Source organism: Eschrichtius robustus, chromosome 17, assembly GCF_028021215.1.
Source record: "Eschrichtius robustus isolate mEscRob2 chromosome 17, mEscRob2.pri, whole genome shotgun sequence".
Classification (NCBI taxonomy): domain Eukaryota; kingdom Metazoa; phylum Chordata; class Mammalia; order Artiodactyla; family Eschrichtiidae; genus Eschrichtius; species Eschrichtius robustus.
Window position 1 is genome coordinate 73,870,069 of NC_090840.1, and position 72,089 is coordinate 73,942,157.

Sequence of the window (72,089 nt, forward strand, 5' to 3'; positions counted from 1 at the left end):
TGAAGAACTCCTCCTCCTCCTTCTCTCTATATCCATGTGTTGTTTTTATTTATTTATTTATTTATTTATTTATTTATTTATTTATTTATTTATTTATTTATTTATTTATGGCTGTGTTGGGTCTTCGTTTCTGTGCGAGGGCTTTCTCTAGCTGTGGCAAGCGGGGGCCACTCTTCATCACGGTGCGCGGGTCTCTCATTATCGCAGCCTCTCTTGTTGCGGAGCACAGGCTCCAGACGCGCAGGCTCAGTAATTGTGGCTCACGGGCCCAGTTGCTCCGCGGCATGTGGGATCCTCCCAGACCAGGGCTTGAACCCGTGTCCCCTGCATTAGCAGGCAGATTCTCAACCACTGCGCCACCAGGGAAGCCCCCATGTGGTTTTTGATAGGGTTACCCTCCACCTCTTGGCTCCAAAAGATGTCACCTGCCCCAGATCAGGCTAATGTGTGACACTGTAAATACACTCTTTGCCTATGACCTATGCCAGGCCAGTTAATGTCCATCGTAACCTTTTCCTAGAACAATCAGACATCACGTTTGCCCCTGGTTACTCAGCTGGCATATGGTAAATTGGAGTTGCTGGTTGCTGGTGGATTTATTAGCCATCAACTGGGGATATTCTGGCTGAGAATAAGGTCGAGGCAGATTCCTGATGATCTGATGTGAACAACTTGATCCAGGTGGGCTTGAACATCTACTCTTGATCCTTTCATTACGTGGGTTGATAATTTTCCACTTTTGACATAAGCCTATTTGAATCAGATTTCATCTCGTATAGTCAAAAGGGTGTTCACTAATATACAAGTGAATGAATTATCTGCTCCTTACTCTTCAAGTAAGAAAACTTAAAGGAAACAAGCATGGCTTCTCCCCTTGCCCTCGAAATTATTGAGAAGGATATGGTGACAACTGAAAGCACTCATCTGTTTGTCTAAAAAAACTTTTCCCAAAATATGCTCCCTAGAATATTAAATTTTCCCATATTCCTACAAGTTCAGGGTAAAACTGTTAAAAGGTTTCTATAGTGCAAAATTTCTCAAACCTTAAGTGTATCAGTAAGAACTGTAGATCTTTCACAAAAGCGGAAATATACTGTATTTTCCCAACTTATTTAAGTACAGGACTCTTTTTTTGATCCTACATCTCCTGGGACTAGAGTGTTGAAGGAAGTGTCATTCAAGCTGCAATCTAAAGAATGTTCTTCTCTCTGCCTGGAATACATCCCCGCATGCTCACTCCCAAGCCTGTCCAATTACTACTCAGCCATCATGCCTCAGCTTAAATATTATTTTTTCCAGAAAGTCTTTAACAGAACCACTACTGTCACTGCCCTCCAACCCCTATAAGAAAGTTATTTATACTTATTATTTGTTCTCTTAAACTCTATACTTCCTCTTTTATGGTATTTAATACAGAGAGTTATAATAATTATCCATACGTTTCCCACTTAGAGTACATGGAGGCCATTCTACAATATGGCCCCCAGTGACCCTCACCTACTGGTGTTCATGTCCTTCTGTAGCACCTCCCACATTGAATCATGGCTGGTCCAATAAAATATGGCAGAAGTGAAAATATGTGACTCCCAAGGTTAGCCCATAAAAGGCTTTGGGTCTTCCGCCTTAGGTTCTTGAATTGCTCCCTCTGGGAAAAGCCGGCCACCATGCTATGAGGACACTCAAGCATCCTTGCAGAGAGGCACTGAGGTGCCTGGCCAACAACCAGCACCAACTTGCCAGCCCTGTGAGAGTGCCAACGTGGACGGAGATCCTCCAGTTAGGACTTCAGAAGAGTGACGCTCCAGCCAACATCTGACTACAATCCAGTGGGAGACTACAAAAGAGGTCTGTCCAGCTGAGTCTTTCCCAAATTTCTAACCTACAGAAACCATGAGACTCTAAATTCCTGAAAACTGAATTGCTTGCTATTGTGTCGCACTCTCCCCAACACACATGCATAGGGCACGTGTGCACGCGCACACACGCAACACGCATGTACACACATGTACACACATGCGCGCACATGCACGCACACGTGCACACACACAACACAAGGATCCTAATTACAGCGCTGGAAACATAGAAGGCCCTCAACATTATAAAATGGATAACTAGTAAACTAATGAATAATATAAATTCTCTCTCTCTCTGTATATATATATGTACATAAATATATACAGATGTAGGGGCTGGCAGATAATTTGGACTATGAAATAAGAGAGGAGAAACACTCCTTCTAAGTTATTCAATACTTAAATCCTTATAAGGCTCTCAAGTAAGAATTCAAATATCTCACTGTGACAGTGGCCCCAAACTGGGAAGTTTGGGAGCCCTGATGTTAGCATTAGAGCAGCACAGGTTTAGGCAAGTGTCAAAACCTCCCTCAATCTCAGCCTCCTGTGTAGGAAACAAAAGAGTTAGACTAAGGTATTTTCAAAGTTCTTGTCAACTCTAACTTCCAGTGATGTCAAGATAGTGAGCTTGGTGAAGGTCTGGTACAAACAGAGCAAGGTGGGAATGGAACTCAGCTTGGCTTACCCAGGGGCCTTTTGTGATAGGACCGAGGAAGGAAGACTATGTCACCTGCTGAAGTCCTGTCTGGGACTGGATTTCATTCTCGGATTGGGCAGAGCTGATAGGTCTCCAGTGTTTAGGGAGCAGGTAGAAGCTGTCAGGACAATTGTCAGAGCTCTGGAGCATGCCACCATCCCAGGATTGTTTTGGTGGTGGTGTGGGTCTTTGGTCATGGAGACAGTGGTGGTATGGTCATCCACAGTCTCTGGAGCCTTGAGTCTCGGGGTCAGTCCTCAAAGAAAGGCTCCTGCCAATGGCCTCACATAGTCAGCTCTTAACAGATACAACAGCTGCTTTCTAAGAACACAGTGTAGCTTTTAGGCAGTCTGCCTAGAAATTCTTTTGCACTGAATTCCTGGAAGAGGCTGCTTGATTTTCTCCACGCCCAAGACTCAGAGGAGCCCAGCTGGCCAGAAAGCCAAGAACAACCACACACTGCACCTGAGGTAATGGCATCTGTACGACCCAGGCTCTTGTGGGAGTGGAAGGGGCAGTTCTGCAAGGACCTGGTGAATGCAACCAAGGGAAGGAGAGACCGCCATTCTGGCTTCATATTACGCTGGGACAGTACAGTGGGGACTGGAGTTGGGGATATAATGTTTGCTGAGTACTTGCCTTTTATCAGGCATGTTTCACCTGTATCTCATTTAATTCTTCTAAGAGTCCTGAAAGGTATGCATATTTTTAATTCATTTTATGATTCACAGAACGTTGGGTCGAGTACCCAGAATGGTCCTGTCCCAGTTCAAGTCCTCCTTCACCACTAGGCTATCTTGCTTCCTAAACAGAGTCACTGAGGGTGTGAGTGCATGTGTGTGTACACATGTGTCATAGAGGAAAGGGTAGCAAAGTAAATACATTCTAGAGCAGGGGCTGGCAAACTATGGCCCATGGGCCAAATCCAGCATGCCACCTGATTTTGTAAAGTTTTATTAGAACACTGCCATGCTCATTGATTTACATATTGTCTATGGCTGCTTCCACGCTACCATACTTGAATCAACTAGTGCAACAGAGACCATATGGTCTGCAAAGCCTAAAATATTGACCATCGTGCCCTTTAGAGAAAAAGTTTGCAGGCTCCTGCTCTATAAGCCCATGGTAATATAAGGTATTACTGCAACCGCAGGTCTGAGACTAGAAATATATAATTAAATTTTCTAGAGAGCCTTGCTAAAATACTAAAAAGAATTTGAAAGTTACCAAATAATATTCACAATTCAACATCCATTTTCAGGACAAATAGGACCGCCATAGTTCCTGTATTCGGGAAACAACTAATAGAGCTGAAGCTATCAGTAAACTAAAACCAGACATTAAGTGGAGAGCCATCATGAGTAAAGTGAGTCTCCGAAGGGTTAAGTCTCACCCCAAGACCTGAAGGAGTCAGTTGCATAGTAATTCAAAAGAGCTGCCCCCCAGCCCATTCTGTGTGGGATTGAACCAGTCACTCAGGCAAGAAAAAGTGCTGATGAGGCTGAATCAGTGATAAGTGTCCCACTGCCCAATGACCCTCCTTCCCACGACCAGCCTGCAAGCTTGGAGCACGAAGCCCTTCATTAGAATTCTTGAGATCAACGTGCAAGGGAAGGGGGGATATCAAAGTTTGGAACTACTGAAGGACTCCAGAGATCAACATCATTCAGCAGAAATAGAAGCTCTGAGAAGGTGAGTGACTTGCCCAAAGGCATGTGGCCATGATGGGACAGAAGTTATCACCCACCTCCCCAAAGCCCAGAGCAGATCTTGCTGCAGTGTGAGTCTGAGCAGTGAGGCGAACAAGAAACTTCTCACTGGCACCCTGATCTCTGCCCTAAAAGGACAATACAGGCCTGCGTCAGTGTTTCCCAACCTTCAGACATTTCTGAAACACCTTTACAATTTTGACGGGTCTGTGACCTGCACATACTAGCATTGACTTCATATATTTAATTGAGTCACTTTTGTTTTAATTTACTGTACAAAGAAACTATACCATTTCCATAAATGGAAAATCAGTATCAGTTACCCTAAATAGAAAATAGTATGTGACTATAACAATGTTATTCAATTCGAGGTAGATAACAGGCTCGCCCTGTTCCTGAACCCTCTTCTTTCTTCCTGTAGAAAGAATGGAGCAAATGTTGGAAAGGTTTTAGGAGCAACACCAAACTGAGACTCTCTCCAGAAGGATAGAAAGAGAATTTTAAAAAGAGTAACTTTCTCACAGTCTCGTACCATTAGTAGTAGTCTCCCCGGATATTTGGGAAACACTAAAACCAGACAATCTGATTTCATGAGAATTACAAAGCCAGCCAAAGAGTTGGGCATAGGGGGTAGAAAATAAGAAAGAGAGATTCCCTTCCTAAAATGGATTAAATCCCTGTAGTTTCCTTGTTGGAGTCTCACGCATAGCAGACACATGATCGATGTTTGTTAGCCCCAGTGGAAATGGCACTGTATATACTTGAGTTGGATATCAGAGTCAGACCTGAATTTGGGTCCTGATTACCATCTTTTGGCTGCATGACTTTGGGTGGGTTATGTATCCTCTCTGAGTCTGTTTTCTTGTGTATTAAAAGAATAGGCAGATTTGCAGCAACATGGATGGACCTAGAGATTATCATCCTAGTGAAGTCAGTCAGACAGAGAAAGAGAAGTATCAGATGATATCACTTATATGAGGAGTCTAAAAAAATGATACAAATGAACTTATTTACGAAACAGAAACAAACTCACAGACATAGAAAACAAACTTATGGTCACCAAAAGGGAACAAGGAGGGAGGGATAAATTAGGAGTTTGGGACTGACATTTTCACACCACTCTATATAAAATAGATAAAGAACAAGGACCTACTGTGTAGCACAGGGAATTCTACTCAATATTCTGCAGTAACTTATATGAAGAATCTGAAAAAGAATAGATATATGTATATGTATAACTGAATCACTTTGCTGTACACCTGAAACTAACACAATATTGTAAATCAACTATACTCCAATTTAAAATAAAATTTAAAAAATAATAATAAAAAAAGAAAAAACAGGCAGGAGTAATTAACGATAGCTATTAGACAGAATTAAATAGATAGCATATGAGAAAGTGCTTGATATATGGGTGGCACCCAGTAAGGTAATTTTCCTTCCTTCTCCCTTGTGCTTTCCGAGCCAGAATTGATTTCTCCTGTTTTTGAACTCCCTCAATACTATCTTTCCTCACCTGTTCTTAGAGCACTTGACAAATGAGACATGTTCTAATTTTGAAAATGCTTTAGCTATTTTCTGAGACAAGCAAAAACATCCAAAAACCCTCTCCCTACAAGTTCCACAAGCTGTCCAGTTATGAGACTGGGTTCTGTAGTTTGGGTCTGAGGATCCCTGACTGCTTTTGACCACCCCACAGGCCCACCCTCATGGAATTCTAAGGGACTGAAAGAGAATATTTCTTTGCATCTTTAGTGTAGGCCAAGCTCAGCTCTAGGGACTATATATATTCTGTATTATTTAATACTCAAGATAACTTTCAACAATAAGGTTGAAACTTTATTCCCATTTTAGAGATGGAGAAAACAAGACCCAGACATATTAAGTAATTTACTCAGGGTCACAGACTTTGTAGTGGGCAGAGTAGAGTTTGGACAGAAGTGTGTTTGATGTCACAGCCCTCTTCTTCCTTCTCTACCACAGAATAGCTGAGTTTTGTCTCCTTCACAATCTCAATTGTCCTGTCAGAGATCAAGCCCCTGCTTCCTGGCTAATGAGAATAATTGGTCCTCATCCCCTTCAGCACATCCTTTCATGTGTCTGAGCACCTCACCTGGCTCAGCCTTTTCTGTAGACCCATGAGGCCCATCTTTTTCAACCTCCTCACATAAATCCAACTCCCCAAACCTTTCATCACTCTCTGCTGCTCTCCTTTTAACTGGTTCCAATCTCTCAGTGTCTGCCAGGGTGTCCAGGACCAAAGGCTGTCTGCCAGGAGATCCAAAGCCATTCCAGCATTGAGTTGAGCCGTTACCTGGTGCATCATGAACACGTGTCTCACTGATTCCAGCAATGAGAAGGTGTCAATTAATGGTTCAAGGTAGAAAGAGAGAGCACGTGGGAAACCTTGAAGAAGTGAAGAGTGCCACTCAAGCAGTGGCAAGAAAGGTAGATAGAGGTAAGCTGTCTTGGGCACAAGTGTGAACATGGAACTCAAACCCATGCAACAAAAGCATCGACTGCTGAGTAAGCAAAAGGCATGTCCTAGGCACAAAGATGAGCAGAATTGAGATATAAAGAAGAATAGAAGACCTATCCCTTCCCTTAAGGAACTCACTTTCCAGCTCTCCACGGGCCAACATGGAAGCCACTTGCCACAGGTGGTTAGGAGTACCTAAAATGTGGCTGGTTGAAATTGAGATGTGCTGTAAAATATACACCAAAGTTTGAAGACTTAAGATGAAAAAAATATGTGAAATATCACAGTAATAATTTTTTTTTTTTAAAGTAACAAACACGGGGCCTTGGATTGCCATCTGTTACCTCTTTTTTTTTTTTTCTTAAGTATTTGTTTTTATTTATTTATTTATGGCTGTGTTGGGTCTTCGTTTCTGTGCGAGGGCTTTCTCTAGTTGTGGCAAGTGTGGGCCACCCTTCATCGCGGTGCGCGGGCCTCTCACCATCGCGGCCTCTCTTGTTGCGGAGCACAGGCTCCAGACGCGCAGGCTCAGTAATTGTGGCTCACGGGCCCAGCTGCTCTGTGGCACGTGGGATCTTCCCAGACCAGGGCTCGAACCCGTGTGCCCTGCATTGGCAGGCAGATTCTCAACCACTGTGCCACCAGGGAAGCCCACAGTAATAATTTTTACATTGACTACTGGTTGAACTGATTCATATTTTTAATATATTGGGTTAAATTAAGTATATTATTAAAATTAATTTCATCTATTTCTTTTTACTTTTTTTATATGAGGCTACTAGAGAATCTCAAATTGCCTGTGTGGCTTACATTTTATTCCAGTTGGACAGTACTGGTCGATTCGGCAAGGTGGGCATGGAGTCAACACACAAAACTAGTCAAATGACGACACATATTGAACTAGACACGAGTCCCTATCATGGGGGGAGGGGCAGCATTCCAAGTGGGGAAAGTACAGCCATCACTTGTTTACATAGTTCACATCGTTTCCACCACATCCATTTCCTGCCAAGATTTTTTTAACCCTTTTCTATTTCCCTTACATATGGCTAGATCAGAGAATAAATTCTTTGTGCACAAGATGACATTGTCTCCCATTTTCCAGCCACCCACCACCACCTCCCAGAAGTTACTACAATCTTAGGCACAGAAGGAATGCCTGTAGAAGTGGATGAATCCAACACGTGTTTATCTAGATCCTATTCCACATGAGTCAGTTTCTGTGTGGACAAGTATCTGAATAGTAGAGAAAGCCTATTGATCTGAACGTAGAAGGAATAGAAACAGGGGTATTATCAAAGAGAGGGGCAGGAACATTTACTGCTTACTGTACATCAGGCTCTTAGCTGGGTGCTTAATGTATAATAGCTGACATGAGCTTTAAAATAAACCCTGTAAGAAAGCTAATCTTATCCTATTTTACAGATGAGGAAACTGAGGTCCTAGAGGTTACATAACTGCCCTAAGTTAATACAGCTAATAAGAGGGCAGGGCTGAGAAGAGATCGTGTCTGCCTGACTTCAAAGCTCAGAAATTTTCCATGATGGGACACTCCACACAAGGATTTCAGCTTCTACTTTGGATGATACTGCTGACTATTGTACAGAGCAATTTGTCTGAGCGTTTGGGGGATAGGCGTTGTGTAAGTACCCACATCCTCTCTATAGAAGGAAAATCCAGAGGGATACAGGCTGGATGACTCTGCACCCTTCTGGGTCCAACTGCCAAACAGCAGACTTCCTTTGTGACTCCAAATTGGGTCTTATCCCATAGGTTCACACTGTTTCGACTCCCAAACCCATAACCCAAGACTTGGAAACCAGCCAGTGGAGGAGGGAGGAAAAGAATATTTTTGTAATTGCTACAAGAACTTTCCAAGAGCTATTTCGGGAGGTAGGGGGTGTTGACACCAGGCTGTCAGAGAGAGAACAGGGAAGAACTCTAATTTGGAAACATTTTACACTGTGTGCTTGACAATGCATGCTAGGTGTCAAAAAAAAAAACAGTGACAGAGGCTCAGACTGGGTAACTGAATACGGGCTGGTTCATTGGTGGCCTGGTTAGCACAATAATCCCACCTAACAAAAGGTGATGTGGGGTATTGGTTGGTGGGATTCAAATCCCAGCTTTGCCACTTGCTATCCAAGTGACTTTGAATAAATCAAGCTCTGTGTACCTCATTTCCTCATCTAGAAAATGTGGGCAGTAATGATCTCTGTCTCATGGAGTCATTATGAGATTTAATTCAAGTTCATATACACAATGCCTGTTCAACAGTCGAAGTGGTAGCTATTATTCTTATCATCATTTTTAGTGGGCTATCTCAGCAGGTAGCTCTGTTACAGTATCTTCAACAAAGACAGGGTAAAACTAGGGTAACACTATTCAAAAACACATTCTCTTCCCACCAGTGTATGAAAGTGATGAGATTTTGTTCTTATGTCTACAGTTAGTAAGGAAAGAAGTAGAAAATGTTGGCAGACTATGAAGAAGACCAACGAAGGCATGAAGGGACAAGAAACCAAAGAAAGGAGTTATTAAGAATGTAAACCGTGGGCTTCCCTGGTGGCGCAGTGGTTAAGAATCTACCTGCCAATGCACGGGACACGGGTTCGAGCCCTGGTCTGGCAAGACCCCACATGCCGTGGAGCAACTAAGCCCATGTGCCACAACTACTGAGCCCATGTGCTGCAACTATTGAAGCCCGCAAGCCTAGAGCCCATGCTCCGCTACAAGAGAAGCCACCGCAATGAGAAACCCATGCACTGCAACGAAGACCCAACACAGCCAAAAATAAAATAAATAAATTTTTTAAAAAAAGAATGTAAACTTTACATAAGATGGGCTCTCACATTTTCTAAGTTAGTGTGATCACAATCTTTCCCCATCTCCATAACCCTTTTGGTTCTTTTTTCCCCTATACACCATACTTTGAAATGATGTATCCAATAAATCCTTATTAAGTAATAATTACAGACCTCAAATACCACGTGTTATTTAGAGACGGGACTAACTGCCCAACAGAGCTCCTGAAAAGATTGAAAGCACCATGTTATCTCGAGTTGATAGAACTCTCTTCTGAAGGATAGCGTGGTAGTGTGAACGGGACAAAATGCTCAGTGGGTTCTTCAAGAATCTGAAGCCGATTAAATCCATCATGGATAGCAGGCTGAAATAAGAGTGTCAGGAACCACCACATCTGGAGCTATTTCTCTTTCCCTGTTTTGTCAGAAAGAGCTCAGACGTAAAGCTCAGAGTAATTGCAGAGCTGGACAACAATTTTCAGATTGATGGTGTTTGGGCCCTAAGCTATAGTTATTTAACAGGCAATATCTGCACTGAACAGCTATTTTCTTATAAAGTAATTTTATACTACATCTTGTTTGTTTTTAGCACTTATGAGAAAGATAAACAGAGGAGGGAACAAAAAAGAAATCACACTCTCATGATTGTTCCCTCCAAGGATGTGTATGCCTCTCCTGCATGATTGGGGTTCAGTGGACAAATGGGAATTTCTTCAACGCAGTACCACCATGGCCACTCATCACAGCGCGGCCGTAAAATGTTCCATTTCACCATGTGTAAAACGAGGCTAAAAGCACTCGCTCTTGTTATAAGGTTTGTGGATCAGGTCTGCACCTCCAATTTGTGCTTATTCTTTCCCTCTCTGAGAGGTACAACTAAACAAACAAACAAACAACAAAGCAATCCTGCTTGAGATCATGAGTTTTAAAGCCAACTTTGAGGTCTGGGTCCCGGCTCCATCACCTCATAACTCTGTCACCCTGGGGAAGTTCCTTCTCTGAGTTCCCTCATCTGTAAGGCAGTCGTCATGAGGACTTCAGGAGGTGCTAAGTGATGGGCACAATGTCTGACAAATAGTGAGCAGTAAATTCGTATCAGCTATATGCTCATTTTTGTCTGATGAATGAAGCTCTGAAAAGGTCAACACGTCTTTCATGGGTGTCAGTAGAGAGAATGAACCAAAGTATTTGAGGCATTGTGTCCTAGAGCCCAAGGCAACGGCCCATCAGGAGAAGCCCTTGATACAAATTCTTCTGCCTTTGAATGTCACAGGTCACCAGGCTACGTGATTAAAGCACAGGCAAGCCAACATCCTGGCTCCTCTTGCTTGAACTTACCCCATCCCCGCACCGCTGCTCAGGGGACATGGAAGAGGAAAGTCACTCCCAGCTCTGTCTGAACCTCCAAATGTGTATGTTGGGAGGAGGGAGAGATCTCACTTGCTCATTCCTATCTTATTCCAGCCTCTTCCCACAGGACCTGACATCGCCAAGAACCTGATCTCTGATCATCCGCACCCACTTTCCTGCTTGGAGGAAGTTGGCAAAGACACTTTTTATCATACAAAGGGGCTCGCACCAAAGGAGAGACCTACATTAGGCTTGGGAGGCTGATTTTTTTTTTTTTTTTTTTTACTTTTTATTTTATATTGGAGTATAGCCGATTAACAACGTTGTGATAGTTTCAGGTGCACAGCAAAGGGACTCAGCCATAGATACACATGTATCCATTAGGAGGCTGAGTTTATTATCTAATTATGGAAGTGCTAGATGCAAAGGAGGTCAGCAAGGTTGAGGATGCCAGTGGATTCACCAAGCCAACAGTGAAAACAACTCAAAAACCTCAGGCCGGACCCTGGTGGCCCTCATGCTTTGGGTCCACTAATCCAGAATAATCTCCCCATCTCAAGATCCTTAAATTAATCACATCTGCAAACTCTCTTTTTTCCATGTAAGGTTACATATCCACAGGTTATAGGGAGTAAGATGTGGACATCTTTGTGGGGCCGTTTCTCTGCCCACTACAATTATTGATTACAATCCGGGAGATAAATGAGATCATCTAGAGGGGATGTTTGGATCTAAAAGAGACATGAGACGAAAACAGAGCTTAAAGAAAGCATATAAATGAAGGGTTAGCAGAGAAAGAAAAAGAAGTTGCAGAAAAGCCAAGTGGGAGTTCTATCCCAGAAGCCTTCAAAGAGAGAATTTCCAAACTCTTAAGGCACAGAGTCAAATTCTCAGAACGTAGGAGAGGGCAGAGGGATGCCATGTCATGTGGGAGCCCACCAGCGACCTTAGCAAGAGGGCGGTTGGGGCAGGGGGTGGTGGCAGAAGCCACGCTGCATGGTCTGGCTCAGCCCAAACCCACTGCTCAAGGGAAAGCTCCCCACTGCCTCTTACCTCCACCCATCCCTCCAGACGGTGAACTCAGCTCACTGGGACACAAAGAGCATGCAGCTGTCTCTTAGATATAATTTGAAAAGTCAGGAGTTAGTTAGCCTTTGGGAAAGTTGCTTCAGACAGCAAGAATATTTTAGCTCAGGGAGAAATATATTCATCAGATGAAAGGGCTGGGGACCAGGAGCGGGAGGGAAGCAAGATTCCCTCGGTACCTCCCGGAGCCTCTGCGTCCATAGTTTTATTTTATGACACTAATGGCGCGACTGTTCAATGAATGTTTAATCATGGAGGGGTTCTCTTCCCTGCCATGCCTTCCGTCCCCTGGTTCAGGTCTTTCTAAAGTCAAAACTCTACTTTTCAAATACCAACAATGACGCCTTCCCATCTCCATGCTGGGACCGTGGCACAGACTTTAGTTTGGGCTCTGAGCAAAAGATGGCTGATCAGGCAGCAAGGGACAGTTCTCAAAGACACGAATTGATGGAGGCCTAGATTACCCCCGAGAGGACCATTAAACCCCAGAAGCCATTTGGCGGTTCTGTTGAGGCACCTGTATGCAGAGGCCGCTGCCAACAAAAGCGTCTCAATTAGGTTCACACACAGTGATTTCTCCCTGCTGCGCTCACTGACCTGCTCGAAATGCCGGGGAGAAGAGCTCAAGCACCCACTGAGTGATGGAGAGAGAAGCGAGTCTGGGGAGATCACAGGGGAATTTTTCCTCCACTTCCACTTGGGTGGGAGAGAGGAATGCAATGCCCCTCTTCGTAGGAAGGTGGGAAGGATCACTAACAATAGGCAACTGGCGTCATTCTAGCCCTTACTGCACAGCATCCCATGCCACACCCACCCGGAGATGCTGGGCTACTTTTATCCCATTGTTAGGTAGGTGGAAATTCAGCCTTCGATAGGTTAAGCAAGTCCCTGAGGTCCCAAGAACAATAAGCAGCAGCACCAAGGTTCAAGGCTCAAGCCACCTGTGTCTGACTCCAGGGTTGATGTGGGTACTCACCACAGCGCATTGGTCCCTGTAGGGCCAGACTTCCAGATCCTTAAGCACAAGGGCTCTGTCCCGTCTTGCTTGTCATTTTGTCTGACCAACTCCCCATCCACCCACCAGTCAAGCAGTGGGCCAGGCACAATGGGCAAGTTTCTTCTCCACTCTGAGCCACCCGTTCTTCATCTGGAAAATGGAGTTTAAAAACACCCACCACATGATGCCACAAATTCCATTCTGTTTCCATGAAAGAAGACAAGTTCTGCACATCTATGCCACGAAGGCTGAGTGAGCATAGCTGCAGGTGCTAGGCTGTGAGCGGTGCACAGACAATTAGGGAGATGCGAATAATTAGAGGCTCAGCAAGAAGACGTGCAGCAGTGCCTCGAAGCCCTACTAAGTGCTTTTACCGTGCTTGCTGCTGTGTTAATAGCTTTGCATGCTTTATCTCATTTAATAGGTGTTTGTGTGTGTGTGTGTGTGTGTGTGTGTGTGTGTGTGTGTGAAAGAGAAAGAGAGAGAGAGAAAGAGAGAGAGAGAGAGCGAACATTCCTGCTGGGTAAACAGCAGGAGCAAATGTTCTGAGGTAGGAACGTGCAATGCATGTAAAGAGGACTGAATAAGTTCAGAACATTCTTTCACTTCCTTGCTTAACAAATATTTATTGACATTGTCTATGTATCAGGCAGAAGGGAAAGGGCAAAGAATCAGAAACGGTCCAGGAGGGAGATTGGTAACGAACACTTTGATATCACAATAACTGTGATAAAATTACAAAGTTAGTGAGGAAGAACACAAGATCGTGGCGACGTAGGGGGCTCGCCTTGTCTGGAAGGATAGGGAAAGCTTCTCTGAAATAGAATCTGTGGGAATGACAGTGAGTATGAAAATAGGGCTTCTCCCCTCCTGGATACGGGGTAAACATTAGTTTAGCAATCAGCTCCTGAGGGAGGTTAGTCTTGGAATCAAGCCGCCCCAGCACCGGGATGAAATCAAAAGCAGGAACTAGCCTGCAGCTTCATTTGTAGCCAGAAGATGTGGCATCAGTCAAGTGAGACTCAAAACAGGGCTGCGACTGGAAATCTCAGACCAGGGCCAAGAACACAGAACTCCCAGGAGGGTGCCAGGCTCGGGAAAGAAGCACCGTGCACTTGTGTAGCTCCAGTACCTTTTCCAGACACTTTAACTACGGATGTTTAACGTGCATTATCTCATCTGAGCCTCATGACAAACAACAGGGAGGTGGGAGTGGCCAGAAATATCCTCACCTGACCCAGAGGGGCCGGACAGGAGGGCTCTCTCAGATGGACCCAGCTCCTGGGATTAGACATGGGACTTTCCACCCTCAACCAAGGCCCCAGACACAGACCATGGCCATTAAGCTGCTACCGAAACTCACCTGCTACTTATTTTTCAGTTAATAATAACCATATAAAGAACGCTTGCCTCGTGTTTCATTTTTATTTTCCAAAGCACTCTCCTTTCCATTATCTCACTGAAGCATTCTCAACAAAACCAAAAACAACAACAACAACATAACTCCACAAGGCTCAGACATGTCATTTGCCCAAAGCTACTCAGGTAAAACAATGGAGGAACCAAATCACAAAGTCAGACGTTCTTCCAGAGAACCCCTTCCTCTCTTTGATACGCCCCATCACATTATCCCTTAGTCCATTTATTCAACAAATATTTACTGAGCAACTCCTATGTGCCAAGCAGTGTTCCAAGTACTGGAGGTGCAATTCTTTTAAGGAATTCACAGGAGCAAACAACCTAATTCATTCTTGAACAACATGGTCGGGGCTATAACCAGGGTGGCAGCAAACTGCTAAGGGTTGGGGTACTCCGAGGAAGCAGCAACAAAGGCTGGGTGATGGGGGTATAGGAAAAGGAGGAGGTTCCCTAAAAGAGCTGGTACTGGGGCTAAGATGTGATGGAGAGGAGGAGGAGTTTTCCGGGCCAACCAAGAAGGGCAAATATTTGAGGCAGAAGGAACAAGGGCACAGACGTGACCAGGCTTGAAGATTCCAGGGAATGTGGCTAGGAGCGGGGACAGGGCACAGATGAGAGAGGAAGCTGGGAAGGAGGTAGCTGGACTTGACAACAGAAGCGAAGGACAGCCAGGGAAGCGTTTCCAGCAAGGGGCTGCCACGTTCAGCTTTGCGATTTGAGGAGACAGGCCACGTGGAATTTGGAATAAAAAGTGGGGAAGGAGTCTGGAAACTGAAAACTCAGGTAAATGATGAGAGCAACAGTGCAGAAAGGATATTCCCTCCGAGAGAAATCTGAGGCTGCAATGAACAGAATTTAGTGACGAATTGGATGAGGTTATGTGAGGTGACAGCAAGCCTTCTACCTTGAGAAGCTGGGAAAACAGTAGGGCCACTGAGAACACCCAATTTCTCAAACACCCAAGCACACACACACAATGCAGTAATACGAGACAGATGGAAACATACCCTCGTGTTAGCTGTACTTAGCCTTGAATGACAAAGTACTTTCCAGAAATTTCCAAATGTTCTAAAATGAACATGTATCAATATTATAATCAGAAATGGTAACATTTTAAAATTACTACCCATAATAATAGTTACATTTTTGAACAACTACTACATCCTCACATTTTTGTGAGGTAAGGACATTATCCCCATTTTACAGAGGAAAAGCTGAGGCTCAGAGAAGTGAAGTAACCTTCTCGACCACATACATCTATTAAGCAGCCAAGTTATGATTTGAGCCCATCATCTGTTTGACTCCAGACACTAAGATCTGACTGAATACCCAGTGCTGCCATTAAAAAGAACCTGGAAGTCGCTGAAGAAAGTTTGAAGCATCCGGGAGACAACTGGAGAGGTCAGCTGGGCAGGTTAAATTTTGGAGCTAGAGGAAATCCCTCACTAGATTCAGGAATTGTCCCCACAACGAAGGGAAAAGGAAACCATCCAGGGATAATGTATGAACAGAGAAGACTAAGAAACTGCCCAAGACCACTCAGTAAGAAAAGAGAAGTAGCAGGGCAGACACAGGTAGCCTGGAAGCCGAGCGGAAGGAGAATTTCGGTGAGCTGAGAGGGATCAAGTGGAAGGGAGTGGCCTTTGGGTGGAGTCTTGTGATGAACTTGACAGAGAATGCCCTGTAGCGTAAGCCAGACTGCACCGGGTCAAGGTGGGAAGGAAGGAAAGTCCTTTGAAGAACGGAGTTGATAAAGAATAGTGAGGGAAAGACCGGTAGCCTGCCAAAATGGTGGAGACAAGAGAAGGGCTTTTTCCCCTTGGAAATGCCTCAACTAGGCTTGGAGGCTGAGTAAGAGTGAGTGAGAGCATCAGGAAAGAGAGGAAACAAACCCGGGGACAAATTCCTCGAGGAAGTGGGCAGAGGTAGAGCCCACGCACCGTGAGGGGTTTCCCTGAAGTGCTTCTCAAACAGAAATACTTGATATCCCAGTGATAGATTCAATTGCTGCAAAAACAAGCTGCTCCGAATGTAAAATGCACTGCAGAACAACAGGCATGGTACCCTGCTTCTGTGGGTCAGGATTCTGACAGACCACAGAGGGGGTAGCTTGTCTCTGTTCCATAGTGTCTGGGGTCTTATTTGGGATGACTCCAATAGCTAAGGGTGACTCAAGAAGCCAGGGACTGGAATCACTTGGGGGCCTTTTTACCCGAGTGGCTGGTACCTGGGCGGGACTCAGCTGGGATGGTCCACAGAGCATCATATCTTCATACTCCTTGGCTGTCCCTCCAGCATAGTGGCAGAGTTCTGAGAGGGGATGATAATCCTCTGGGTACCATCACTCCTGTTTTGCTGAAAAAAACCCTAAGCTCAGGAAGTCTAAGCCATTTTCTCAGTTCTACAGAGTTTTACAGCACAATCTCAATTTCATGTAAAAAATACATTCACACCACATACAGAAAAACATCTAGAAGAATACATTTCGAAGTCTTAGAAGTAGTTGTCTTTGAATAGTGTGATTTTTAACTTCTATTAGATTATCCGTATGCTTTGATTTCATCTTATGCATTGCTGATACATTAGAAGTATTTTTTTGATAAAGCTTTCTCAAATTACCTTAATAAGCCCTTGGACTTGACCTTTTTCAGGACAAGCCCAGGGGTGTCATCTCCTGGATGGAAGCACAAACCAAACATCTGCCAGGCATGTACCAAGGGTTGCATACTTGGCATGACCTCGTCTGAGAGATGAGATTCCCACACTGTGGGGTTGAATCAGACATCATGCCAAGCAGAGGAACTGACATTGGCTGAGAAGGTCCTGGATGTGCCACATCACAGGTGGGGGCATGAAGAGGCCGGGATGTCACTGAGCATCATGCCTTGGCATTTGGTGTACAGAACTGTGACCACAGCCCCAGGTCAAAAATACTGCCTACCTCTTTTGACATAAGAAACTTGATGCTGGTCAAAGGTCCTTTCTATCTTCTGAAACTCCTCCAGGGCTTTCATAAACCAATTCATACTTTAAACACATTAAGGGCCTCTTAGAATACAATAGCATCTCTCCTGAGATCACACCCCTAGCTTATGAAGTTTTAAATTGGAGTTTTTGTTAATGGAAAGGGAAATGCAATCATTTTAACGCAAGTTGAAATGTTTAAATAGCAGGTCTTGAATTTGCTTTCAAGGAAACATAAATAAAATGTAGGTTCAAATTCAGCTAACCCTTACTGAGAACAGTGCCTGGCATTGTGCCTAGCTCTCTGCCATAAATATGCATTTCTGTCTTCCCAGTACCCACCCTGCCTTCCTCTGTCAACCCCAAACCGGGCAGAGCCAGACAGCATTGTCTGAACTCAACGGCCAAGTTCACCCAAAATCTAGTTGACCTAGGTTGTGCAGTGTATTTGGGTCAGGAGTCAGGAGACTAACTAGCAGAGCATCTTGGGACCAGCCTCCACTTAGCCACCCGTAACACCAGGAGAAACCACCAGCATCGGTGTCAGACCCCAGCAGCTCCCAAGTGCTTGCTGCTCTCAGCTCTTGCAGACAGTTTAAGAGATATATTCCCCTCACTGAAATTTCCTTCTCATAAAAAGGAGGGTTGAAGCCTCCTCCACTCGTTGCCTCCTCACTATCTGGAATTTAACCCTATTTATTTTAATTGCCTATTTACCTACTTATATATTCCACCAGATTGTGGAAAAGAGCTGTGTGTCATTTTATTTAGTGTTTTGGCTCCAGTAACTAGCTCGGAGCCGGGTGTAAAGGGCGTCCACGTCACCTCTCCAGGACCACTCTTGCTGTTGATGAAAGACGGCCCCGTATTCTGAGACTTCTCCCATTGAGGGGGGGGGGGTCTATGTCCCCTTCCCTTCAGTCTGGGCAGGCAGATGTCATTCTTGTTATCCCTAGTTTATAGAGAGGAAACCGAGGGTCGGAGATGTGAAGCAACTTGCCCAAGGTCACTCAGCTATCAGGTGGCAGAGCCAAGATTTGAGCCAAGTCTGTCTAACTCCAAAGTCCAAGCCCTCCATCACCACTTGTGTATCTCTCCTCCTAAACAAAAGTGCTGAGGGTGCATGTGCATGTGACATGGAGGGAAGCGTAGAAAAAATAAATACCTCCTACGGCAAGGGTTAGTAAAGTACAGCCCACGGACCAAATCCAGCCTGCATTTATAGATAACGTTTTATTGAGATGCAGTCAAGCTCATTTCTTTACGTGTTGTCTGTGCTATTCTCACATGACCGTGGCCAGGTTGAGTAGTTGTGACAGAGACCACGTGCTCGCAAAGTCCGAAGTATTCACTATCTGGTCCTTTATTGAAAGTTTGCTGATGCCTGTTCTCAAGGACCAGGGTAAGGTATCGCTGATATCCCGGACTCAAGGGCACTACAGACCTCATTTTTTTCCCACCCCAGTGCATGATTTAAGGTGACCAACGTGTCCCAGTTTGCCTGGAACTTCCCCGGGTTTTTCAGGGAAGCCCCCTTTCCTGCCCAGTTCTGGGCAAACCGGGACAGTTGGCCACCTTCATTCTAGATCATGCAGCACAGCCTCCAGGTGAGGGCACAGCCCCGCGCCACCTGGAAACGCCCTACACATAGCTTCCCTAGATGCCGATGGGGAACCAGAGGCCCTGGGCACGGGAAGGCATTTCCTCTTCCTCCCACGTCCTGCTCCAGAGCTGACCCAAGGCAAGGCTGTCCTGTTAATGAGCTTAATTAGATTTTGCCACCTGCGCCTTGAGTTCATTGTCCCCATCAACGCTTCGCCTTCCGAGAGCCAAGAAAAGTTCCTGGAGGAAACAATGATGACACCCTGTCTGGGCTGAGCCCTTCCTTCCCGCTCCCTCCCAACCTGGAAAGGCACACACATTGTCCTGCCTTCATGTACCCCAGGACTATAGGAGTTATTGTCAATAATGCAAACGTCTTAAGAATTTGCATTTTAATAAAAAAACAGGGACCTACTGTAGAGCCCAGAGAACTATATTCAATATCTTATAATAACCTATAATGGAAAAGAATCCGAAAACGAATATATATATGTATAATTGAATCACTTTGCTGTACACCTGAAACCAGCACAGCCTTGTAGATCAACTATACTTCAATTAAAAAATAAAAATTAAAAAAAATGTAGGAAGTTGCATTTTAATACTGAAATAAAGTTTGGAGTTTTCCAGGTTGTTGCTTTTTAACCTTGTAACTTTTCATGTTCTTGGGGTGTGTATGATAGGAACAGGGTAGGTGGGTGTGATTCTGGGTGATGTGTATATGCATTGTCTGTGCAAATTTGTTTTCAGAAGCACAGACTTTTAGAGGCTAATAGTCAGCCTCAGGGGCCCCTCACCTTAGAGATTTGCTTCTAGATGTGCAGGGATCGATGTAAATGAGGTTGTGTGGACTAGCCACTGGTTAGTGTAATTACCTGACATGGCACTAACTAGCTGGGTGCAGCTGAGGCTGGGAGGAAAGCAGCACCCAAATGCACCTGTCACTGCGCTGTTAGCAGAGGGAGGCCAGAGCTGCGTAAACAGGACCAAGAGCAGTGCCTCTTGCCTTCTTTCCAGCCTCGAGTGCTGGGCTCTGAAGACAAGGAATTCTCAAAGGATGGGATCAGCTTCTGCAGTCCCAGGGACAGAGCCCCAAGAAGAGAGAAAAGACTAGGACATGGTTAGTAAACTACAGGCCAAATGTGGCCTGCCACCTATTTTGGTATAGTCCACAAGCTAAGAATATTTCTTACATTTTTAAATGATCAAAAAATTCAAAAAAGAAGATTTTGTAATATGTAAAAATTATACAAAATTCGAATTTCAGTCCCCATCAGTAAAATGTTATTGGAACGCAGCCAAGTCCATTCGTTTTTGTTTTGTCTATGGCTGTTTACCATTTTACAGATGAAGAAACTGAGGTCCAGGAAAGTGAAATAAATAAATTATCCCCAGATAGGCTGAGCCCAGATCTACCTGTCAACAGAAACATCGTAACACTGACAAGTCTTCATCTTTTTTTAATATTTATATATTTTTATATATATTTATATTTATATATATATTTATACGTATTTATATATTTATATCTATATTTATATATTTTATATATTTTTATATTTATAATTATATATATTAACATACATTTATATATATACTTATATATACTTACATATATATTTATATATATACTTATATATTTTTAAAATATATATTTATATATATGTTTTATATATATAGTTATATACTTATGTATATTTATTTTTTAATGTACTTATATCTATATTTATATATATTTATATATTTTTATATATTTTATATATACTCATATATATTTATACATATTCATATATATTTATTAACATATATTTTTATATACTTATATATATTTATATATATTTATTTATATATTTATATTTTTGTACTTATATTTATATCTATATTTATATCTATATCTATTTATATATTTTTAAATATATTTTTATATATTTATATCTATATTTATATATACTTAAATATATTTATATATTTATATATATATATTTATATATATACTTATATATATTTATATATACTTTTATATATTTATATCTAGATATTTATATCTACATTTATATATATATTTATATCTATATGTATATATATTTATATACACTAATATATATACTTATATATATTTATATACATTTATGTATATATTTATATATATTTATTTATATTTATACATATTTATATCTATATTTATATCTATATTTACCTATATATCTATATTTATAAATATTTATATATATTTATGTATATAATTATATATATATTTATATCTACTTATATATACTTATATATATTTATATATATACATACTTATATATATTTGTATATATACTTATATATATTTTTATATATACTTATATATATTTATATATATGCTTATATATACTTATATATATTTATATATACTTGTATATATTTATGTATATATTTATATATATTTATGTATATTTATATATACTTATATAAATATTTATATATATACTTATATATATTTTATATATAGTCATATATACTTATATATGTATATATATTTATATATATATACATATATATGTATTTATATACAAATTTTTTTTTTGGCTGCTTTGGGTCTTTGTTGCTGTGCATAGGCTTTCTCTAGTTGCGGTGAGCAGGGGTTCCTCTTTATATATATATATTTGCAGTGTGTGGGCTTCTCGTTGCTGTGGCTTCTCTTGCTGCAGAGCACAGGCTCTAGGCACGCGGGCTTCAGTTGTTGTGGTTCATGGGATCAGTAGCTGTGGCGCACGGGCTTAGTTGCTCTGAAGTCTTCATCTTGAAGGAGGCAAAGAAGCTGCCTCTCAGGTGAGTGGATGGGTGGGGGGAGAAATACGGTCGACCAAGACGAACACAGGCCTGAAACACAACTCACCTTTAATCAGTGAACAATGGGAATCTAAAGCAGAATGTAGGGGCTTTCCTGGTGGCGCAGTGGTTAAGAATCCACCTGCCAATGCAGGGGACACGGGTTAGAGCCCTGGTCTGGGAAGATCCCACATGCCTCGGAGCAACTAAGCCTGTGTGCCACTACTACTGAGCCCGCATGCCACAACTACTGAAGCCCATGCGCCTAGAGCCTATGCTCCACAACAAGAGAAGCCACCACAATGAGAAGCCCACACACTGCAATGAAGAGTAGCCCCCGCTTGCCACAACTGGAGAAAGCCTGTGCACAGCAACGAAGACCCGATGCAGCCAAAAATAAATAAATTAAATAAATAAATTTATAAAAAATAAATAAATAAAGCAGAATGTACAAACAGGAGAAGAGAACTCAACAAAAGCAGAAAGAGACATTAAAAAATACTCCATGCAAGCCCTTCATTTTATAGAAGGGGAGAAGGAAAATAGGAGAGAATTTGCCCAAAATTATCCAGGCAGTCAGAATGAGATGTCGAAACCACCACATCATCAACCCCAAGAGATGGGAGTTGGGGGTGTGCTGCAGAAACTGAGCCAGAAGACAATTCACTAGCAGGAATGAGCTCTGGCCGGCGGATTCGAGTTCCACTTGGGCAAAGTAGGAGATAATCTGTGAGTCAGAGACCAAACTGAGACAGATCCACTGCCCTTATTTCCCCAAATTTCGAGAAGATAAAATAAATTTAATATTTGACCAGTGGAATAATATATGTGAACTAAATTGTATATATAAGACTGTGATCTGTTTGGAAAGGAAATGTTATGAGAAGGACCCAACTTCAGAGCCCACTATTTGCAGTTAGAACCCGAGAGCCACTTACTTTCTCTGTGCAAGTTGTACTTTCTTCTCCAGTTTTTTATTTAATTTTTAATTTTTTATTGAAATATAGTTGATTCTCTTTCCTTCTTAACACTCAGTAGTATTCCAAGGCATGAGTGTGTGCCCATGTGTTTATCCATTCCCTGTATGAAGGACATCTGAGTTTCATTTCGTTTTTGGAAATTATGGAGAAAACTGCTATAAAGACCTTGCTCACTTTTTTGTTTGTTTCTTTGTTTTTTCTTTTGTCCGTGCCACGTGGCTTATGGGATCTTTGTTCCCTGACCAGGGATTGAACCCGGGCCCTTGACATTGAGAGCGTGGAGTCCTAACCACTGGACCGCCAGGGAATTCCCTTTCCTTCTCCAGTTTTGATTGACCAGAGAATCGGAGAGTGGAGGACAGAGAAGAGAGCCGTGTGCAGAGGTCACCAACCCCAGAGCAAGCATCAGTTATGCATCGGGCTCCCTGGGCGCACTGTCATCTCTCATCCTGATTAGGATCCTGACAGGCAAAATGATTCCCATTTTACTCACGTGGAAACTGAGGCTGAGGCTGACAGTATAACCACCCAGTCATGCATCTAGAAAGAACAAGCTCCAGATGCCTCCGCACTGGAGGGGGGTTACCGTGGGTAAATACAGAAAGGACTTCTTTCTCCTGGACCAACTGGATTCCTCTTAGCTTGAAAGACATGGCCAAATCTTGCCTCCCTGGCAGAATGTCCTCAGGACATCTTCTGTCTTGCTCTGATGGCTGAAACCAGATTACTGGGGGGGAGCCTTCGGCCCTGGAGAGTTTATGCTCAACAGAGGCAGATAAAAGTGCCATAATTGCCATCAGATGACCCAGATTCCTACTTGAGGTCAAATGCCACCACAAATGTCTTTTTGATACAAGCTCAAGGAGCTGATAATGTAAACCTTAATAACCCAGGCAGGGCACTTTTCATCTCCCTGCGAGCGAGGACACTCATCCCAGGATGAAATGGGCCGCAGGGAAGGGTTTGCAACTCACAGCTCCAAAGGTTCCCGAAAGATAAGCCCACACCTTGTGCAAAGTTATGACAGGAAGCCCCACCAGGCCCTTGCGATAAGCTCTCCAGGCCCATGGCCGGGGACTGACAATTGTTTGGCAAAGGGGTGGTGTCCACTGCTTCAACTGTGACTTTGGACCAGAGAGTTGTAACAGACATAGGTGCCTCGGGCCGGTAACAACACTCTATCTGATGTTAGGGCCAGGCTGAGATTGCTTCAAGAGGGAAATAGATACTATTAAATCCCTACTTGGTGTGAGTGACAACCTAGTGGCAGGTGACAGCCCTGGATACATGTCAGAGGGATGAGGGGACACCCGCTGAATTGGCTGCGGTTGAGTTCTGGGTTGGGGCGCCTCCACTTTGAGCTCTATAACCAGGCTTCCACAGAGATTTGGTTCCCGGCTTTCCTATTCTACATAACAAATGACTCCCTGCAACTCCTGATATTTGGCTGTGGGTCTAACCATTCCAGAAAACAACTGGGCGTGCATTCGACCTGACAGACTGTGGAATCCTATTTTGTTGCCTTCTGGAAAGGAGTTACATTGCCCACCACAGAGAAATGTTGAAGACCCTGCACTGCAGATTGTGGGAGTCTGCCTAGCCCATTTCTAGAAGGCTGTCATAGCTGATCTCTAGGGTTTTGTTCTATGCTCCAAGAGCACCAAGCTGCTAGGAGTTCCCACATGTACATAGCATGTCCCTGGGCCTTTGCACATGCTGTGCTCTCTGTCCAAAACTCTGTTTCCCTGCTTGTCCACTTGCCTATCGCCTACTCCTCCTCCATAACTTGGCTCACGCACCGTCTCTAAGCCAACCTTCTCCTGAATCTTCTGGCTGAGCTTGTACCCCTCTTCCGTGCTCTTGCAGCTCCTCCACCATGACCTCTGTTTCTCAGTACTTCTCCTCTGGAACTAAACTGCTTTAGACCAGTCTTCACCACCAGCCAAGCTCGCTGAGGGCAGAGGCCTTGTCTTTACCATCCTTACACCTGCATGGCAGGCACTTAGCCACAGCAGATGTTCAATAAATGCTTCCCTAATTAAACAACGTGAAGAAATGAACTGAACCTACAGACCAGATCCAGAGCAGTCCCTTTTAGAAATCTCTTCACTCATTTGTTTAGCAAATGTTTTTGCACACCTGAGGGGTATGCAGAGAAACAACACGGGGAACACAGTGGTGAGCAAAGCAGCCCTTGTTCCTGCCCTCAGGACGATTATGTGCAGGCAAATCAAACAAGCAATGGCACAACTACTTACTTCAATGGAGCTATGATTAGTGCCACCAAAGAGCAGGGCCAAGATGAGGGGGAAGCAAGAGGTGCATCTGCCTGGGCTGCAAAATTTAAGGAGTTGCCAAAAAAAAAAAAAAGATAGCTACTTCAATGCAATATTTTTTAATCAAAATTGATACCAAAATATCCATGCACAACAAAATATCCAAAATGTAAACATAGACCAGTGTCATGCCAAGCAATGTTAGAACAGAAGAGAAAAGCAAAATGTGTAGCCCTGTACCCATATTCTTGCATATTTTAATGGTTATTTTTTCCATAGAACATTAAAGTAGTTGAAAACTATTGAAAATTTTAAAAGTGGGTGTATTAAAACTCACAACATTATTTTATGTTTAAATACTTTATGTATTCCAGAACAGAATATATTGTCATTTTACTTCAGCTTGCATTAATTAAAAAATCATTAAGATTGTCACTTGGTCACAAGAAGTTGTCACATGTGACAATCCTTTCCAATGACAGCAAGAGAAACAAAGAAATAGACACTGAAAATATTATGGAGAGTTTTACTTTGGTTTTTTTAAGATTTTTATTTTTGATGTGGACCATTTTTAAAGTCTTTATTGAATTTGTTACAGTATTGCTTCTGTTTTATGTTTTGGTTTTTTGGCCGCAAGGCACGTGGGATCTTAGCTCCCTGACTGGGGATGGAACCCGCACCCCGTGCATTGGAAGGCGAAGTCTTAACCACTGGACAGCCAGCGAAGTCCCAGAGAGTTTTACTTTCAACAAAGCCAGGAGCACACATTTTCCCTCCGGCTTCAGGCATCAGCTGGGCTCAGCACAAAATAGACCTTTATTTAGAATTTGCTATTTTGTTCACTGTGGATTTTTTTGTGTTAATTTTGGTATCTTTAAGTGTTGCATTAGAATATTATTTATCTCGATTACTGAGGGGTTTGGGGGGGGGGGGGCTCTCACTTATATTTTGTACACAAAGCGGTTGCCTCACTCACATCACCCTAATCCCAGCCTTGCCAAAGAAGATTAGAGGAGCCAGTCTTAGGCTGGGGGTTAGGTAAGTCTCCCCTGAGAATGTGACTTTGAACCTAAGGCCTGTAGAGGGAGTGAGACTGTGAGGTCTGGAGAGGGTCCTGCCTGCAGTTAAGGCGTGATCTGGGAAGAATCTCCTTAAAGCATAACAACAGTAATGGCAAATATATATAAGCCTAATAGGCAGACCACTGTGCTCGGTGAAATAGACACTCATTTCATCCCCACCACAAACCCTATGAGGCAGTGATTATTATCTTCATTTTAAAGATTAAAAACTAGGACACAGATTAAGCCACTTGTTTAAAGTCACACAACCACGAAGGGACAGAGCTAGAATGTGACCCCAGGCAATCTCATGCCCACTCCATTATGGAAATCCTTCTGCTTTCTCACCCAGGAAGAAGTCACTTTGGCTGGAGTGGGGTGAGCCATCCAGAGGCTAACGTGAAGGGGCAGTAAGATATGGGGCCAGAGGTTCGAGCCTTGTGAAGGTCTCTGTAGGAATTTCAGAGCCTTGAAGGGGGACAAATGGTGCCATGTTAAAGCTCTGTTTAGTTTGCCTCTTTGCTCCCACCCTCATCTTTACAAGTGTCTTGTGCCTTCATCTTTGAAATCTGGAAACATTCTGCTCAAGTGGTCCCTGGAAAGAAGTAGAGGAGCGGCATTGTATCATAATTTGATTTATAATTCAAATGAGGGATGTCTCAGGCGAGCCAGAGTGGATTCCACACGCTGGCAATGCAAGGACCCGCCCATACAGCTGTGAGGCCAAGGGCTCTGCCACAAGTAGGAACCTCAGCATCTTCAGTCGCTGACAGCATCCCGTGAGCTTTGACTGCATGTGATGATGGAGAGGTGCGGTCAAGGGCACAGATTCTGGCATCAGACCATGTTTTCAGTCTTGATTTTGTGACCTTGGGTGAATTACTTAAAACCTTTAAACCTCAGTTTTCTCGCCTTTAAAATGAGATATCACTACAGAGACTGGCTTAACTGGTCAAAACCTATTGTCCTCCCCTCCTGACACATAGCTACACTACATTACACAGCCTCCCTTGCAATCAGGTGCGGCTGTGGCTAAGAATTGGCCAGTAGGATGTGGGAAGAAGCAGCGGATGCCTCTTCCAGGCCTGACGCATCACCCTCCATCGCCATCCTCCACTGTCTCGCCTTCCTAGTCGGCTGGCAGGATGTTGAGCCCCGGGGTGACTTCGGAAGGTCTGTGTTGAACACAGAGCCTCCATCAGCTGGAATTCCTGATCACCTGCGTGCATCAGAGAGCTCCTGTCTTGGGTCAAGTTCCCTTGAAGCAGAGCCTGAGACAGAGATTAGAGTGTATATGATTCCCTGGAGAAGGGATCTCAGGGGAAGGGGAGCAGGGAAAAGCAGGCTAGGACAGGGAAAGGACATAGGCAAGGATGAGGCTTCAGCAGGGGACTAACCTTGGCCTGATTGTATGGGGGCCGCTGAAGCATGAATTACACCACAGATCTGGTCCCGTCTTGGGGGATGTGTGTTGGGGGGGGGGTGGCCTTTGTACCTGTCATCGACCGAGGATAGCTGCCAGCACCCTAGGAGGTGGGGAGTATAAAGTCCCAGGCAAGGAAGCCTCCTCTCCCCTCCCCCACCATTCTGAAGAAGTCAATTTTCTGGAAAAGGGGGCAACCATGAGTCATTTGCAGCCAACACAGCAGCAGGGGATGGGCACGGAGTGGGAACCAGTAACCCCTACGGCAGGCCCCACCTCCCAGTCAGGAATTCCTCCTGGGCTTGATGTGAGCAACAGTTAACTTTTTCCTTGTTAAGCCACTGAGATTCCTGGGTTTCTATGCTTCACCGTAATGAACATAAGAAACAATATCTCCCTCTGGGAGTTGTGTGATGATTGAATGAGATGCTATTTGAGTGTGGTAATGGTATCACAGATATATGCATATGTCTAAACTCATCCAATTATATACATGAAATATGTGCAGCTTATTCTGTAATGATCTATGTGGGAAAAGCATCTGAAAAAGAATGAATATACATATATGTATAACTGAACCACTTTGCTGTACACCTGAAACTAACACAACATTGTAAATCAACTATACCCCAATATAAAATAAATATTTAAAAAAATTGTACAGCTTTTTTGGCTATCAATTATGCTGCCAATAAAGCTGCAAAAAAATCTTTTGGAGAGTAAATGATCAGAATAATATTACAATTCATAAAAGCTTTCATTTAAAAAAATTTTTAAACCAACTGTTGAAAGAGACCCATGTGCCTGGGAAAAATAGACCCAAGACAGCCAAGATAGCAACGTTCTAATAAATCTATTGTTTTTCAAGAAAAAGAAAATAAATTATTTGAGCACCTCCCCACCCAAAAAAAAGATGCCATACTCAAACTGTTTAGCACACAGTATGTGCCCAAGGACTGTCAGCCATTATTAGTGATTATCACTCATGGCAGGTGCTAGAGATGCAGAAATGGCCACTCTGCCCTGCTCTGAAGGGCTTCACGGTCTTGGGGGCAGAAGACAGATGGAAATGGATGATTACAGAAGCACAGGAAGGGCTGTGTCTAAAATCTGTGCAGGGAAGCTCACACCTGAACCTACCTGGGGGTGGAATAAAATGCTTCAAGGTGGAAGGGCAGCTTGAGTTGCCTTTTCAAGGATGAGCAGGTGCTCCCAAGCAGACGAAGAGGAGAGAAGCATCCCCAGCAGAGAGGCCGTGCTTTTGCAATAAGGTCGGTCACGTTTCCTCTGGGCTCCAGAGGTCCCTGCGTGTATTTACACAAGTATTCGTATTACCGGTTGTATCGGTGACATCCAGAGTTTGAAGTCCCAATTGCCACTTGGCCGTATGGCCTGGGACAAGTCATGAGACCTTTCAAACGTCGGGGTTTGCAGTTGTCATGGGGGAGTGATGGCATCTCGGGGTGAGAGTTTGACTTCAGGACTGGACAGCACGATATCTGGTCATAGTGGATGCTGGATTCCTGTTAGCCCTTCCTCATTCCCTGCATCACCCCCTCCATCCTAACCCCAGGGCTCCCCTTGCAGAGAAACAGTCTCAGGAACCCTCACTGGGACCGAAAGCTCCCACCTCCCAGCCTTCTTGAACTGCACCCATTCCACCCAGACGAGAGCCTGAGCTGCTTGCTGTGGGCCAGGCACTCCTATCAGCACCCCAACTGGTCCCCCACCAAGCCCCGCTCACAGCCCCTCTCCACTTCCCCTCCCCCTCCCGCCCTCCCCCTTCATTAGCAGAAGTTTGAGGAGGTATTTACGTGTCAGATACAGAGTGGCTTACAGTCCTCTGGCGGCCTGCCTCATTTTTAGCCATCCTGCAGCCTCCTGCATGCCTCTCCCAAATTCCTTGGCTGCCAGGTCTTTTCAACAGAAACAGGCAAGTGTCTGGATACAAATAAGATATGCACTCTGAGTCCCTTTTACCTAAATATTTGCAGCTCCCAGACAGCAAGTCCAACAGTCCAGCCTTCTCTCTGTGAACCTGTTTCTTCTTCCCTACTCCCCAAGCCCTGTCTTTCCCTATTTTTGGTTCACAGCTAGCAACGATCATTTCCCTTTCCCTATAAACCAGTAGGGAGAAACTCCCCTCTCCAAATAGAGGGACACTGGAGCGGGAGGGGCTGGAGGACCATATTAGGCGAATCAGCTCAGCTACTCGTGCAGGACCAGGGAAAACTAAGAGAAGAAAACACACACACACACACACACACACACAGGAGAGAAGGTTTAAGACTTGAAAGATACAAATTTTGCAAAGAAACACCAATTTAGGGCTTGAGTCGTATAAGTCACCGCAACCCATCAGGTTTGATAGCCATGGCTAAAAGCAGGGGAGCTAAGATCTGACCTTCCTGAACCCCAAATACAGCGGCCAAGCAGGGCCGCTCCCCATAGAACATGTAAGGAAGTCCTGGCTCGGGAGTACATGCCAGACTTGGGTTCACGTTTCTCAACCTCTCTCTGAGCCTCACTTTCCTCATCCACAAAATGGGATTATTAATGATGCCGTCCTCATCGTGTTACTGTGGGCCTTCAGTGAGGAAATGTATGAAGGTGCTTATCACTGATCACTGCCCAGCTCACTAGCAACGCTCCATAAGCGGTTGCTATTATGATTTTCGTTTTTGACGTTCATCTGCACAACTATCCTCTGAGCTCTCTCCAAGAAATGGGAGCACCCGAAAGGCAAGATTGGTTTCTGATTTCTTTGCAGTCCCAGCACCTCACATTGTAGCACCCACTCGATGTCAACTGAAGATGAAAAGGTAGCTGGTATCATCCCTGTCATCACAACTGCCAGGCTCTGAGGAATAAGGTGACCCCAGTTTGTCTCCCTCCAGCCCGTGACTTTTCACTAAGCCACAGCTATCCTAAGCTGCCTCATTTCCAGAAATGATTTAGAGGGGCAGGTAAAGTCATGGCAGGCTTTTGTCTGAGGGGTGAAGAGGGCTGACGGTGTTCACATTACTGAGCAGGTCCAGGCAGGTGCACCTGGTACCCTGTCATCAACTGAGGTGCCCCGCATTACCAGCCCTAACCTTTGGAATATCTTCGCTGGTGGTTCATCTATTCATTCATTCATTCATTCATTCATCAAGGATTGATTGCAAACCCTGGCACAGAGGAGACAAAAAGTAAAGAGATTCAGGCTCTGCTTTCTTGAAGCTCACAGCCCACCAGTCAACATGAACCTATAAATAAATAATCCTGGTATAAAGCGATGCAGGTTTTAAAGGAGATTTGCCCAAAATCCCCCTGGGAGATAATGAAGCGAGAGGTCTTCACTACTTTGGGAGCAAGAAGGGAGATCAGAGGGAACTTCCTCCAGAAGGAAAGGTTGGAGCTGGGCTGGACTTCACTGGGTGAACAAGGAAGGAAAGGGCGTCCCCAGGAGAGGGAATAGAAGCAGGCCCAGAGGCACGGCTGAGCAGGAAGCGTTAAGACCAGTGATGGTGGACCTAGGAATAGAGTTGGGAGCAGTGAGCCTGGAGGAGGCATGGGGACCAGGCTGAGCAAGCCTCGTGGGCAGTTTGCTTCATCCTGAGGACAACTGTGGACACGGAAGAATCTTAGGCAGGGCTGTGATACGATTAGTTTTGTGTTTTAGGAATAGGTTGAGCATTTCTGATCCAAGCGTGAACTCACTACACCCACTCAAATGAGGCTGTGCTCTGTATCCTTGTTCTCAACAGCATTTGTCACTGGAGGCCACCTCTCCTTCTTTGCTCGTGCTCTGGGGCTGAGCACGGGCTTGACAATCACCTGCTTCCATGACTGTGTCTTCTCTGCTTTCTCAGTTTCTCTTTCTCCTGGAATTTCTGAACATAAATGTCTCCCAGGTTACTGCTAAAAGCCAATTGCCTTCCTTTTCTCTCTACTCTATCTCTTGGGGATCTCATCCACATCTTAAGCTTCAACATTTAAACAGCTTGAGGGGGAACCCTGGACTCAAAGCTCCAACAGTTTCTTAAAAATGGTAGGCAGAGCCCCACAATCCTGCTAAATAGCCTAAAGTTATTGGCCATAAAACTTTTCTAGAAGACCAGATTTGTCATCCTCCAAGGAGGTTTAGCTAAGTCCTAATCTCTGTTAAGATTTCCACAGGTTTATAGGCAAAATGTTGCACCTTTAAATGCTATTTTACACAGCAAATGAATTCTTAGCCCTTTTTAGCAGATGTTTGCTGGGAGTCTATTCAATATCCAACTCTGTGCCAGACACTGCAGAAAATACAAGGTCAGCCTTCAATCCTGTCCTTTACTTTAAGCATGTCCACCTCAGTGGGCACAGCACAGAGGACAATAGGACATCATGACCAAGCATACAAGCTTTGGGTTTGACAAACTTAAGTTTGCATCCTTGTTCCTTACATGTGTGATCTTGGGGAAATTATTCCACCTCTCTCTCAACCTCAGTTTCTCCATCTGTAAAATGGAGACCATAATGCATTCCTCATAGACTTGTTGCAAAGATCCAACTTAATAAGTCTTCAAGTACACTGTGTGGCATGTTATGAGGACTCAGTTTATGTGGTTAAGAAAAAATTCAGCCACTGTGGAAAAGAGTTTGGTAGTTCCTCAAAAAGTTAAACATAGAGTTAGCAGTTACCATATGACCCAGCAAGTCCGCCCCTAGGTATATACCAAAGAGAAATGAAAACATGTGAACACAAAGACTTGGACATGGGTATTCATAACAGCATAGTCCCAACAGCCAAAAGGTGGCCCAACTGTTCATCAACAATGAACGGATGAACAAACTGTGGTCTATCTATACAATGGGATATTATTTAGCCATAACAAGGAATGAAGTATTGACACATATACCGTAACATGGATGAACCTTGAGAACAATAGGCTAAGTGAAAGGAACCAGACACAAAAGGCCACATGTTGTAGGATTCCATTAATTTGAAATATCCAGAATAGGTAAATCCATAGAGACAGAACACAGATTGGAGGTTCCTGGGGGTGGAGGAGCGGGAGATGAGGGGCAAATGCTTAATGGGTACAGGGTTTCCTTTTGGGAAAATGCTCTGGATAGAGATGGTAGCTGAACAACTTTGTGAATGTACTCAATACCACTGGATTTTTCACTTTAAAATGGTTTACTTTATGTGAATTTTTCATAAATCAGGTTTCACTTTTTTCCTGGCTTGAAATTAGTCCTAGAAACCACAGTACCAGGCAGGAGTCCTGGGCACCTGTATAGCCTTCAGTTTCCAGCAGGAATACAGAAAGCAGTTCCTACCCTGTGAAGTTCACAGATGGTCACAGTACTCCCAGATTCTACAGCTAGCTTCTCTGTGTGCATCTTGTGCCATTGTGATCGCTGTGAAACACATTCAAAATCTCTCAGCATCAGAATCCTCACCACTGAAATGGAAAGAATAACAGTGCCAACCTCAGAGTCGTTGTGAGGATTCAAGGGAGATGCATTCATTTCCTACGGATGCCATAACAAATGACCACAAACCAGGTGGCTTAGGACAACAGAACTTTATCCCCTCACAGTCTGGAGACCAGAAATCTGAAATCAAGGTATTGGCAAGTTCGTGCTCCCTCTAGAAGCAATAGGGAAGAGTCAGTCCTTCCTTGCCTCTCCAGTTTCTATTGGCTCCAGACGTTCCTTCTCTTGTGGCTGCATCACTCCAATCTCTGCCTCTGTCTTCACCTGGTCTTCTCCTAGTCCTTCTCTGTCTCAACCTGCGTCTGCCTTTTGCTTATAAGCACATTTGTCATTGGAGTTAGGGCCCAGTTGGATAATCCAGGATGATCTTCCCTTAATTATAGCTGCAAAGACTCTTTTTCCAAATAAGGTCACATCCACAGGTTCTGGGAATTACAACATGAACATACCTTTTGAGGGGTCATCATTCAACTTAGTGCAGGGGATAATCCAGGTAGATTTCTTTTTTGGCACTTAGTAAATGTCAGCTATTTCACGATCATCATCGTCGTCATCCTTGTCGTGGCTGTCATCCTTATTATCAGCTAGGCCATGTCTTAGGACAGTAGGACAGCAGCCGGTTAAAATCTTCAACTCACCGGAGCTCCTTTCAGGCCACAAACATTCCACCTCCTTTTTTTTTCCCACATATTTTACTGTATTTATTATGTTTTTTGTTTGTTTGTTTGTTTGTTTTGGCGGCACCGCACAGCATGCAGAACTTTCCTGACCAGGGATCAAACCCACGCCCCCTGCAGTGGAAGCACGGAATCTTAACCACTGAACCTCCAGGGAAGTCCTATTATCTTTTTTATTTATTTTTTAATTAATTAATTAATTTATTTATTTTTGGCTGTGTTGGGTCTTCGTTTCTGTGTGAGGGCTTTCTCTAGTTGCGGCAAGCGGGGGCCACTCTTCATCGTGGTGCGTGGGCCTCTCACTATCGCGGCCTCTCTTGTTGCGTAGCACAGTCTCCAGACACGCAGGCTCAGTAGTTGTGGCTCACGGGCCTAGTTGCTCCGCGGCATGTGGGATCTTCCCAGGCCAGGGCTCGAACCCGTGTCCCCTGCATTGGCAGGCAGATTCTCAACCACTGCGCCACCAGGGAAGCCCCACTATTATCTTTTTTTTAATGCACTCAGTAGTATTTATTTTTTTAAATTTTTATTGGAGTATAGTTGATTTTCAATGTCGTGTTAGTTTCAGGTGTACAGCAAAGTGAATCAGTTGTACATATACATATATCCTCTCTTTTTTAGATTCTTTTCCCATATAGGCCACTACAGAGTATTGAGTAGAGTTCCCTGTGCTATACAGTAGGTCCTTATTAGTTATCTATTTTATATATAGTAGTGTGTACATGTCAATCCCAATCTCCCAATTTATCCCTCCCCCTCCCTTACCCACTGGTGGCCACCTCCGCTGTGAGGAGGCTGGAGCTCTGCTGGTGTGCCCTGTCCTCTCCACTCCCATTCCTAACTGGATTCTCACTGGACCTTTGCAGCTCTTCTTCATCACCACCAGCCACTTGAAGCCTCTCATTTCTGGGTCCCACCAACTATTGAGATATTAGACCTGGGATCCTGATCCTGTTTTATCCCTTGGAGTCCATGTCCTAGACCACCCTGATGCCCTTACAGAGCTGACCCTCTGCAGCCCCACAGCTTCCTCTGTCCCACTCCTTCCACTAGGCTCCCGCTTTTCTCCTGGTTGCAGTTGAGGGACCAGCACGCCTCCAATCCTTAACAATGGGGCTTATAAAAATATAAGGTCCGGGCTGCATCCCCAAGCCAATTAAATCAGAATTTCTTAGGAGTAAAGCCTAGGCATTCTACTGTAGGGCCTAAGTACTCAAGAATGGCATTGCCCCATCCACAAGCACTTGAAATCCTCAAGATCATCCATAGGGCTCAATCCACCGTGCAGACATTATAAGAAAAGGGCTGTTCGGTGCTTTGCGACCACCTAGAGGGGTGGGATAAGGAGGGTGGGAGGGAGGGGATATGGGGATATACATATGCATATAGCTGATTCCCTTTGTTATACAGCAGAAACTAACACAGCATTGTAAAGCAATTATATTCTAATAAAGATGTTAATAAATAAATAAAGATGTATGCACCACTGCCCCCCCCGCAAAAAAAAAAAAAGAAAAGAAAAGGGCTGTGATCGCTGGACAGTCCTGGACCAGAAAGAGATATAATGAGAAAAGCCTGGGTTTTGATGATAGTCTTGGGATCAAATCTTGCCACTTACTAAATTGTATAGTCTTGGCCATGACCCTTAACCTCTCCGAAGCTCTGGATTCTTGTGTTTAAAATGGAGATAGTAATACTTATCTTAGAACTGGTGTGTGTAAGTAATGGATACTAACATCTAGCAGAGTTTCTGGACCATAATAGGAGCGATCAAAAGCCCTTCTCCTTCCCTCCCTCCTGGAATTTGCAACAAGTTTAAATCCAGTTGCAGAAACCAAAACTGTACCTTCTATAAATGGCTCCTTGACCCTGGAAAGGGGTTAATTGTTTAGCTTAGATTCTTTAACACGCGTTCACTAGTTTAGGGGCATTTCTGGAAATCTACTCCTGGATGATTAAAATAGGGTCGGGGAAGAGTGGGGCTGATTTGGCTATGGCTTCCAGCCAGTTGGTGGTAATTTGACTAAGTTAACACAGGCTGCAGCACACAGAGATCCGGCCCTGTGACAGGCTACACAAGCTACTGATGTTCTGAGTCTTGAGCTCCTTGGCAAAACCCTCGTTTTCCTGCCAAAGCAGAGAAACGGGAGACTCTGGTTCTAAGCTGCTTGATCTTCCCGAGGGGCCTCAGAGTCCCTGCTTCTGACTATCCAGGGGTTTTTTGTTGCTGTTGTCCCTATGAATTGGGAGGCAAACTCCATTGGGAAACCAGGAGCCAGAACCCACTAGCCTGGGAAGTGAAGAAATCAGACTCTCCAAATGGTCCCAGGGCTGACTCTTCATTTTGCCTTCCCCGTGAGCGCCTTGTGGAATTCTGCTGCTCAAACAAAAACTCAAACCAAAAGTCCTTTCCTTTGCACTTTCTACCTGTTCATCCTTCTCGTAGCAATTTGCAAATAATCCTATTACAGTCCTCCTATGAGATAGTAAAGGCAGAGGCATCTTTACTATCTTTTCCCCATCTCTTTTTCCCCCATCTCTTTTCCCCAGTGCCCAGTGGAATATCAGACATGTTCAAACATTCATTTATTCAGTAAGTATTTATGGAGCACCTGCTATGTGCCAGACACAGCCCTTTACCCCCTGTGCATGCTTAGAAACTGACACACACAAGATGATCCACCAAGTAATTGTTGAAGTGAATTAAACTTATTTAGAACCCAGCCACACTAATGAAGTGGTTGACAGACAATATGTTAGCAAAATTCCTTTGGGCCATGACCTTCTCATATGTCCTGAGCAAAATGTGTGATCCCACAGGGAAGCTCACATTGGTACTTTACATCTTCCTCATGAAAGCAACTGTAGTGCTCACTTAGTCCATTGGATTCCAACTCTGGATCTCCTGGTGATTCTGATGTACCACCAGGGTTGAAAACCACTCATCTAGTCCAAGCTCTCATCCAAAAAACATGTCCCTGATGTGGCTCTCCATGGCCCTTTTTATAAAGTACCCAACTGCCTTGCCATGGGCTACAAGTGCCCTATGTGATCTGCCCCCTGCCTTCACCTCCTACGGCCCCGTACCTCTGCTCTCTAAGCCAACCACACTGGCCTCTTTTCACCCCTGAGCCCATCAGTCTGGGCCTTTGCCCTTGCTGGTCCTTCTGACCACTCAGGATTTGCCTCAAAATTTATCTCCTCAGAGACACCTTCTCTGACCACGTGATATAAAGTACGATGCACTCCATACACACAAGCACACACAAACACACACATGCACAGACTAGCACACGCACGGTTGTTCTCGTACACTCCTTTCTTTTATTGCTTATAACACCCATCACTAGCTGCAACTATCTTCGTATCTATTTTTCGCTTCTTTCTTGACTGTCTCCACCACGAGAATGGAAGCTGCATGAAAGCAAGGATCTTGTTATGTCTTTTTCAGCACTGCATCCGTATACCAACCACACAGATGCTTAATAAATACTAGTTAAATGAATGGATCAATCAACAAATCATTCCTTGAACTGGTGGAAGGGGATCCTTGAGCCCCTCCTTGAACACTTCTAGTGATGGAGGGAAGCATTCCTCTCCCACCCAGGGGAATCTGGTTCCCTTGTTGACCCGTGAAGATTGTTAGAAAAGTTTTCCCAACACCAAGCTGACACCGGCCTCCCTCCTACCTCTTGCCACTGGCATTACTTTGACTCCCTGTAGCTGATCCTCCTGCCACTTGACAGTCTTTCAAATATTTGAAGACTATTAAGTTTCTTCACAGCCTGCTATTGTCCAGATGAATGGCTTCTGGGAGATGTCGTCAAGAAATGTGGCTGTGTTTGTCTTCGATGACTGTGCCTGTAAAACACTTCAGCTTCCTGCATCGGTCAACAGCCTGTGTTTTTATTTTTCAGAACAGCTGCCAATACACTGCCAGGGTGAGGCCGGCGCTTGCATGTTCCCATCTCTGAACTGTCACTGGTAAGGGTCCAAGTGTCCTCTTTTACAGGTCCCTGAGAAATATGTCCCTGGCTGTATCGATTCCTGTGAGAGGTTTGGGGGGACTTCTAACAGAAAAAGAGAAAGGTGTGGGGCAGAGAGGTCCCTTCAGGAGCCCACCCCACTGCAGTGTGGGTGTGATGAAAGGAGTATAGGATTTGTGCTCCTCCAAAGTCCATCTTTATCTTCTCCACCGGCCTTCCCCATCTTCCTTCCCAAAACAGCACAAACACTCCACCACTACCCGTCATCCACCAGCACTTCCTATCCAGGCCCAAAGCTTTATTTTCTTGACAGCACATGGCTCTGTTTACCTCTTTAGTCTCTTGTTTACTGTCTGTTCCCTTCACTAGAATAGAAGCTTTGTGAGGACAGGGACCTTGCCTGTTTTGTGGAGCATGGTATCACCAGGGCTGAAGTGGTGCCTGGTGCAATGGCAGTGCTTAATAAGCAATGAGAGAATGAATGAAAGAGTAAGTGGTTGTGAGAACTTAGACACATCACCTAACTTCTCTGAGCCTTGCTGTGCTCGTCTGTAGAATGGGGAGAGGGGACAGTAATTCCCTCCTCACCAGGCTGTTGTAAGGATCAACTCAGATGACGTCTGTGGAAGTACATCACTGGCTAATAACTTCATCAAATGCTCATGGCTACTGTGCCATAACACTCCCACAGGGCTGGTCCTGCAAGCAGAGAAAGTCAGTGGCTGCCCCGCGAGTGTGATTTGAAGAGCCCGATTGCCCAGAAAGATTCTCCCTTACTGTTTGACTGTCTAAAAATTCCACCATTAGACACTCCTTTCAGTAAAGGCATCGTGTTTCCACTAAAACAGAAATGCTTCCCTCGGTGTGAAGACAGGAGGGTAGAGATAATGCAGGAGAAGATAGCTTTCTTTCTCTTCCGCTCAGCTTCCTTCCTTTCAGCCCCCAAGTCCTGTTAATTTTTGCAACACTTCAGATGCAGGATCCTGGATTACTTTCATGGCCATCTATTCTTTAAGCAGAGGGATGGCCTTCACTGTCATCCACCTATCTTTCCAGGCTGGCTTAGGACTTCGGAGGCTTTTTCCATCTGGCTCTCAGTCCCCACACAACGCACATTCCATGTGAGAAGAGCCTCACCGTGCAAGTGTTTCCTGTTGCAGTTCTGCCAAAAGGAAACTAGACTCCAAAGATGAGACTCAAGGCAAAGCTTCGGCCGAGACTGGTCAAGTAGTATCATCACAGTCTGGAAGCGGAGGCGGGGTATCCCCTGTGCCTTTAGCAGTGGTGGGAAGAAGGAAATGGGGACGAAGCATTATACCAGCTCCCTACCGTGACGCCCACACTCCAGTCAACCCGACTGCCCGTCCTTCCAGCTGCCGCCCTGCGTTCTCCTACCTTCCGACCTCGGTGCGGTCCAAACATCCAAATCCAGTTACTTATTTAACAAGCAGGGGTCAGCTCCTGCTCTGAGCTGGGAACGTACGTGATCGTGTCCTCCAAGAACTCAGAGTCAAGTAAGAGAAACAAGAAAATAGCAAGCAGGAAGCAGGGTGATGCAGCTATTCCTGGGGTACCGAGGTGATCAGAGGAGGAAAATTGAGGAGAGTCATGCAGGAAGGTCTCAGAAGGTCCAGGGATGCTTGTGACGGGAGGGGGTGAACTGAGTCTTAAAGGACAAGTGTGCGTTAACCCAGGACAAAAAGGAAGAAGGGCACTGCAACCCCAGAGAATAGAATGAGCTAAATGAGAGTAGGGCATCTTCAGGGAAGTGAAGGATGTTGGTTTGGCTGAGAGAAGGGTGAGTATGAGGCGACAGCCAAGGAGGGCCGAGAAAATCGCATGGGGTCAGACAAGGAAAGCCTAGAAAGGCGTGCTGAAGGGTTGGGGCTGATGTCATAAAGCAAAGGGGCATATCCCCTAGATCCTAAAAAGGGAGCCACTGAAGGACTTTAAAAGTGATCAGGGTTGCATTTAATGTATTTAAATGCATTTAAATTAAACAGCTAAATTACTCAGCTGTAGTTTGGAGGATGGATTCTGGGGAAGGAGGTTTGATGGAGGACTGGAGAACAAAGAAGGAGCTGTGATAAAACCCACCTAAATGATTGTGGCACCCGGAATAAGGCAGTGCTGCCGAGGGAAGGGAGCAGAGCTTAGTTAAGAGCATCTTTGGAGTCAGATGGGCCTGGATCCTTATCCTGGCAGCGCTCTGCCTACTGGTGTGGCCCTGGGCAAGGCAACCAGCTTTGAACCGCGGCACTTTATCTGGAAAAAGATGATAATGCCCATCTTGTCAGATTGTGAGGATTTGAGCTACAAATGTCAAATGTCCAGTACAGAGTCAGGCACACAGGAGGTCCTCCACACACAATCACTTTTTTTTTCTAATTGGGGTATAGTTGTTTTACAATGTCATGATAGTTTCTACTGTACAGTGAAGTGGAGTTCCCTGTGCTATACAGCAGGTTCTCATTAGTTATCCATTTTATACATATTAGTGTACATATGTCAATCCCAATCTCCCAATTCATCCCACCCTCCCTTTCCCCCCTTGGTGTCCCTATGTTTGTTCTCTACATCTGTGCCTCTATTTCTGCCTTACAAACAGGTTCATCTGAACCATTTTTCTAGATTCCATGTATCTTCACAATAGCTTTTATGTTTATCCCTGTTGTTGAAGAATAGAAGATCAAGATGCCGCATCTGCTAATCATCTGCATTGGCAATGCCAAGTCCAGGGGCTATGGGCTACCCAACATCGTGGAAGACTCGGAACATCATACACCTTCCTCGTCAGGTGAGGGCAATTTATAAATAGTGACATTGACTTAATAAGGAGAAAAACCAACAGGAACCTGAACAACAATCAACATATAGGTATTTGGCAGTTGCCTTCTGCCTGCCTAGCCCTGCATCAGAAAGGATGGAGACCCAAAGAAGAATACAACAAAGTGTTGGATGCAACTCTTGACCTCAAGAAGTTTCTGGTCTGCTTGGGGAGATAAATCAGAAACCCATGAAACCATTGAAGAACAATACCTCTTTTCATTTCTTATCTTAGACTTCTTTATAGCTTTTGCCCCTAGTGACCTTGCCCTCCTTCCTGAAACTCACTTCACCCTTAATTTCCAGGGAACCACTCTTTAGGCTGATGCATTTTTTTCCATCCTCTTTTCCTGGTTCTTCTTCCATCTGCCTTTAACTGTTGGTTTTCCCCAGGGTTCTTCGGTCTTCTTTTCTTCTCACTGCACATAGCTCCGTATCCACAGCTCCAAGTCTATGGGCAGCTACCTGGACCTCCATACTGAGTTTAGAATGGAACTGCCACTCCACCTTCCAGGCAACAATGCTTGGGTGCCCTGCACACATGCCAGACACAATATCTCCAAGGCTGAATCCATTGTTTTTCCTTCAAACCCACTCCTCCTTCAGGCCATACCCATGTTCATGACTTTACTGTCCACTTAGCTGCCCAAGTTTTCTTAACCGAGTGGCAGAGAGCACAAACTTGTGTTTAACTTGGTTAAAATACAAGTGCTAGTAACTGGCCTCTCTGGGTTTTGTTCCCAGTTCTCCTCCTGGTTTGCTCTGTGACGTGTAAATTAGTAAACATCTCTGTGCCTCAATTTTCTCACCTATAAAATGAGTACTTTAGTAGGACCTATCTTATGAATTTGTTGGGAGGATGAAACAAGTTAACATCGATACAAAGTGCATCAAACGGTGTCTGGAACACAGGGGGTGATACATAAGGCTTTGCAATTATTATTATCTTAGATTCCTCTTACTCCCTCAAACCCCTACAAACGATTGGCCCTCAACTCCAGCAAATTCATCCTGTTTAGATTCTCGCTTCTGCATTCCAGTTGCTGCTCTCTGTGTTCAGGCCTTCATTTTCTACGGCAGATGTTCTCAAAGCAGCTGCACCTCATTCCACACCTACCCAGTGAAGGTCCCCAGGGCTTGAGGCCCAGTTGTCATCTGGGTGATGCACATGAAGCTGTTGCCAAGACCTTCTGACTCTCAGGTTCTCTGGGTCTAGAACCCTGGTGTCCAATCCAGGTCAGCATGGGTTAGCGTAGGGTCAGAAAAGCCCCCTCCACACTCCTCCCACTCCCCCAAAATCCACTCTCCCGTCAGCATTCTTCCTACTTTGCTTTTCTTCCTTCTGTCCTTCCTTATTCCCTGGTCCTGTTCAATCTAATGATGGGTGGGAGAAAGAAAGCAATCTGGTCTTTTAATTCCCCCTTCCTCTCCCCTAGGCACCCCTCCTTCTGGATTGATAAGGGTGAGAACATTCAAGCCACAGATAAGACTTCAGCTCCCCAGCTCCTGTGCCTCCACTCCCTCTGGCTCAGCTTTGAAGTTCCCCAAACTCTGCCTCTGTAATGTGATTGTGTTATCTTTGCAACCAAGGTGAGAGAGCATAGAATGACTTTATGGCTTCCCGTAAGTAGCCTTCCCCAAAGCCATGATTTCTTATGATGCGAGAGAAAGAAAGTAGGGGTCTAGGACTGGGAAGGGAAGACCAGAGGCTTCCTAGCAATTAGAGTACTGTTTGGTATGGAGTGGGGCCCCATGCAGGTTTAGAGAATAGAAGACGAGGCACAAAGCAGGTAGTCATTGTGAGTTCAGAGCCGTGGTTTTCAACACAGGTGATTTGTTCCCCAGGGGACATTCGGCAAAGTCTGGAGACATTTCTGATTGTTACAGATTGGGGGACAGAGGCCACTGGCATCTGGTGGGTAGAAGCCAAGTGATTCTTCTAAACATCCCACATTGTACAGGACAGCACCCCGCATCAAAGACTTCTCTGGCTCAAAATGGAATCGTGCTGAGGTTCAGAAACCCAGCTTTAGAGAATGGAGGAAAAAGAAAAGGAAAGAGAGATCTTTCTACTAATAAAGGGCAAGTTATCATGGCGTTTTTGTCCTGCTACTTTTTAATCTTCAAGTATCTGCATTCCTAAGAGGTCCCAAATCCCACTCTGTTTCTAAGGAGGATAGAGGAAAAGTGAGGTCTATGTATTTCCTGTTCCACAAGAGCTGACACACTCGTGTGGGAGAGGACACATGTTCATGGTGTCTAGAGACCTCATGCCATCTTGGCTCTGCCCAGTTAACCAGCACCCTTTGGGCAAGTCCGTTGGCTTTTCTGAAAAAGAAGGAAAGGGGGTCAGGGGTCCCCAGGGGATGCTGAGTTCTCTAGTTCCAGGGCAGAGGGAGTGCTGCTGGCAGTGAGAGCTGGAGTACCTCCAAGGGGGTCAGGCCTGTAGACTGGAAAGTATACAAGGAGTCAAGGAGCAGAGGCACCTGAGCTGGACCCAGGACAGGAGAGGGTGGGCGTGATTTGACAAATTGAGAGGAAAAGAGGGTTTTAAGTAGAGAGAACCTCACACGTGAAGATTTAGAGTGGAGATGAAATATGTGCCTGACCCACTGCAGTTGTTCACACGTGCTGGCTCTTCCCCCTTAAGAAAAACGGGGTGAGTAGATGAAGCTAAATAGACAGGGACCCTCGTCAGGTCACCCAACAGCCGCTATATTTATAGACAGCAGCCTTACAGGTTTTAGTTAGGCCTCAGGATGGGAGAGCTGGGAGAGGTCTCCAAGACCATCTACTTCAGTGATTCGCCAGCTTTCCAGATATGAGAACCCCATTTAACATAGTCTCCTCATAATTTTGCTTTTCTTTATATTGTCACTTTACTGGCACATTATGACAATTTTTTTTAATCGTGTAAAGTATAAATGAGTTTGTGGTTTTGTCATCACAATGTTCTTTTTCTTTTTCTCTTTCTATCTTTCCTTCTTTTAATGGACTTTAGTTTTACAGAAGTTTAAGGTTCACAGCAAAATTACGAGGAAGGTAGAGAGATTTCTCATATACCCCCTGTTCCCCCCCATGCACAGCCTTCTGAATTATCAATGTCCCCTACCAGAGTGGTACAATTGTTACAATCGATGGACCTGTGTTGACACATCATAATCATCCAGAATCCATAGTTTACCTCAGGGTTCATTCTTGGTGTTGTACATTCTATGGGTTTGGACAAATGTATAATGACATGTACCCACCATTATAGTATCTTATAGAGTAGTTGCACTGCCCTAAAAATTCTCTGTGCTTTGCCTGTTCAGCCTTCCCTCCCTCCAACCCCTGGCAAACCCTGATCTTTTTGCTGTCTCCACAGTTTTGCTTATACGAGAAATGTCATATAGTTGGAATTATACAGCACGTAGCCCTTTCAGATTGGCTTCTTTCACTTAGTAATAATCATTTAAAGTTCCTCCATGTTTTTCATGGCTTAATAGTTCATTTCTTTTTAGCACTGAATAATATTCCATGGTCTGGATGTACCACAGTTTATTTATCCATTCACCTACTTACTAAAGGGTATCTTGGTTGCTTCCAGTTTTGGCAATCATGAATAAAGCTGCTATAAACATCCATGTGCAAGTTTTTGTGTGGACATAAGTTCCATCCGTATGATTTTGAGAAATAGCTATGTATGTATGAAGCATCCTGTGCTGGAATCTCTGGGCAATGCTCCAATGAACGGGTGCCTGGGTTTCCTGGAGAGGCTCTGTAACCCCCTAAATTCTTGGCACATGATAAGTTGTTAATAGATGATAACTTGAAAAAAATCAGGTTGCAATTCATTCAAATTAGTCTTTAAGAGGAAAAGTGACATCTTGACACCCACAGTTCTTGACTGACAGGCCCCAAAGGATAGCCCTGGGCTCCTGCCTGCTGGCTCTACCCTCCTCCCGCTTTCAGATCCCCTTACCTAAGAGTCCCTCCCTGGACTAGGGGCAGGTCACAGCCACTCAGAACAACCCACCAGGGGGGCTGACTCTAGTCATACTACTCAGTGAGGTTAAACACTATGAAACGAAGGACACAAATTCAGAAAATGCTTTAGGCACGGAGATTAACAGACCCAATCTTCAAGGTTTTAATGGTCTCCATTGTCTGAAGTTTCTTCTTTAACTCCAAAGTCAGGTCTAAATTCCTTGGCCAAGCTTTCAAAATCCTTCAGAATCTGACCCAAATCTAGGGAAGATATTATGATGGCAGATGTCAGGGCACAAGGTGAGAGCAACCCAAATGGGAGGAGTCACGTTTGAGGCCTAAACTTGGTATTTAATGGTTCTGAATGCTCAGGCCACTTACCTGTTGCAAGCTTATAAGTGAGGTCTTACAGTTATTTGATAGGAAAGAGAACAAAGACCCAAAGTGCGTACCTGACTTTGAGGATGTATGTGATAGTAAAAGACAGAACTAGGGTTAGATTATGAGTCTGCTTCCTGAATCCTGGCTGAATTCTGTGTTCCTTCTACTGGGCCACATCTGCCTCTTCCCTCCTTGGAACATCCTAAACCACTCTCTGTAAAGCTGTTTCTATAACTTTTGCAAGTCTGAAATATTCTGCTAATTAAAGTCTCTAGCTGTCCCTAGCCTGTGCTTAGATGTCGTGTCCCGCTTTGCATTCATCTACTGTCCATGTTCTGTTCATTCAATACCCTTCTGAGAGACCACACAGAAGAATGGATTTCCTTAGATGATCTTCCCGTTTTGTCCTCCCATGAGAATGTTCACTTATTTTGTCGATTTCACTTTTTTATTTTTTCCTCTCCCTGACCGTAAACACAACTTCAGCTGACAGAGTCTGAATCATATCAAGTATCTTTTCCAAACACAGTGCTATGAGACTAGGTACCAATTACAGGAAAAAACCTGTAAAAAATACAAACACATGGAGGCTAAACAATACGCTACTAAATAACCAAAATATCACTGAAGAAATCAAAGAGGAAATCAAAAAATACCTAGAAACAGATGACAATGAAAACACGATGACCCAAAACCTATGGGATGCAGCAAAAGCCATTCTAAGAGGGAAGTTTATAGTAGTACAATCCTACCTCAAGAAGCAAGAAAAATCTTGAATAAACAAGCTAACCTTACACCTAAAGCAATTAGAGAAAGAAGAACAAAAAAACACCCAAAGTTAGCAGAAGGAAAGAAATCATAAAATTCAGGTCAGAAATAAATGAAAAAGAAATGAAGGAAACAATAGAAAAGATCAATAAAACTAAAAGCTGGTTCTTTGAGAAGATAAACAAAATTGATAGACCATTAGCCAGACACATCAAGAAAAAAGGGAGAAGACTCAAATCAATAGAATTAGAAATGAAAAAAGAAGTAACAACTGACACTGCAGAAATCCAAAGGATCATGAGAGCTTACGACAAGCAACAATATGCCAATAAAATGGACCACCTGGAAGAAATGGACAAATTCTTAGAAAAACACAACCTTCCAAGACTGAACCAGGAAGAAATAGAAAATATAAACAGATCAATCACAAGCACTGAAACTGAAACTGTGATTAAAAATCTTCCAACAAACAAAAGCCCAGGACCAGATGGCTTCACAGGCAAATTCTATCAAACATTTAGAGAAGAGCTAACACCTATCCTACTAAAACTCTTCCAAAATATAGCAGAGGGAGGAACACTCCCAAACTCATTCTATGAGGCCACCATCACCCCGATACCAAAACCAGACAAAGATGTCACAAAGAAAGAAAACTATAGGCCAATATCACTGATGAACGTAGATGCAAAAATCCTCAACAAAATACTAGCAAACAGAATCCAACCGCACTTTAAAAGGATCATAAGCCATGATCAAGTGGGGTTTATCCCAGGAATGCAAGGATTCTTCAATATATGCAAATCAATCAACGTGATACACATATTAACAAACTGAAGGATAAAAACCATATGATAATCTCAATAGATGCAGAAAAAGGTTTTGACAAAATTCAACACCCATTTATGATAAAAACTCTCCAGAAAATAGGCATAGAGGGAACCTACCTCAACATAATAAAGGCCATATATGATAAATCCACAGGCAACATCGTTCTCAGTGGTGAAAAACTGAAACCATTTCCTCTAAGATCAGGAACAAGACAAGGATGCCCACACTCACCACTATTATTCAACATAGTTTTGGAAGTTTTGGCCACAGCAATCAGAGAAGAAAAAGAAATAGAAGGAATCCAAATTGGAAAAGAAGAAGCAAAACTGTCACTGTTCGCAGATGACATGATACTATACATAGAGAATCCTAAAGATGCTACCAGAAAACTACTAGAGCTAATCAATGAATTTGGCAACGCCACAGGATACAAAAGTAATGCACAGAACTCTCTTGCATTCCTATACACTAATGATGAAAAATCTGAAAGAGAAATTAAGGAAACACTTCCATTTACTATTGCAACAAAAAGAATAAAATACCTAGGAATAAACCTACCTAAGGAGACAAAAGACCTGTATGCAGAAAACTATAAGACACTGATGAAAGAAAATAAAGACGATACAAACAGATGGAAAGATATACCATGTTCTTGGATTGGAAGAATCAACATTGTGAAAATGACTATACTACCCAAAGCAATCTATAGATTCAGTGCAATCCCTATCAGACTACCAATGGCATTTTTCACAGAACTAGAACAAAAAATTTCACAATTTGTTTGGAAACACAAAAGACCCCGAATAGCCAAAGCAATCTTGAGAAAGAAAAATGGAGCTAGAGGAATCAGGCTCCCTGACTTCAGACTACACTACAAAGCTACAGTAATCAAGACAGTATGGTTCTGGCACAACAACAGAAATATAGATCAATGGAACAGAAATAGAAAAGCCCAGAGATAAACCCACGCACGTATGGTCACCTTATCTTTGATAAAGGAGGCAAGAATATACAATGGAGAAAAGACAGCCTCTTCAATAAGTGGTGCTGGGAAAACTGGACAGCTACATGTAAAAGAATGAAATTAGAACACTTCCTAACACCATACACAAAAATAAACTCAAAACGGATTAAAGACCTAAATGTAAGGCCAGAAACTATAAAACTCTTAGAGGAAAACATAGGCAGAACACTCTATGACACAAATCACAGCAAGATCCTATTTGAGAGAAACTTAAAAGCTTTTGCACAGCAGAGGAAACCATAAACAAGATGAAAAGACAACCCTCAGAATGGGAGAAAATATTTGCAAATGAAGCAACTGACAAAGGATTAATCTCCAAAATATACAAGCAACTCAGGCAACTCAATATCAAAAAAACAAACAGCCCAATCCAAAAACGGGCAGAAGACCTAAATAGACATTTCTCCGAAGAAGACATACAGATGGCCAAGAGGCACATGAAAAGATGCTCAACATCACTAATTATTAGAGAAATGCAGATCTAAACTACAATGAGGTATCACTTCACACTGGTTAGAATGGGCATTATCAGAAAATCTAGAAACAATAAATGCTGGAGAGGGTGTGGAGAAAAGGGAACCCTCTTGCACTGCTGGTGGGAACGTAAATTGATACAGCCACTATGGAGAACAGTATGGAGGTTCCTTAAAAATCTAAAAATAGAACTACCATATAACCCAGCAATCCCACTACTGGGCATATACCCTGAGAAAACCATAATTCAAAAAGAGACATGTATCCCAATGTTCATTGCAGCTCTATTTACAATAGCCAGGACATGGAAGCAACCTAAGTGTCCATCGACAGATGAATGGATAAAGAAGATATATATATATATCTTGGCACATATACTCAATGGAATATTACTCAGCTGTTAAAAAAAATGAAATGAATTATTTGTAGTGAGGTGGGTGGACCTAGAGTCTATCATAGGGAGTGAAGTAAGTCAGAAAGAGAAGGACAAATACCGTATGCTAACACATATATATGGCATCTAAAAAAAAAAAAAAGGTTCTGATGAACCTAAGGGCAGAACAGGAATAAAGACGCAGAGTAGAGAATGGACTTGAAGACACGGGGAGGGGGAAGCGTAAGCTGGGACAAAGTGAGAGAGTGGCGTGGACTTATATATACTACCAAATGTAAAATAGATAGCTAGTGGGAAGCAGCTGCATAGCACAGGGAGATCAGCTCGGTTCTTTGTGTCCACCTAGAGGGGTGGGATAGGGAGGGTGGGAGGGAGATGCAAGAAGGAGGAGATATGGAGATGTATGTATACATACAGCTGATTCACTTCGTTATACAGCAGAAACTGACACACCATTGTAAAGCAATTATACTCCAATAAAGATGTTAAAAAAAATATGACATATGGGCTAACCAAGGCTAAAATATAATTATATTAATAATATATATTTTAATAATATATTATAACTTATTTATAATATATTATAGACATAGACTATGTCATATTATGTATATATTTCTATATTATATATAATAGTATAGTATACTATAATTTATAGATGTGTGAGTATATAAATTATTATGTGTACATACACACACACAGAAGTAAAGTCAGAGTGCATACATAATTAACAATAAAGCTTTCAAGATAGCCCTGACCCCCTGAGTGATGACCCCAACACACATGAGGAGGACCCTTGAGGGTTTAATCAACAAAGGGGAAAAGATGGGGGCGGTAATTGTCTTTCTCTGTTCTTCAAAACAGGCAAGCTAGCAGGGGGTACAGGATAGAGATTTGGGAATGAATGAGAGGAAAATGCAACACTGAGAGAAAAAAAATTCAGGTTTTCTCCTTTACTTCCTTAAAGATTTCTCAGTTTGGGTAATTATTTCTAGCTGCTTAACAAACATCCCCCAAATCTCAATGCCTTTACACAAGAGAAGTTTATTTTTTCTTCAATGAAACAATTCAGTGCAAGGATTCAGTGGGCAGCTATTGACACTGTGATGCGGGGACCCAGGACCTTCCCATCTGGTGGCTCCACAGCCCTCACTGCATCTTCTCACCCCTTCCGCACCCACGCAGAGCCTTCCAGTACTCTGTGCCCAGCACATGCAAGTGGAGGCAGGGAGAATGGGGGGGGGACGGCACAGGAGGTTTGGGCAGGGCTGCGAGTGACACACATCACTTGTGCCTAGAGTCCGTTGGCCTGAATTAGGCACCTGGCCACACCAAACTGCCCAGAGCCTGGGACGTGTAATCTAGCTGTGTGCTCCAAAGAAAGAGCAAATGCATTGTCATGAGGATATAGCAGGTTCTGTCACAGGGGCTTGGTGTTCTGGTCCTTGACTTTCAGAGTGGCTCAGTGAGAGTCTGCCAAATGCTCTAAGCAGCCTTGAGAGGACGCCTGGCTGGCCCAGCCAGGAATCTGGCCAGTAGATGGAGGTCAAGGTTAGATTCCATAAGGCTGGAACTGGGAGCCAGAAGAACAACCAAGCCAAAGGCTACTGGAGGAGGGAAAGCTGAAAGAGAATCCCCAAAAGATCAGAGTCCAGAGGGAGGAATTTGCAAGTTGAGTTACAAAGCCAGAAAATCAAAAAACAGGAAGAAGGAGGAGGAGGAGGAGGAGGACTGCGGGGGCGTGGGGGGGGGGCGTGACAGGTAAAGGAGGAGAAGGAGAAGGAGAAGAGGAAGGGTAATGGTTGGGAGAAGAAATGAGAGCCATTCAGAAGGGAAAAGCGGGGAAGGGTGCAAGCACAATTGGCCCAAATCCTAATGGAGGTTCCTGGGCCATCGTTAGAGGCCCGTGGCTGTAGAGTGTGGACACAGGTCGGATTGGCTCAAAAATCTAGGAATAAGAACTTTTTGGAAGAGTAAGAAGAGGAGAGCATCGTTGACGTTTATGGGCTGAATTGTAGCTTCCCCCCAAATTCGCATATTGAGGTACTAACCAGTCCCTCAGATTGTGACCTTATTTGGATATAGGGTCATTGCACATGTCTTAGTTAATTTAAGATGAGGTCATAGTGGAGTAGGTTGGACCCCTAGTGCAATATGACTGGTGTCCTTATAAAAAGGGGAAATCTGAACTCAGACACACATGTAGGAAGAAATGCCATGTAAAGATGAAGGCAGAGATCAGGATGAGGCTTCTATAAGGGCAAGAAATGCCAACGATTGCCAGCAAATCTCCAGAGGCTAAGTGAGAGGCATGGGGCAGAGTCTCCCTCACAACCCTCAGGAGGAACCAAGCCTGGTGACACCTTGATCTTGGACTTTTAGCCTCCAGACCTGTGAGACAAAAATTTCCTGGTGTTTCAACCACCCAGTTTGCAGTATTTTGTTCCAGCAGGCCCAGCAAACAAAAACCCTATGATGCTGCAGAAAAAACTTCAAGAGAGTCAGTGCAGAGGTGGTGAGCGCTGCCCAGGGTGGACACCATCTCTAGCCATCCTGCGACAGGGGAGGGGCGAAGAATGCTAGGAAAGGGCCAAAGCAGCGCTACCTACAACCACTGACCATGTTTGTTATACTCTGTTTCCTACCAATTCATCTTCATAATAAACTGTGCTAACTGCATGTGCCTGGCTCCCAGGGTATGAGGAAAGAACACAGCTGGTCCTATGACATCATTGTCCCAGGTGCATCCCCACTGAAGGAAAAATGGTATATTCATAAAAGTTTTCATCAGGACCCCTGAGTCGGCCGTAGTTGGCAGGAGGACCAGTAACAAACATAAGGCAGGGCTAAGTGAGCGGTAGAGGAGATCAGAGGAGAAGAGAGCTGGCTGTGACCAAGGCTGGAAGAAGTGGGAATTGACCTGAGCCTTGAAGGTTGAGTTCATTCAGGAAAGCAGAGAATAGAGAGAAAATTCCAGGCAGCTAAAATAGTGCTGTGCACGGCTCTGTAATAGTCCTGCCATGCGTGGTACAGCTTCCTCCTCTACCTCTGGGGCAGCTATGACATGGATGCTGAACAAGCTGGCTTCATGGGGTGCCAGCAGAAAGCAACTTCACCATGCTCTCACTGTCGCTTTAAAATGTATTCAGCTGGGGAAGGTACTCACGTCCTAGGAGGAAAACTTACACAATCCAGTGAGTTTTCTGATCACTCTTAGTTCATAAAAGCTGATGTCCCTTTACACCACCAGAGTCAGATATTAGAATGCCTCTTCATACAATAATCCTTGCTCCAAATTTGACTCCAGGTTAAATCGTTTCTCCTTCCCTAGGTAAGGCTTGTGCTAAATGAGAAGCCTGGACCCGGGGCTTCTCCTCCGTCAACTCGCTAAGTGGTTTCTACCACACAGCCCCTACCCGGAGTCAGAGAAAGGGGAGGGAGGAAGGTCAGAGGCACATGAGAGTCCTTGCTTGTCTGGTATTTCTGTAAGCTGGCTTCATGCTCTCCGAGCACAGCAGGCATTTAAAGCTGACTTGTTTTCTTAAGGGATGCTTTTGTGAGTCCTTTGGAGACTTCTCCCCAGTTGCTGAGGAGCTCCGGCCCACAGCTCTCTTGATGCAGGGGATGGAGTCCCTGAGTTCCCACTGATGTTTTACTCCTTCCACATGTCCCGGGAATGTGGCCATAGCGCCAGCTGAGGTCTGTGCTCAGCTCTAGGCGGCCCTCTGGAACAGAGTCAGTTACGGTCCCACACCAGCTGTCTTGCACATGTATCCCTGTCTGGTCCATGAAAATAGCCATGCATCCTTAGCCCTGACAAACTCCCAGAAGACAGGCTGCCAATGCAGCCACCTTTCCTTTGCATCAGCCATCAGCAGCTGGCCGGCCCATCTCTAACCATTCAAATATCCCAGATGGGAGTCCGACTTGGGTCCAATGCAACCTCTAACTTCTCTCTTTTTTTTTTTAACATCTGGAGTATAATTGCTTTACAATGGTGTGTTAGTTTCTGCTGTATAACAAAGTGAATCAGCTATACATATACATATATCACCGTATCTCCTCCCTCTTGCGTCTCTCTCCCATCCTTCCTATCTCACCCCTCTAGGTGGTCACAAAGCACCGAGCTGATCTCCCTGTGCTATGCGGCTGCTTCCCACTAGCTATCTATTTTACATTTGGTAGTATATATAAGTCCACGCCATTCTCTCACTTTGTCCCAGCTTCCCCTTCCCCTTCCCCATGTCCTCAAGTCCATTCTCTAGTAGGTCTGCGTCTTTATTCCTGTCCTGCCCCTAGGTTCTTCAGAACCATTTTTTTTTTTTTTTAGATTCCGTATATATGTGTTAGCGTACGGTATTTGTTTTCCTCTTTCTGACTTACTTCACTCTGTATGACAGTCTCTAGGTCCATCCACCTCACTACAAATAACTCAATTTCGTTTCTTTTTATGGCTGAGTAATATTCCATTGTATATATGTGCCACATCTTCTTTATCCATTCATCTGTCGATGGACACTTAGGTTGCTTCCATGTCCTGGCTATTGTAAATAGAGCTGCAATGAACATTGTGGTACATGACTCTTTTTGAATTATGGTTTTCTCAGGGTATATGCCCAGTAGTGGGATTGCTGAGTCATACGGTGGTTCTATTTTCAGTTTTTTAAGGAACCTCCATACTGTTCTCCATAGTGGCTGTATCAATTTACATTCCCACCCACAGTGCAAGAGGGTTCCCTTTTCTCCACACCCTCTCCAGCATTTATTGTTTGTAGACTTTTGATGATGGCCATTCTGACCGGTGTGAGGTGATACCTCATTGTAATTTTGATTTGCATTTCTCTAATGATTAATGATGCAACCTCTAACTTCTAACCACTGTCCTGGTGGCCCTGCTGAAGCTCCTCTCCAAAGACATAAGGTGAGGGGAAGCACCTTGCCCCATCACTTCGGAACATCATAGAGCCCAGCACACAAGCTGCTTCTGCCAAGAAGTCCTCTTCCCACTAAATCATCTCTTCTTCCAACACTTTCGCATCCTGATGTGGGGTCAGAGGCTTAAGAGATAGCTAACTGACTCTTTACCGCATAATTTTTACAAATTCCTCTGGGCGGTCCATCTCATAGAACATTATGATGTATCGTAACCTATTACCTTAGGGTCTCAGCCAAAGCGTCCATGTTAATGTCCTTCTATATAACTCTTTTCTGTAAATTCCCCACAAGCAAAGTCCCGACCTTTTCATCTTTGTAGCCCAGCCCCAGACACACGGTTCAAGAGTTGTTGGTTGAATGAATGAAGAAATGAACTGATAGATAGTGGAGAATTCTATACAAAGCATGTTCCTCAAACATTAAGACATCAACCTGGCTGGAGAAGAGAATTTGTTTAGGGAAGGATCAGGAGCTAAGTTGGGAAGAAATACTCAAAAATATTTGGAGCATAGAGAACTACAGACTGGAGACCAAGGAGCAGAGCTGAAACAGCATGAACATCAGGGACTTATGGACACAGGTGGACCCAGCTCTGCCACTTGGGTTAACTGTAGACCAGAGGCAAGCTACTTAACCTCTGTGACTCTCAGCATTCTTGTTGCAAAATAAATACTATCATTCCTATCCAGTAAGGTTGATATGAAGTTTCATAGAAACAGTGGGTACAAAGCACCTGCTACAGGGCTTATCAGAGTAAATGATTGACATATAGTCACAATAACAATTTAAAAACCATCTTTGAGTGCTTGCTATGGGTCAGAGACTGTGTCAAATGCTTTCTAGGCGTCATTTCATTTAATCCTATACAAAGCCCACAAGACAGGGGGCAAGTTAGCCTGATTGTAGCACAAGGAACTGAAGTTAAGTGGCTTGTTCAAAGTCACGAAGCTATCAAGAGAAAGACCTGGGATTTAGAAGCACATCTCTCTTTCTGCAGAGCCTGCTGTCTGTCAGCCTGACATCCTCATGCATCTTTAATGAAGGATCATTGCATGTCTTCCATTTAGAGACTCTAGGAAACAAATGAGAAATGGTGCCAGATCTCTAGGAGCAAACATACTTTAGCCCCCATGCTAAAAGCAATTATGAATTCTCTTTTCTTGACTAAAAACAAATCAGTGATGTTGGGATCAAAATATTTGTTGAAAATCTCTAAAGAAATGGGAAAATAGTAGTATAATTGGACCACATCCTGTGGATAGTGGCCCTTGGAGAGTAACAGATGAGCACATGGGTGAAAATGCTTAGAAATCTGGGAAGTGCTTTTAAAAGGGGGGGTGGGGTGGGGCAGAAGGTTTCCAAAAGACTCGGGAGAGACAGGTCCCCCTCCCGCAGGCTCAAGTCCATTTCTCCTGTCAAGATGTTCCTCCCACTGAATGCTAATTGATGCAGCCACTATGGAAAACAGTATGGAGGTTCCTCAAAAAACTAAAAACAGAACTACCATACAACCCAGCAATCCCACTACTGGGCATATACCCTGAGAACACCATAATTCAAAAAGAGTCATGTACCACAATGTTCATTGCAGCTCTATTTACAATAGCCAGGACATGAAAGCAACCTAAGTGTCCACTGACAGATGAATGGATAAAGAAGGTGTGGCACATATATACAATGGAATATTACTCAGCCATAAAAAGAAACGAAATTGAGTTATTTGTAGTGAGGTGGATGGACCTAGAGACTGTCATACAGAGTGAAATAAGTCAGAAAGAGGAAAACAAATACCGTATGCTAACACATATATATGGAATCTAAAAAAAAAAAGGTTCTGAAGAACCTAGGTGCAGGACAGGAATAAAGACACAGACCTACTAGAGAATGGACTTGAGGACACAGGGAGGGGGAAGGGTAAGCTGGGACGAGGTGAGAGAGTGGCATGGACATATATACACTACCAAATGTAAAATAGATAGCTAGTGGGAAGCAACTGCATAGCACAGAGAGATCAGCTTGGTGCTTTGTGACCACCTAGAGGGGTGGGATAGGGAGGGTGGGAGGGAGACGCAAGAAGGAAGAGATATGGAGATGTATGTATACGTACAGCTGATTCACTTTGTTATACAGCAGAAACTAACACACCATTGTAAAGCAATTATACTCCAATAAAGATGTTAGAAAAAAAGAGTTTCCTCCCACTGAAAGTAGAACAAGAACACTAAGGAGAGAATGAAAGGCCAGAAGAGAAGAGGATATTGTGGGACAGCATCCCCCTAACTTTACAAAGCCCAAACCTCAAAGAAATAACCACCCCTGACCTGGAAATGCAAACAGAGAAGGGCTGGGGTAGGCTTTGAGGTGACTCAAGTCTTGTTTCATCTGACACTAGGACCAAAAGCAAGAGTGACCTGGATACTAAATTCTAGCAACATTCCAGAATACATTATTAAAAGTAGATTGTTGACATTGAAGAATACAGATGGCAGGTATTAGGCTGCCCAGGTCTAATCCATGAGGCCAGGATGGATGGGCAAACCCAAGGGTTGGATATCGTTGGGGCAGGCTGGGAGAAGAGCTCCCAAGGGTCTGGTGGAGCCAGTGGGGCAGGTGATATCCTCAAGCCTCTCCACTGGGGCCTCAGAGCTTCAAACAGACCCATAGCATACTTAGCTAGTAACAACAAAGATGATAGTAATAACAACAGCAATAATAGCTGCTGTGTGGGTGCACTCAGAGTGTGTCAGGCGCTATACGGACTACTTTTCATATGTGAGTCACCTTAAACCTTATCACAATCAGAGTGAATATTTTAATCACCAGTAGATGAAGATAGGGCAAACAAGACACGGAAGCATTAAATGACTTGCCCAAGGTCATGCAGCTAGCAGTGGTAGAACCTGAATTTGAACTCAGGTCTCCAATTCCTAAGTCCATATTCATAATCATTATGATACTCTGCACATATTAGAGGAACGAGAGCTAAACTGGAAGCCAAGATGAAGATATGAATAGAGAGTGGGTGGGCAACAGTCAAAAAAGAGAAAAGATATTAGGATCTGGAAGTAGAGTGCCCCAGCTCTATTCCTTGTTATCTAAGTAACCTTCAGAGGGTTACTTCATGTTCCTGTCCTTTAGTTTTCTCATCCATAAAATGGGAATAAAAATACAAAGTATTTCCTAAAGTTGTTGTAAGGAATCTATGAGTGAACAGAGTGCAAAGTACTTGGAACAGTATCTGGCATTCCCCAGTGCTATTTTAGCTACTATCATTATTAAGGTGGGTGGGCTAGGCTAGGTGTTTATTACTCCCTTCCTGAGTGTCAAGACTCATGAGGAACTTCTTCAAGGATCCATGGTGATTTGGAAGATGATAATATTGGTTTACCTACAGTTAGGCTTGGAAATACATGGCTTTCCTTTTCTTAATAGGGTTTCAAACTGGGAATGTTCTAAGCATAGCAAACAAAGCTTTGAGGTTTCCTATGATATTCTGGTAGCAACAGGAAGCACTGGGATCTGGACAAGTGTTGCAGGTGGTGGATTCACAACAGGTAGAGGATGCACCTGTAGAAGTCCATTGATGGATCCGTGTGATCATCGTCTACTGGCCTGGCTGGGGCTTTAAACCAGCCATCGGCTTTCTTACTAATTCAGGAGGAGATAAAGAAGGCATGCTCGTCCAGTAGGCAGGTGACTCAAAACTAGGAGAGAAAGCAAATGTATGGGATGATCGACAGATAAATGCTCAAAAGGACATAACTTTTCAGATCGGGAAGGAGGGACAAACTTAAAGGATAGAATGTTCAGGAATCAAATTCCTGCACACAGATTTTGAAAACGGAGACTGGGAAATGTCTGGATGAAAGGGCTTAACAGCAATTTTCACTGAGAAAGAGGAATAAGAAGAAGGAGGAGGAAGAGAAGGAGAGTTGGGGAAGTTCAAGTGTATGCCCAGTGCAAGTCAGCCATGTGATACAAAAGCTCGGAAACTGAACGAATGTCAATGATATTTATTAGACATACAAGCCCTTAACAAGAAAGGCAGGAGCCCCGAGCTCTGCAGCAATCAGGTCAAGACTTAAGTGCTGTGTTCGCTTCTGGGGAGTGATTATATGGAGGAAAACAATAAAAAACTCAGCTGTATTCAGGAGAGAGGTCGGGGTCTCAGAATCATGTCACATCTGGAGTAGCTGATGGAATGAGAGGTGTTTTCCTTAGAGAACTGAATCCGAAAGGGACCAGGCCAGCTATTTTCAATATTCGAAGGGTTGTCATGAGAACAAGGTATTCAATTAGTGCTCTGTGGCTCCTGATGCAGAGTTAGGATCAAAAAATAGAAGTGACAGGGCAGCAGATTTCAACCCAAAATATAAGAATAAAAGGAACTGAGCTGCTAAAAAGGGTGGGGGATGGATTTCCTGGTGGTCGTGCAGTATTCGGAGTTTTTTGGATCTGCAGAGCCATTTTAAAGAGTTACACTGGGTAACCTCTCAGACTGCTTTCAAATCTAAGACCCCGTCATCCTTTGACATGGTGACATGGGCTTTAGTCAGTAGGCAGCAGTAAAAACTATCAGAATTTGCAAAGCTTTTTTGCAGTTTACACGTCTCTTTCATATATTATCTACAAGAATACTCTGCAAACCTGGACTTTTGCAAAAAGGAATCTTTTCATTGATTGACTTATTTACTCATTCAACAGATTCCCCTTGCAGGCCTGCTATGTTTCAGTCACTGTTCTAGCCGTAGAGGATACAGCTATTTTTAAAAAAGCACTCTCTGCCTCAGGGGGTTTATAATATAGTGGCTGCAGATAGGTAATAAATACATATGTCAGGTTCTGTTAACCTCTGTGAAAAAAAATAAAGCCATGAAAAGACACAGAAGAATCTTAAATGCATGTTACTGAGTGAAAGAAGCCAGTCTGAAAAGGCTAAATACTGTATGATTCCAACTATATGCCATTCTGGAAAACTATGGAAGACAGTAAAGAGATTAGTGGTTGCCAGGGGTTGGGAGTAAAGGGAGGGATAAAGAGGTGGAGCATAGGGGATTCTTAGGATAGTGCAACTACTCTGTATGATACCATGATGGTAGATACATGTCATTATATATTTGTTCAGACTCACAGAATGTATGACTTGAAGAGTGAATCCTACTGTAAACTTGGACTTTGGGTGATAATGATGTGTCATGTAGGTTCATCAGTTGTAATAAATGTACCACTCTGACAAGAGATATTGATAATTGTGGAGGCTGTGTGTGAATGGGAAATCTCTGTACCCCACCATTAATTTTACCATGAACCTAAAACTGCTCTAAAATAGATGATAGATAGATAAATAGATAGATAGATAGATAAATTGATAATAGATGGATGGATGGGTAGATAATAGTTGGATGGATAGGTAGGTAGATAGAACATAGATAACAGGTGGAAGAAAATAAAGAATGAAACAGCACTAAAAAAAATAATAAAATAAAATAAATTTACATCCATTAACTCATGGAAGACACACAACAGCCTGGGGATGTAGATAACTGTTGCCCCTTTTCTACAGCTGTGTAACAATCAAGCCCCAATGTAGGGATAAGACCACAACTGTTTTATCACACAAAGAGAATCTGTGGGTCAGGACACGCAGGGCACAGTGTGGGGTGGCTTGTCTCTGCTCTGTGGTATCTGTTGGGCCTCAGTTGGGAAAATGCAAATGGCTGGGAGCAACTCAAAGAGCTGGGGGCTGCGCTCATCTGCAGTTATTCATTCACATGTCTGGCTCCGGGGATGGCATGACTTGAAGGCTGTGGACCAGAGGCCTGGCCAAACTGGTGTTCTCATCATTCTTGGTAGGCAGTTTTCTTATATGCATCTCAGAGCTCCACGAACAAAAGTACCAGCAAATGAGGCCGAAGCTGCCTGGCCTTTTATGACCCCATCTCAGAAGTCACCACGTCACTTCTGTTGCACTATGTTGGTCAAAGCAGTCACAATGAATTCATCCAAATTCAATTCACCCAATTCAATTCAATTCCATGCAAATTCAAGGGAGACACGGACCTCTCAAAGAACTTGCAGCCATGTTTTGAAACCACCACACTATTTTTGCAGAGGGAGGAAAATTAACACAATGTGGGTAAGTAACTTGCCCAAGGTCACACAGCTGGGTGGTGAAGAAAGTGTGTCACAATGACTCACATTACTCCTTCCTGACCACCTTGTATAAAATAGCAATCCCGTTCCCCTTCCCAAGACTTCTCATCCTGGTTGCATTACTTTATTTTCTCCACAGTACTCATCACCCCTGACATGACCCATGATCACTGAGACTGTGTCTCATTCACTCTTCTGTTCCTATCCACCAGGACAGTGCCTGGCATGTAATAGATGCTTTAAAAAAATGCCAAATGAAAAACAACATCTCCTTTTCTTTGACCAATACCAAATATTTAAAGAAACTCTAGGCTGAGTCCAAAGAGTAACACACAGAGTGAGATCTCTGAAATAACACTGTTTATGTCAATTAAGTTCTGTACATGCAAAGCACTGTATATCATACCAGAACACCTACAAGCAGAAAGATAAATGTCAAATACATTAGAATGTTGCCTATGGGGAGAGGAGGATGGGCATCGAAAGGAAAAGCAAATAAAAACATAAATAGATGCAAAGATAAATGAGAGGGGCTTTGCAGGAGCCAATGGTGTTAGGATGACAGTGTGCAGTTAACTAAAGAGCTTAATTAGCTTGACCATCTGCATCTGCGGATCAGGTTAAAAAGAAAAGTAGCACAAGTTCTTTGGAGATTTGGGGGAAAAGACCTCAAATTCTTTGACACCCCTTCCAATGATGCAGCAGAAGTGATGCTACGTGACTTTAGAAGCACTAGGCCATCAAAGGGATTTCCCCTCCCAGAACACTCCCTCTCAGAAGCCAGCTGTCATGCCATGAAAAAGGAAGCCCAAGCCACAAGAGATACAGCATGGAGATGCTGGGTCAACAGTCTCCCTGCTGAGCCCCACCTTCAAGCCATCCCTGACCAAGGACCAAACATGTGAGTAAAGAAGCCATGTTGGAAGTGGACCTCCAACCACAGCTCTGCCAGCCCCCAGATGTTAGAGCTACCTCCAGCTCAGACTCCAGACATCAAGGAGCAAAGACAAGCCATCCCCTCTGTGTCCCTATTCAAATTCCTGACCTGCAAAATCTCTGAGCCTAATGAGATGATTGATTTATGTCACTACGTTTGGAGACAATTTATAACTCAGTTTACAAACAACAAAAACATGCTACTACTACTCAACTCCCTCTGTTTCCCCCAATGAAAAGGATGCCTAGATTAGCTGAATAGTTTATGTTTTCAAAAGAACTGGAAAAAAAAATCCAGAATTTTTCTTCTGATTTTTAAAATTTAGTAACTATCCAAAACTTTTTCTAAAATACAGTGGAGGGCAAATAAATCCCATCTGCTCTTCCCAATTGGCCCGTGAGTCACCGATTTGCAAATTAAACTGTAATTGAGTACTGTCTGTCGTTCCCCCAGAGGTTTGTAAGATCACGTATGTTTATCTCCGTGTCCCTCACACTTTACAGCCTGAAGATGAGACTAACCAGGGACTTGATCTCCCAGCACTGGGTTAGGTCAGGAAATTACCACTAACTGGCAGCCCAGCTTTGGGCTTCACCTCACTTCCCTTAACTGACAAATGGGGGCGCCAGTATCTACCTTAGCTGCTTCATGGGCTGCTGTGTGGCTAGTTTCAAACAAGCTTGTGTGTAAAGAAGCAATTTGTAAAGGATGATGCCGTGTGTACTTTTAATGGGCCACATGGTGGCTCCCAAAAAGATATGTCCACGTCCTAATCCTCAGAACCTGTGAACGTGACCTTGCTTGGATAAAGGGTTTTTGCAGAAGAGACTAGGTAGGCCCTAAATCTAATGACGAGTGTCCTTATGAGAGACACAAAGGGAAACATACATGCACGGAGGAAAAGACCATGTGAAGATGACAGCAGAGATTGAAGAGATGCAACCACAAGCCAAGGAATGACAGGCACCTGGAGCTGGAAGAGACAAGGAATGAAACCACCCCCTGGAGGTTCTAGAGGGATCGTGGCCCTGCTGACACCTTGATTTCAAACTTCTGGGCTCCAGAGCTGTGAGAAAATAAATTGCTGTTATTTTAAGTCACTCGGTTTGTGGTCATTGTTACATCATCCATAGGACACTAATACAGTACATAGCAGAATGGTCATGGCCTCACTATGGATTCCTTTGAGAGTTGCATATTGTGGGCGCTTTGTAATCCATTGGTCATCTGTCTGGCCACTCTAGCTTGAGGAGTCTCCTCCCTGAAATCACCCGTCTGGTCACTAATCAGTAATGCCTTGTGAAATCACATCCATTCTGGGAGGAATTATTCAAATCTTGGGTTGTTGTTCAATATTCTCTTTTCTTTCCTGATGAGAAGCTCCTGGAGGTGGTGAGCCATTGAACATAGCAGACATCCTGGAAGGGTGGTCCCCAAACCACCTTCATCAGAACCACCTAGAACAGGTCCTAGAAATGCTAAATCTCAGACACTGTCCTAGACTTAGTGAGTCAACTGCCAGAGGTGGGAAGGATAAGAGGGGATTGAGAGTCAGTATTTTGAACAAGCTCCTTAAGATATCTGCTATGCTCACTAAAATTTGAAAACCACTAACATAGGAAGGAGCTATCGTGGCCTTGAGTCAGACAGCCTGGGGCTGATTTCTAGCCCTGCTCTTCACTATCCATTAAAAGTTTAAGTTCTCTAAGGGTCAGTTTCCTCCTCTGTAAAATGGAGATAACAAGGATGGCCCATCAAAGGGTTGTGCTAAGAGAGGGCTTGCATGAGATCATGCATGCAAATCACCTAGTGCAGCTGCTTAATAAATTCCGGTTATTGTTAACGTGATGGGGATGGCGCTGGTGACCCTGCCCCGCTAAGCACATAGGCCCAGGCCACCCATATTCAGTACCACGTGAGCCTCCGGAGTGGTCCCCCCAGTTCAAATCCATCATTCTCCATCATGAGTCACTCACTGCAAAATTCTAATCTGATCATTTTTAACTGATGAAATCCATATCACGTTCTCCAAGAAAGAGGACGAATATAATGATGACTCAAATCTGTCTCTTTATTGAGGTCTTCTAAGGCTATTGGAAGACTTTGGTACATGTTCTTCTTAAAGGAAAAAGAGAAAGAAAATCCTGACTTTGTCAGTCCTTTGCGTAAAGTCATTTGCCTACGCATGGCGCACAGTAGCCCATGTGACCTCCTTCAAACCACCTCTCCCATCTCACCTCCCTCAGCCTTCTTCCCTTAAACATTTGCAGTCTGTAAAAAGCCTGGTACAATTTCAATCCCCTATGCCTTTCTACATGCTCTTCCCTCTGCCTCCGATGCCCTTCTCCTTCCCTAGCCCATGCCCACTCACCTGTAGCATTCACATTCATCCTGCAAGACCCAGCTGAACCATTACCTCCTCTGGGAAGCCTTTCCTGATTCTTTTGTCTCACCCCAATTATCCCTAGAGCTGAGCTCTTCACCCCCTTCTCTGTGCCACCTTCTCCCCATCACGTGCCCTACATAACATAGAACCTAGGGTCCCAGGCTAGGACAACAGACTACCTGTGTTTAAATCCCAGGACCATGACTTATTCGTTGTGTGATCTAATCTTTCTGGGCCTCAATTCCCTTATCTATACAATCTGAATTGTTATAAACCTTCAATGAAGTGATTCTTGTTAAGTATTAAACATGGTGCCTGACACATGGTAAGCAACTAGAAATGTTTGCCACTATGGTTATTATTCTTCAGCATAGTCTAAAAATACAAGTAAGGTCACCTCTTTATTTTGTTTTCCAGACATCCACAGAAAAGTTTTAAAGACCATCAGTGAATCATAGAAGCCCAGGCTTAGGAGGAACCTCAGAGATCATTTGCTCCAACTCACGTTTAACCACAACAGGTCAACATCATTGTCACTCAGGGTAGAAGCCAGAGGGCTCTGTTTATGTGACCGACAGACCCAAAACAAAACAAAACACTTTGCAAAAGTCATTCTCACAACTTCCTTGAGAAACCGGTGTGAAGCAAGGACTCAGAGCCTCAGTTTTTAGATGAGGAAACTGAGTCACAGAGGTAGCGTGAATGGCAAAAGGTCACACTGTCAGCCAAGAGGACCAGTTCCTAGATAGCCTCCCCCATCCATCAGTTGACAATCTCAAGACCAGGAAGTTGTTTGGGTCACAAATAATGTTCTTGTGGGAAATGAATGTGAGGAGATAAACATGAGGTTATGAGAACCAGAGCAATGAGGTAATGTTCAGGCTCTTGTTGTTGTTCTTACTGAACATTTGTTTTCTTTAATTCCAGAAAAGCCTTGTTATAAGAATAGGTAATGAAGCATCTGGGGAGGCAGCAGGGCCTCAGAGAAAGCAGGGAGGAGATGTAATCAGACGGAGCTATGCTTAAATCCCCTGCCTGCCACTGGATGGAAAGTTGGACCCATCCTGCAGGCTCTGAGAACTTCATCTTCATCTGTAAGATGGAGGTAATGGTAATGCCTCCCTTATGGAGTTCTCAGTAGTATTTTAGATGATGTATCTAGAATCCTTGACACATAAATTCATTCTATAAATAGCTACTATTGTGATTGGAGCTGTTAGGACAACTGTAAATGCAAACTCCTTAGAAGGAGGTGGAAAGTGTTTGAAAAGATTGGCTTGAGTGTTAAGGAGTTAGTGCCTAAAGGAAGTAAATATTTGTTGAGCACCTGCTATGTGCCAGGCACTCTTCTAGAACTCTACAAACGTGCTCTCATCTTGGTCTGCTCCACCCCAGGCACAGCACCTAGGAAGCATTCAATAAATATTTGTTATTTATTGTATAAGTTGAAGGTATGAATTGAATGAATCATTCATTCATTGAATCCCCACAGATCTGTCAAATACATATTATCATTTTCACCTTATAAATGAAAAGAACAGAAGCCTGGAGTGAGGAAACCCCTCCTCCAAAGTCACATAGTAAGTAGAGGAATCAGACAACCAGGCAAGGCCCCTTTTGAAAGTGTTTTTAGCTAAAACACAAAAGATGGGATGGATATAGCTAAGGCAAGAGCACAGGGAGGAGAAGTCTAGGTCGAGGAAATAGGCCATGTGAAGGCTGTGAGGTTGGGTGGAGACCAGCATGTTGGAGGAGCCAAGAAAAGGCCAGTGTGGCCTGAGCACATAGACCGTGGTCTCAGATGAACTCGAGAAGCACGGTGAGGGTCAGAGCAAGTAGGACATTATGAGCTTCAGTCAAGATTTTGGATTTTATTCCAGGCACGAAGGGAAGCCTTTGAAGCATTTTAAGCAGAGAAGGGACATGATTCAAATCTCATCTTGGTGTTGTTTCGAGAATGGCCAGGAAGAGGGACAGGAGTAGAATCCAAGAGGCTATCGTAGCAGAAGCCCAGGCAAGCATTGCTGTGGCTGGGTCCCAGGTCGAGGGCAGTAGAGAGGGGGTAAAGTGGAGAGTCTGGAGGAAGCTTTGGTTAGTAGACCCACTAGAACATGCTGCAGGTTGACGTGGAAGGTTATAAAAAAGTGAAAAATGAAACTCGGTCCTCTGGCCTAAGCCATTTCCTGGGGCTTTAAGCTCTAGATGAAAAGCAGGTGGAGAGAAGATTAAAAGCCTTATTGGGGCATTTTAAGGTTGAAAGCCTTGTAAGACATCCAAGTGGAGGTGTTGGGATGAGACCTAAAGGCTGGCTGGAGACCTGCCTTAGAAAGTTCTTCATGGAGGGATGGTATTTAAAGCTGTGGCAACGTATGAAATCACCTTGGTTTGGAGTGGAGGACGGGGGAGTTCAATATAACATAAGAAGTGGACCAAACCCTGAGGAACGCTAGTATTTAGAGGCTGGGAGGAAGAAGAGAAGGAGAGGAGAACAATAAGAAGCAATTAGTCACCAAGGAGGAAAACCAGGAGGGTTTGGGATGTTTCAGACACCAGGACCAGTCAGAATGGCCATCATCAAAAAGTATACAAATAAATGCTGGAGAGGGTGTGGGTAAAAGGGAACCCTCCTACACTGTTGGTGGGAATGTAAATTGGTGCAGCCACTATGGAAAACAGTCTGGAGATTCCTTAAAAAAACTAAAAATAGAGTTATCAAATGATCTAGCAATCCCACTCCTGGGCATCTAACCAGAAAAGACAAAAAACTCTAATTCGAAAAGATGCATGCACCCCAATGTTCATAGCAACACTATTTACAATTGCCAAGACATGGAAGCAACCTAAATGTCCATCAACAGATCAATGGATAAAGAAGATGTGGTATATATGTGCAATGGAATATTAATCATAAAAAAAATGAAATATTGCCATTTGCAGCAAAATGGATGGACTTAGAAAACATCGTACTAAGTGAAGTAAGTCAGAGAAAGACAAATATTATATGATATCACTTATATATGGAATCTAAAAAAATAATACAAATGAACTTATTTACAAAATAGAAACAGACTCAGAGACAGAAAACAAACTTATGGTTATCAAAGGGGAGGGGGCCAGCGGATAAATCAAGAGTATGAGTATGACATTAACAAGAGAAAAAAAAGAAAGAAACAAGGAGAAGAAACTGTCATCGACACAAAGGACATAGAAATCTAGAGTTAGAAGGTCAAGTCAACCTGTTCAACTGCCTTGTTTTCATATGGGAATCTGCAGTGCAGATAGGGGAAGTGGCTTACCCAAGATCACACAATAGATAACCTCAGAAGAACTTTCTAACAATGAGAACTATCGCCCAGGAGTGAGATAGACTCTCCTTAGGCAGTGGACCCTTTGCCACAAAGAGAAGCTGGATGGGACAACTGGATGCTAGCGACAGTCCTGTGTGTCATCAGGATGATCGGGAGGGGCAGGGGGTGGGGGGATGACAGTGGAGGAGATTTCTCTCAATTCTAAGGCTGTAAAATAGGTGACTCTCAAATATAAGTAGAACACTTTGGATCTCAGGATCCCAGCAGTCTCTTTCATGAATGAAAACATGAAGATCCGTAAATGCAAATAAATGACCCTGTTGATGAGCAATAGAGTATTTGCACAAATCCATTTACAAAAGCACGCATCGCAGAAATTTCTTGCTGATGCTCTCTAACGATGCCAGGGAAGAGATAAATTGGATTAGCGGGCTTCCAACTGGCTCCCCACTCTGTTGGGGAACCTCTGTATCTGTACTGTGACTGAAAAGTATCAAGAGCTTAGAGATGAAAGATTCTGCATCTCCAATGTCCCGTGAACTCAAGATGTGAATCCCAGATCCCACCACTCGCGGGAGCCCAGGTCCACGGTCCCCTCCAGGATTCGCGGGCTGGGGCCTCTGTGCAGGCATCTGCAGAACAGAGCGCATGACCTTCTGTAAATATTATCTTCATAACTTCTCTATGAGACAAGCGGGTGAAGCAACTCAACCCCAACGCTTGGAGGGAAGTGGGGAAAGATAAGGCCACTGAAAGAGCCCTCAGAAGTAAACCCAAAAAAACCTTTAGAACATTTTAGGGCTGGGGTTAAGTACCTCTTTCACTTTTCTTCCCTTTTTCACCACTTCTATCTTCCTATGGGCTTTCTCTTTTTCTCGTTCTCTTCCCTCTCCTTCCTTCCCTTCTCTTCCCTTCTCTTAGGCCCAAGTGCCCATGTCATCTGGTCACTTTATTTAGTCCCAGATGCTAGGAGTAGTACAATTTCTAACATGACAAAGATCATTTGGTCCCTAAAACATAAAAGAAGGAGGTAAAGGTGAGTATGAATGAAGATAAATTTTTAACTGTACAGAGGATGAAAGAACGAGAGGGAAATCACACTAGGGCCAGTGAGTCTATTTTCTCCCAAAGTAACAATATAGGGTGAGGGGCATTAGGAAACTGAGGAAGAGCTGCCAAGTGGAATAAGAGAGAGAGCTGGCCAAGGGCCACCATGGGAATATTAGATGGCACTGGGCATCAGTGGAGTTGAGACGCTGTGAAATCGTGGTGACACCAACCAGCCCAGCTGTGTGTTTTGCTCCAGTAGGGCTCAGAGGCCAGGGTACAGGAGGAGAGAGCTGTGGAACTGACCAGATTGGGGGTTTTTGATTGTGGCAGACAACCAAGGAGGCAAAGGCATTATCAAGAGAATCCTTCTGATAATCAACCAAGAGCCCAGGTTGAGTAGGGACACAGTCAAGGTGAGAGCCACTGACTGACCAAGAGGAAAACAGATGGGAAAACATGAAGGGGCCAGACATTTGGAAGCCAGAGTCAGAGGAGGAGAGACTGAATGTGAAGGTTTCAGAGGTGGAGGTATTTGGTGTTGACATTAGACAGAGTATGACTATGGGGTACGGATGGAGCAGAGGTGAAGACCACTGGAGTGGAAAAGGTCAAAGAATGAAGAAGCAATGATGCTGAAGGCATTGTTCTCATGGACACTGAGTTCAGTCATGAGGAGGGAAAAAGTGAAGTGCAAGGAAACACACCGAGCCAGGACCAGTCTCCAGTGAATGGTGGGGAAGGGAGAACAGCAGTTAAAGGACGGTGTGAGCCTCCAAGGAGAAGGCAGCATGATAGGAGGAAGGAGCAACAAATGTCTGAAAGTACCAGTGGGAAGTTATGAGGGAGCTGATCCACCACTGTGAATCCACCCAGGCGATGGGTTCATGCAGGTTCATGATGCTATTAGTCTCTCTAGTTTTGAATAAGTTGGAAGTCTTCCATAATAAAAAGTTGGTGGAAAGTGGACTTTGATGGGATAAGACCAACAAGAAGATATTTTAACGGGCATACATAAATCCTAGGTTTGAGCTCAGAATGGGGGAGGGAAGCCAGGTGTCAAGAATTCCTATGAAAATGGTCTGGGAATTTAGTTGGCCCCAGGAACAATGGGCCAGCGAAGTGAGGCATCTGCTATAAAAGTCAATCCAACTTTCGGCCAAGATCCCAACAGGATCCTCTGTGTCTAGGTTTGCTAAGGCACGCCTGGGGTAGTGTGCTCTGTTCTAGACCTAGAATTTACAGGGAACATTGTCGAACCCTACTTACTGCCAAGTTCAGCCTCGAGAAAATAAGACTCAGTTAAGGACACAGAAGGACACAGTGGTGGACTTTCCAGGAAGGCAGCTTTGGGCTAAATAAAGGGATTTTCTCCACATCAGGAAGTAGCCTGGAACATCACACTGCTTCTCGACATTTTTCACTCTATCATCCCTAAGAATACAGGAGGAGGATAAATATATCCCTTGAGGTATCAGCACAGACTAGAAATGTCTCAGAAATGTGTCTGGCCTTTAAAAACCGTGTGGATTTGCATTCTATTCAATGATATCCTGAGCTGACAAAGATGATGATCTAGAACCTTGCATTCACCTTGCAGCTAGTCTGCCACTAGCTCACTATCCCATATTGGGGTGTAACCCTGGGGTGACTTACCCCAGGGTTAGACTCATAAACATGTAGATAGAACTCTTGCCACTTCCCAGCTCTGTGTTCTTGAGCAAGTGAGTTAACCTCTATGAGTCTCCGTTTTACTCATCTGCAGAATGGGATTCTTTATATGAACTTCACTGTGTTTAATGAATGGACGAGATACTGTACATAACAATTACAACTATCATTCATTGAGCATTTACTGTGAATTCTATATAGTCAGTTCTGCTGTAACGCTTATTTGGAAACATGAATTTGTCTCAGCACAATTGTATTCGAGAACCATTGGAGCATAATGCAAAGGCTGTGTTTGCTTATGTGAGATTTCACCTATGAGAAACACTGGATGCACCCAGCTGAACCAAACTATGTAGGAGTGTGCAAAACACCCTTCAAACATCTGCCAGCGATCTCAGTTGCAAACACAGGGTGTGTGTGTTGAGCCTCACCTGTGCACATCTGGTATAACAACTTTCCGAGTGATTTCAAATAAGCCTCCTACCACTACTTCACAATAACTCACAAGCTGCAGCCCTTCGGACACGCACTTACCCAAGTAAACTTTAGCTCTCTCTTATGATAAAGTACCATATTTATTATAGTATTTATGCACTGCTTAACCATTTAATGTGTAAAACTGTATTACTGGGGTTTTTTTTCAAAGATTCTTTACTGAAGCAACATGTTTTGTGAAAAAAAGCAAAGTATGAAGCAAATAATTTCAATCTTGCTAAAAAGGATACGTATGCATTGCGGAAACCATATCTTGGGAAGAAACATGAATATGTTCAACACTTGCTATCTTGGGCTGATGGGATTATGGGTAAATTTTTGGTAAATTTTCCATGTATACAAGGATGTATACATCTTTTGTATACATCTGTGTACCAAAAATGCACACAAAATGTTGTATTACCATTTTGTTAGGTTTCTATATCTACCTATCTCACTTGTGACATTTTTAAGTGTTTTTCCCCAACCCCCTTTTTCCCATAAGCCCTGTGGTTTTTATTGTGTGATTTTTTGCATAGTACCATGATTTTTAGGAACGCATATATTTTGTTCTAACAGATCTGGCTGTACTAAGCAATTTACATGCTTTCCGTTTTCACTAACTCAGTGAGATGGATGCTAATATTGTCCTCACGTTGTAGGTACTCAGTAAATGACAGCTGTTGCTGTTACTAATAATAACATGAAGTAAGTCCAGGATTGTAAAAAGGGCCCTTGTCAGCGCTGCCCCTTATTGATGGTCAAGCACTTGAATGATCAATGATGGGTTTTTGTTTGGGTGGTGGGGACCCTTCCATTGCTCACAGTCTCCAGTTCTGGAGTTCTCTGGCCAAGGAGACCTAATCAGAGGCCTTGCTGAGCCAGCCCCCTGGCTGCCATTCACCCAACAGACAGGTCAAGCAAGCCCATGGCTTGGCAGTTCCCTCCTGTTCAGACCTGTGGGATGTCTTCTTAATCTATCCCTTCCTCCGTGACTCAGTGACTTCACTAAAAGATCAACTGATTGATTTGCTGAAGAAGTGTATTATTACAACTCAGCCAAATACTTTCCATAGAATCTGCATAAATACTTATGGCCCAGATGTCTGCAACGTCTGTCACTTCCTGTCCTGTGTTCTCCCTGAAATGAAGACCCAGAGTGAGTCACTGGAAGATTCATGCAATGGATTGGGATTTGCTCCAGATGACCACCCAGGTCCCTGGAATTCCCAGTGTCTATTTCTTCAAACCTTCCTTTTGGATTGTTTTTTTGGAATAAGTGACCTCTTGAAATCAAAAGCTAAGAAGCTCATTTGTTCATCAGTCAACACATTTGACTGAGAGACTCCTTCAGGCTAGGCTCAGTGCAGGGTACTGGGAATAGAGCTGGAAGCAGCACAGCTGACATCGTCCACCCACATGGAGCATACAGTCTAACGAGTTCATAGAAATAATATAACACGGTCTACATATTTTAGGCATGTTTTCAAATTAAATTGTGGGAAATGTGCCCACAATTCTTCTGTTCATCGGATTTCTAGGGCAAAAAAAATGGCAAGTTAAAAATTTCAGCTTTGTTGCTTTCCAGATTTATCACCTTGAATAGTTTGGTTACACTCTGTAAAAGCCTCCATTTTCTCATCTATGAATGGGGACCATGCCTATATTGAAGTGCTGCTATTTGAATTACAAAGTATATGGTACATAATGCATCCAGCACAGTGTTAGATGACATCGAAAATATGTTAGTTGTTTGAAACATGTTAGTTGCCTCCCCTTTCAACTCAACTAGCCCTCATCCTTTAGGGTAGCAGGCACCTCGCACAGCGGCCTCCAAGCCAGTGTTTCCTGAATGTTCATCCATGAAGGAGGGCTTCCCTTATGCTTGGGATTCTCACTCCAGCCCTGGTCCTTGTGGGTTGGGATTCAGAAGACTGGGAAGTGTTAGCCTTGGGCTAAGTTTAGGAGAAACAATTGACCAAAACGTCTTGGCATGAGATAGCCTCACCCCTCTGCAGGCCCCTATCTGGGCCCCCAGAAGACCCTCCAGTGTTCTGGGTGTGATGAAAACCAATCAGTCACTTGGATGGGAAAAGAGAAGCAACAGAGGAAATTCCCTGGTGGTCCAGTGGTTAGGACTCTGTGCTTCCGCTGCAGGGGGCATGGGTTCAATCCCTGGTTGGGGAACTAAGATCCCACATGCTGCGCGGCACAGCCGGAAAAAAAAAAAAAGAATTTCTTGATGGTGGCAGCAGCACATTAAATCAAGTGTGGGACTTCTTAAAAAAAAAAAAAGAAGAAGCAACAGAAGCCATGGCTCTCCCTCGTCCACATCTGCTTTGTTCCTCTGAAACTGAGTTTTCTTTATCTCTCTTAAATGGTCATTTTAATCCATAAATCCACTTCTCGACTGTGTGCGACAGAAACATTTCATTGCTGATTCATTTTTCTCCAGGGGCTAAGGCGGGAATGATTCTGATATCCATCAAATTCACAAAATTTTTTTATTTCATTATGAAATAAATGATAGCTTATTTTCCCAGCATTGTCAGGAAATGAGTTGTGAGAAACCAACATGTATTACTTGCAAGCTGCAGCTTTAGTTTTGGGTCTAGGTATATAAACATGCGAGAGAATTCCAACTGCAATATCATCTCACTTCAGTCACTTTTCCTAAGGACTTACCAGAACTGCATTAAAAGATGTTGAGTACACTATGTACTAGGAACTTTAAATACAGTATCTCTAACCTCTCAACAATCCTGGAAAATAGGAATGATTATTCTCAGCTTACAAATAAGGAAATTGAGGTCCAGCGAGGTTGAGACCAAAAAAATGCTTACTAGCACACTTCTTGGGATGAGTCAGGAA